General features: G+C 36.2%; 1 protein-coding gene and 1 pseudogene across 3 annotated transcripts; one reads left to right on the top strand and one right to left on the bottom strand.

Annotated features, from left to right (window-relative positions):
• Positions 1-10,909: 10,909 nt before the first annotated feature.
• LOC133681809 (uncharacterized) lies at positions 10,910-13,736 on the bottom strand. Of its 3 annotated transcripts, none has more exons than XM_062104960.1 (6): positions 13,577-13,736; positions 12,890-13,158; positions 12,743-12,800; positions 12,403-12,530; positions 11,654-11,899; positions 10,910-11,237 (listed from the first exon to the last, which is right to left on the bottom strand). In XM_062104960.1, the coding sequence occupies exons 2-5, from the start codon at positions 13,127-13,129 to the stop codon at positions 11,684-11,686; spliced, it is 642 nt and encodes a 213-aa protein (XP_061960944.1). In that variant the 5' UTR covers positions 13,130-13,158; positions 13,577-13,736; the 3' UTR covers positions 10,910-11,237; positions 11,654-11,683. The 3 variants fall into 3 exon arrangements, with proteins under 3 accessions (XP_061960944.1, XP_061960947.1, XP_061960946.1); XM_062104963.1 differs by having other exon boundaries at positions 10,910-11,234; XM_062104962.1 differs by having other exon boundaries at positions 12,890-13,165; positions 13,577-13,670.
• A 35,164-nt stretch (positions 13,737-48,900) lies between these two features.
• Positions 48,901-54,430, top strand: LOC133682899 (uncharacterized; annotated as a pseudogene).
• The last annotated feature ends 17,659 nt before the right edge of the window (positions 54,431-72,089 follow it).

The following is a 72,089-nucleotide window of genomic DNA, read 5'->3' as shown; positions in this document are numbered from 1 at the left end:
AAGTTTCATGTGTGATAATATAAGAATACATGCATTCATGAGTAAAAAAGTATTCAATTTGTTAAAAGAATATTAAGAAGTACATTATTGATCTTATCTTAGAAAAAGAGTGAATTTAATGTAAAACCTCGGGTGATGCAAAAAAGGCATCAGTTGTAGGACCCCAGGTAAGTAAGAAAGGACCAGTGAGAGAAACAGGTAGGTGTTTGTGTTGCGGTGTCGCGGTCACACAAATTAATTACCCTAGCTTCAAACACAACACACAAGATAGTATAGAGCAAGCAAGGGGTCGATCCCACGAGGAAGATTCAAGTTAGATTTTTATGCTAGATGATATGTAATTTGGGGGGGTTTGGACGTTATCTAGGCTAAAGTAAAAGAAAACAGAAAACTATCAAACTAAATTTAATAAAATCAGAAAATTATCAAGAGAACAAACCTTGGTCACAAGCACACATCCACCTACAGAAATCAGAACTGATCATGGAAACGAAACATCAATTTATATTCTGAATATTTATCTCTTCTTAACATTGGTTAGTTAACGGATCCGCCGTATAACTAGCCCTAACCATCAAACATCCACAGTGTCCGCACTAGTAATTTAATTCAATGGCAGCCTTAAGAACTAGATAAGTTGATTAATCAAGAAAACATAACTGTCCGCAGTCTATGTTTGATTTGATTGAATGTTCTCCCTAAGATTAATAACGTAGATCCGCCACAATTATTAAACTCAGTTGCTTCACAAGTTCATATACCACAACTCCGGTTTTAATATCAAACTTAACAATAGATTATCTACAATAATAACTTAGAGTCCGCTCTAGCAATTAAAATAAACAATCATAGGAAAAATAAGCATAGGAGAACAAATATATTCATCATATAAACTAAAAAGAAAAGGTAAAATAAATCTCACAGTTCTTGAAATCCGAAGGTTTCCGTGTCCTTGCAACCAAGAAAAAGTGTTTAGCCTTGCATGTTTGTTGAACAACTAATCAAAAAGAAGGAAGAATGCATAATTTAGAGTTTCTTAGAGGAAGGGGGCGTTTTTCTCTCCTTGGCTGGCTGCCCCACTTCTCTTCTCTCATTCTTTTTATATCCTAGGAAACCCTAGGTCTCTATTTTACAAAATAGTCCTCCATTAAGTAGACTGTTTACATTTAAGTACTTCAATAACTATTTTCCTAAAAAAGAAGAAATAGCCTTGCATGAAATCTTCAAGCTTTGACTTAGAGAAGCTAAATTTCTGAAATAAAAACTTGGATATCGGTTTAGATGCTTCGGAACGTAATGTGGACTCGTTTCTTCACGAAACCTGTTTGCTGGCAGAATTCAGATGTCATCTTTGAAAAATCATATCTCCCTCATATGACATCCTTTTTGGCTGAAATTTTGATCGTTTATATAACTTTGAGTCATGAATCCAACACAATTGAGTTTGCATCAATTGGACTTCTGTAGCTCTAGATATTCAAGTTGGAATGGCCGAAGGTCAACACTGGCAGATTGCGAGATTTGACTTTGAAGGCTGTGATTTCCATGCTCTTCCTTATTTTATTTTCTTGCCTTAGATGTCCAGAAAGGTATGGATGTTACCTTTTTAATTCCACTGGAATCACTTCATTTCAACCTCTAGTGCTCACGCTCTGCACAAAACATCGACTGAAGGTCAAATCTGCCAATTATCTCCAATTTACTCCTTTTTGCATTTTTCATCCAAAAGTGCCTTCAAAACATAAAACAAAGAATATCAAGGCATTTTATATATAAAACATAGGCAAAACACTAGTTAAATGTTGGTGAAACTATTGAATAATATGGTTGCATCAAATACCCCCACACTTACCTCTTGCTCGTCCTCGAGAAAGGATAGGTAAAACCAAATTGAAGTTAAATTAAATGAAATCACTATAACTAATCTTCTAATCTCCCATCAATATCCAAGAATATATGCATTATAAACAAGAACACAATTAAGAAGGATAAAGAGTATAAATTTTCATGAATTTATTTACATGCAAACTTCAAAACTTAATTAATCGTCCGGATTTAAATGAAATCTATGCCATGCCAAAGTGATAGGTCCTCTCATTGATATACACTCCAACACTCACGTGTTTAGGGCTTATGTGTTTAAATCTCTCAAATTCAATCAATGAATATGTTTTACTATAAGCTTGCTCTTCAATCTCATCTCCATTAATAACATATTACAAACAATGCATGAATCAAAAGGTCTTATTTTCTGGTTGTAATGGGGCTAAGGTTAAGGTGAGGTAAAAGAGAGTAAAAGAAAAGGTTCAAACCAAAGAAAGTAGAGCATTCTGAAAAATGATATTTCAAACAAGATATTCCATCAAAGCACATAAATTTTCCATCTTTAATCACCAATGCTTAACTTCTTTTGATTTCAAGCTTTTTCAATATAAAATCTTAAGAACATAAAGGAACACTTTTTTCTTTTTCTTTTTCTTTTTCTTTTTCTTTCCTTTTTTTTTACCTTTGGCAACTTTGCCCATCTTTTCATCAAGCATCACTTCTTCTTTCTTTTCACATAATTTCCAACCATAATTCCATGAGATATCATCAGTATATGCTCTACTAATCCTTGGCCAGGGGAAAAGGAAAACATATAGAAAGTTAAGGCTTATACATGGATAAAGCAAAGAAAAGATAAACAAGCTCAAAAGGGGCTCACTAAGGATAATATGCTTTAGGTTGGCTTTTAGGCTCAAGTGGTTAAAATTCCTAATGCCTTTATCATCTTCATGTATGTATGTAATATGAATGTAATCTCAACAAGATATGAAGCAAGTTCTAAAGATGCATATCATTGAAAGAAGGCACAATCAAAGAATATAATGTTGAAGGCTCAAAAGCTTGCATTGGTATAACACTATAAAGTCAACATGACATATTCTCAAAGTCAATCCCTAAACCAATTAAACCTTAAAACTTGCATGCACACTCCTTCATTCGATTTATATCTTCATCTATCTCAACTAATTCTCATACATAATACTCATATTCTCAAAAACCAATGGGAGTTCAAAAGATCAAACATAATTTTTTTTTATTTTGAAAAATAACAAAGAAAACCAAAATTAGAAAACCAACATTCTCCCAATACCCCCACACTTAAAACATAACATTGTCCTCAATGTTGAAATAAAAGAAAAGGAATATTGGAGAATGACAAAAATAAAGTAAAATGCGAAAAATAAAAGACAAGGGAAAAAGAAAGCAAATCTGTTATTTTTTTTTTGTGCTGGGTTGCCTCCCAGTAAGCGCTTTTGTTTTATGTCATTGGCTCGACATGTTGCATGCTTATTCTTCATAGATTGGTTCAGCTAACTCCGCAGAAGCGGTGAGTTCTGTCGTCCAACCTTCATAGAAAGGTTTCAAGCGATGCCCATTGACCTTGAGTACTTTGTTGGTTTCTAAACTTGTAATTTCAACTGCACCATAAGAAAAAAAACATTAGAAACAACAAATGGTCCAATCCAACGAGAGCGTAACTTTCCAGGAAAAAGTTTCAAACGCGAATGATAAAGAAGGACTTTGTCTCCAACATTAAACTCTTTTCTTGTAATCATTCGGTCATGGAGACTCTTAGTCTTTTCTCTTATAAATCCTTGCATTCTCGTAAGCATCATTTCGAATCTCTTCCAACTCTTGCAATTGCAACTTTCTTGCAATCCCAGCAGCATCATAATCCATGTTACATTTTTTAATGGCCCAAAAAGCTTTGTGTTCAAGCTCCACCGGTAGATGACATGCTTTTCCATAAATCATCCTATAAGGTGACATTCCTATAGGTGATTTGTAAGCAGTCCGATAAGCCCAAAGTGCATCACCAAGTCGTAGACTCCAATCTCGCCGGTTAGGTTGCACTGTCCTCTCCAAAATGGACTTGATTTCTCGATTTGAAATTTCAGCTTGGCCGTTCGTTTGAGGATGGTATGCTGTGGAAGTTCGATGAGTCACATGATATTTGCGTAACAATGCTTCCATTGAACGATTGCAAAAATGAGTGCCACGATCACTAATGATAGCTTTAGGGATTCCAAACCTGTCAAATATGTGAGTCCTGACAAAATCTAAAACAACCTTAGGATCGTTAGTTCGTGTGGCTTTCGCCTCAATCCATTTGGACACATAATCAACAGCAAGAAGGATATAAAGATTGCCAAAAGAAGAAGGAAATGGACCCATAAAATCAATACCCCAAACATCAAAAATTTCACTCACAAGAATATTCGTTAAAGGCATTTGATTCTTATGAGTGATATTACCTGTTTTTTGGCATTTTTCACATGATTTGCAAAAATGATATGCATCCTTAAAAATAGAAGGCCAATAAAAACCACTTTCAAGTACCTTGTGGGCCGTTCTTTTTGCTCCAAAATGCCCACCACAAGAATGAGAATGACAAAAGGTAAGAATGGAATGAAATTCATCTTGTGGTACACATCTCCTAACTACTTGATCCACACAAAATTTCCACAAATAAGGAGTATCCCAAAAATAATATTTAGCATCAGCTCGTAACTTGTCTTTTTGGGATGTAGACAAACCTGGAGGGAATTCTTTGGTGACTAAATAGTTCACCAAATCAGCATACCATGGTCTTGTAGAGGAATGTAACACATACAACTGCTCATCGGGGAATGTCTCTCTTATTGTTTCGGTTTGTATATCCTCAGTCCTCAGTCGGCTCAAGTGATCAGCCACATGATTTTCGGCACCTTTTTTGTCTTTGATCTCAAGATCAAATTCTTGTAAAAGCAAGATCCACCTAATCAATCTTGGTTTGGACTCCTTTTTCTTCAAAAGATACCTTAAAGCTGCATAATCAGTAAAAACAATGACTTTTGTACCAAGTAGATATGACCTAAATTTTTCAAGAGCAAACACCACTGCAAAAAGTTCCTTTTCAGTTGTATGGTAATTGCATTGTGCACCGTCCAACATGCGGGAAGCATAGGCGATAACATGCAAATTCTTAGCCCTAAGCCTAGTAACTGGACCTCTTGAAGTCCACCTTAGCCCATGTATCTTGAATAAGTCCATTGAAAGCTTCTTTGAACTTCTTAGCCCTAAGCCTAGTAACTGGACCAATTGAAACCTCCAATGGATCCTTTGATGGTTGAATCGCATCACATGACAGCATTACTTGTGGCAAAAAGAATTCATGATTCATTCGGATAATGAATTATTGAAGCATTTCAAAGGACAAGGTAAGTTAAACCAGCAACATGCCAAGTAGGTGTAATTCATTGAAACATTCATATATATGATCAAATACAAGCAAGGTAAGAAAAATATAGTGGTTGATGCACTATCACGAAGATATATTCTTCTATCTACTTTAAATGCTAAGTTGTTAGGATTTGAGTATGTGAAAAAAAATTATACGTGAATGATTAATTTTGTTGATGTATTTCATATTGTTCTAGGATTAAGGCAACTATAACCCTAAGAGGGGGGTGAATTAGGTGTATCACTAATATTGACAAATAATATAAATTAATTCAAATAAACACAATATCCAATAATATAATTAAAGTGCTTAAAGTAAAGAAATAAGGGAGAGAATTTGCAAACTTGTTTTTAACATGGTTCAGCAAGCCTACATCTACACCTTAAGTACCAAATTGTATATGAGTATTGTATTCTTTAACTTGTTTAAGCTTTAGAGTACAATGGCCATTTGATGAATCCACACTAAGATTTTTACGCCACATAAAGATTTTCCCTCTACAAGATTTTTCTCACTTGAAAATATGCTTGGTAAAAGCCAAGATTTTTTCCCTAACTCTCAAAGGTTTACAAGTGTGATTTTTGCTGTTACAATTTACTCTTTTAATAGAGTGGATATTACAATTGAAACTTTTAGTATTTTAATATCTTACAAGATAGCACTTATAGGATTAGAAAGTGTTTAAGTTTAGTGAGAATGAGAATGAGAATGTATACTCTTATGCTAGATTATGAAAGTTTGATTGCACAAACTTGAGTATAATCAAAAATTGGTGTTTCTGTAGTGTTTTTGCATTTAGAATAAATTGTATATGATATGTGTTCAGAATCCCACACTAAGTTTGCAATTAAACAAGTTATATATATGTTCTTAACAAAAACTTGTTGTTTATAATCATTACAATCCCAGTGATGACTAAAATGATTGACCAATTTAGATTGGTCAAGTCGATCGGTCAATCAGTTCCTGTAGAATCCCTAGGTGTTCATCGCTAATGAATTTGCGATTGACTAGTTCATTTGGTCATACCAAACGGTCAATCAGTTCATGCAAAATTCCAGTTTTGACAGATTTAACCTAGGTGAATTCTCAAAATCGTATATCTTAGATTATATGAGATTATTTATCATTCCTTTTAAATGTATGTATTAGTGAAGTGTGTGAGCTCATTTTACTTGTGCTATCAAGATAAGATATAATGATTTACAATATAGCACTAAAATGAATATTTAAACCAAGTTTTCACTTTACTTCTTATTGGACTCTTTGATTGATTTCTTTATGAAATCCTTTGTACTTGTTGATATGATCTTTGTATAAAATCTCTTTAAACTTATTCTCAACCAAGCATATTATTAAACCAATTTTCATATTATTTTTATCATAATATATATATACATAAACATAAATGTGTGAAAATTTGGCTTTTGGAAAGTTTTATAAGCTTGATGGATGCACGTTTAAATAAAATAGACTTTGTGTGCCTAATAAGTATATGCGTGAATTGCTTGTTTGTAAAGCTCATATGGTGGTTTAATTCGATATTTTGGTGTTGTTAAAACTTTGGACGTATTGCATGAACACTTTTATTTACCTAAAATAAAAAAGAATATGCAAAGAATCTGTGATATATGTATTACAAGTAAAAAAGGTAAGCCTAAAATCTTACCTCACGGTTGGTATATTCCTTTGCATGTACCTTAGAAATCTTGGGTTGATATTTATATGAACTTTGTTTTAGGTTTATCTATGTCAAAAAAGGATAGAGACTCTATCTTTTTTGTTGTTGATAGGTTTTCTAACATATCGCATTTCATAACATGTCATAAAATTAATGAAGCAACTAACATAACAAACTTGTTCATTAGAGAGATAATATGACTTCATGGAGTTCCTAAGAGCATAGTTTCATATCGTGATGTTAAGTTTCTTAACTGCTTTAAAAAGGTTTTGTGGGGAAAGTTAGGAACTAAGTTGTTGTTTTTTATTACTTGTCATCCACACATGGATGGGCAAATGAAAGTAGTAAATAGAACTTTAACTATACTTTTATATATTGTCATTCAAAGGAATCTTAAGAATTAAGAAGATTGTTTGTCGTTAATTGAGTTTGCTTATAATCGTAGTGTGCATTCTACTACTAATTTCATCATTTGATATTGTTTATGACTTTAATCTCTTAACTCCATTAGATTTGATTCTTTTACATGTTGATGAAAATGTTAGTCTTGATGGAAATAAAAAGGCACGTGTAGTAAAGACACTCTATGAGAGTATAACGTAGTATATCGAGAAGAAAAATGACCAATATGAATCCAAGACAAATAAGGGGTGTAAACGAGTTGTTTTCTAACCAAATGATTGGGTTTGGGACCAGATGCAAAAGGAGAGGTTTTTGACCCATAGAAATCAAAATTATAGCCTCCATGAGATGGTCCATTCCATATACTTGAAATAATCAATTATAGCGCCTACAAAATGGATCTACGAGGTGAGTATGGTATTAAAGCTATTTTTTTATGTTTCTTATCTCTCTTTATTTGGTGCACGTGATGATTTCATATTGAATTCTTTTAAGAAGAGAGGGGATGATATGAATCAACACACCTTGACCAAAGATCCACTAGAGGTGCTAATTGGTTCAATCACAAGATCAAAAAGTTAAATGAGATATTGAATAGGCTTATTCAGAGCATTTGGGCCAAGATTGACTTCAAGAAGACTTTAACACATGGGGCAGCCTATTATCAATCTAATCCATATAAAAGAAAGGCTCAACTCAACCACAACTTGGGCTTAGGGCTGGCGACATAATTAGGCAACTTTGTTTGAACAACTTTTCATGCTCTACGAGGTAAGACAAGACAGGTAGCAACAAGTAATCCTAACATTATAGGATATTAGGCAGAATATTTTGGGAATCTCCATCTTTTACAATGAAACTAAAAGGTAGCAGCTATTATAAAGATTTTGATGTTTATTTAGGAGAGTTAAAGTTGGCATCAGCAATCCTTATTATTCAAGGACATTTTAGTCATTTTGAGCTTATTCTTCCTAATACATGGTTTTATGCTAACAAGTATAATTTTCAATCCGATCGTTGGATCAGGCTGAAATTTTATTGGAAGTTTTAAAATATCTTTTCTCATATTAGGTTAAAATCACAAGCCAATCAAACATCAGGTAAGCCTTACAATTAAGTCCAAAAGTTGTTATGCGGGATTTGTATTAGTTTTCTAGTTGATTTATAATTCTTTTTTCTATTTTATTTAGAACTCTTTTATTATTTTTCCAGTATTGTTTGAGAATTTTTTACCTACTATAAATAGGGTTATTTATCTTGTGTTCATGTTTTTTTATAGACTTTTATTTCAAAACAATATTTGTATGTGTTAGGAAAACTCATATTTTTTTGTTCTTGAAATAATTGAAATTGACTTATCAAATAACAATTATCTCAGTAGCGTCTTCCTTGTACTTCTTATTTGCAATTTGTTAATCATTGAGTAGAGGTTTAAATTCCAATATTATTGATGCATCAGTTCAAGGTAATCGTTGTGTTATGCTTTCTATGTCAAATCTGATTTTTGGCATTTTGAGATTGTATTCAAACTTGCTTTTAGGTTTCTGAATCTTATATCAATGGAATTCACATCATGTGTGGTTAGTAGTTGTTTTCCTTACCTGGTAACCAGAGATATTCATGGACCTTGATCACATTTACCTCGTGAAGTATGATGTTATAGTTATCTTGTGGTGTATAGACTTGCTATTTAATGATGGAGAGCCTCGTGGTGAGTGGAGAATAATATTCATGAGAAATCAGTGCTCGTCTCATGGAAAGTGGCACAAGCATGTGGAGAGCGGAATTGCACAAGTCTTGTGATAAGATAGGTACATTAGCTCTATTGTGTCGTGCCATTAGCAATAGAAATGGTGTCTGCTCTTCATAGAAAAATTTGATGTGTGTCCACTCCGACTTCTCGAAACTAAACAAATACATTAAAACATGTGTCAATAATTGAGAATTTTTTATGGTACTAGGTTGAAATCCAAATAATTTTTCATGGTCAATATGAGAGAAAAAAGAGGGATGGTCGATGCAATCGTTTGGGCTGCTGGGCCAATCAGGCTGCTTAATTAATATGTTTTTGTTTAGGTGGACCATTAGCTGGGGAGGACCGTGCTGTGGTGGTGTACCAGGCTGCGTTCGGGGCTTGCATAAGGCGGAGCTGCCTGGACAAAAAGATGAGCTACGTTTCTCAAAACATGTGTTCTGTTCTAGTCTACTTGGTAAGTGTAATATTTCCTTTACTCGGCAATTATTTTTTATTTAGTTTCTGAAAGCTTTTGCTTCAATTTCGTAACAAAATCACAATGTTAACTTCAGTTTTTTTTATTAAATATTTATTTAGAAGTACAAAATCCATGATAAGAACATTGTGCTAAAATAATAAAAATACATTATTGATGAATGATAAAATTATATTTTTTAAAAAAAAATTGAAGGGTAGGAAAATCATTAAACTACAAAAATAAATAACAAGTAATAGTCTAGTTATTAGAATTAACCCATTAAACCTACAACCAGCTTATAAACTCAATTGGATTCAAAGATTTTTTTATCAATTGTTTTAACCTAAATATAAAATAGCAAAACAAATATAAAAAAAAAACTTAAAAGAAGCCTAAACAGGCATTTAAAAATAAACAACCCAACCACACCTATAAACATGTTTTTTTTTTTTACTTTCTTATCATGTTGTTTGTTTTTTATTAAAAAAAATGGATGAAATATCATCAATAAAAATAGATAACATGTCATCTGCTTTTGCAAAATCTAGTGACCAAAAGTCGCTGGAAAATCAGAACTTCAATTTTTTGTCTTAAAAACTCATTTTTCAATATATTTTTGACCTAAAACATCTAGAAAACACTCAAAACACCTTGATAAACATATCCATGTCCTCAAAAAAAAAAAATACAGCTTAAAAAACCAAAATCAACTCAAACCCAAAAACATTTCCACAACCAAATCTATCTTCTCAAGCAAGAAGTAAAATAAACACTAGGTAAAACTACCCTTATGAAATGAAACCCATTGACATCAATTCCATTCTTTTTGGTGGCCAAAATTATCATCAACAATCATTTTCTCTTTCTAAACTAGAATCTAGTGTCATCTCTTTTCTAACAAAAAAAAAACTGAAAAAATAAAAGAAATGTACTTTCATAACAAAATTTAATTTTGAACAACTAAAGAGACCGATCGCCAATAAACCTAAAAAGATGAGGGATGAAAATAAATTTTTTATATGAAATTCAAAAACACCACCTATTTAACCCATTATTTTCACTTTCATCCTCTAACTTTCAATCCAACCCATCCAAAAAAAAATATGTAATTGGAATTTGCACTCAAAATGACCAAATTATATCAAAAACAAGTTTAAGGATCAAATTGAAAATTTTAACTATTACAATCCATAGTGATTTGTGTGAGGATGAATAGTACTGGCAGCTAAAGTGTTCTGGATTAGTTTCCATAGATGAAGTCTCTAGCCTCCACTACTTACAGCAAATCACTGGGACTCCACGAGCTGCCCCTCCTACAAAGATGCATGCAGCAACACTCGAAACTAAAAGCAAATCATTCATTCTATTTAATATCTATAACTTCTATAGCACTGGGTTTCAATATTCAAGTTACTATCTATAAATGTCATAAAACTTCCTCTGCAATCTAGTCACTACGTACCTTAGCCAACAGTAAACGAAAACAGATCACTGATATGCATCCATTAAACATAAATTTTATTCCAATAACAAAACCCACTATTGCCACCGGGCATTTCATTTTGAGCTGCACAATAAGTTAGACAAATTCCTTCACACGAAAAATTAGGATCCACCATAGCCATTGCTCCATCTATATCCCTCTGTCTCAGAGTTCTTTCTTTTAAACCTGCTGCAGAATAGAGGAAAAAAATTAATGAATATTTAGCCATGAAGGAAACCGCATTCTTCAAAATCTCAAAGCAAACATTATATTTATCTCATAGAAAAGACATACACACCAAGTTCTGTTTCACTCAAAGTTTACATTGACAGGATTGAGGAAGTTGCATTTCAAAATATGTGCCATGTTAATGAGTCTTGGATCTCTCATTCGTTGTTTTAACAGTATTTTATTGGGAATGCCCTCATCAATTTGCATCTGGAGCACCATTATTATGCTTTTGAAACCTTTCATCTTGAGGTGAAGGTACACATGCATGTTTGTGGATCTGAACATCTGTACAAATATATATTGCATCCCTCCCCTGTTACTTCCTTCCGAATTTACTGGCCACTAAAGGAAATAAAGCAACGCAGCAAACTTACATAAACAGCAATTGAATGCAAGCATCAAAATCAACTGGTTGCTGGGAGGAACACTCTAATAAGTTCTTTATTGGTGACCCTTTTCCTACAAGTAGGACATTTAGCCTGTCTTTTGATTGCGTCTGCAATGCAAGTCTTACAGAAAATGTGTCCACATTTTGTTGACATCTCCTCAACCAATGGACACAAGCAAATTGGACAGTTGAAGGTTGGCTCCTTTGGCGGCAGGGTCTGCACATTCTCCCTCTAGCAATAAAGTAAAACACTGATCATCAGTTTCAAAAACATAAATCAAAACATGGATGCATTGAACATGCCCATGCATGAACATCAACACGGACAAAAATACAGAGATCTCTGATCATCATTCCAAATTTAGTCTTTATATATCCATTGTAACTCTAAAATCATGTATAAGAAAACAAAATTACGAATATTAAAAGGTATGCAAAGACCAGAGTACCTAGAATAATCTCCTAACGTGAATGCAAAGTTAATTAGGCACCTAAAAGCAATCCAGAAGTGCACAAGGATAACATTTACAGATCAAATTCCAATCATGCCGAGCCATTAATGTGTACTTAAGATTATTAAAAAGGGTTTTGAGTTCTGCAAAATTACATCCTAGTTGCAATAACTTTAATGCAACAACTCAATCATTTATCAACAGCATGGCAAGGAATAAATAGCAATGGGAACTATAGGAGCAGCAATGAAAACACAAGTAGCATTAGAGTTGCAGGTATTACCATAGACCTGCTGCTGCTGCTGCTGCCTCCTTCCAAATTGATGTAAAGATCACAATTGATAATCGTTTGGTTTGGTGGAACTCTTCTACGCTTGTTGAGGTTATTGTGAGACAATCTACTTGTTCGCCCTACAGTTAACACAAATAAGAAGAGAGAGATGTGATGGGCATGCACACTTGAGAAGACAAGGTAATAAGTACATATATATCCTCAGAGAACAGGAGAAACACACACTAGCATTATATAATCAATATCATTGCAAACAGGATGCTAGACAAAGCAATAAGACAGCAATTCCATTTAGCACAAGATACCATAGGCAAAGAAAATAGTTTATCACCTGACTCTACATCGACAACGACAGCCCTTCCATGAGCTCTTCGAGCATTGTTCTTAGCCTAGAATGGAATAGGAAAAGATAATAAATAAAGAAGTTTCTCAGCACAAAAGAACCCTTCAAAATTGAGAAGAGAGAAAGAGAATGTACCTCGGCAAACGCTGCGGGTGACAATTCAATGACATCATCATCGAACACATCAACATCAATAGTAGGAGGTGGCAAGGACTGTCCTTGTTGGCTTGCTTGCACTCCTTGAGGTTCAGTTCGGTTTGAAGTCCCTTCATCACCCCTCCCTTCAGTAGGAGGGGCGTTTAAGTCCAGCACTGTCTTCCTTCGCCGATACCCCCTTAAAGGAGGACTCTTCACCCCCTGAGTCTGAGTGCTCATGCTCAATCAACAAGCTTCATACAAAAGTCCTGCAACCTCGATAAACTAAAAAATTCAAAAATGAAACTGGAAAAGAAAAATAAGGGGACAACAGATTTATTTAAAATGTTAATCCAATCTTAAATTGCCCAGTATAGAAGAATTAACTTGATCAAATTGGTATACATTATCAACATTTATAGACTTCAAATTCCAATTCAACAATCAAATTTAATTTAATTTAAGCAGTATCTCTCACATTACAATAAAAGTTGACAACAGCAACTAAAAACAATGAAACGAAATCGAAAGCAAATACTGCAAAAGAATTCTATGAAAAGAAATGATCAATTAAGCAGCATTAGATACTGAAAAAGCACAAGACGGTAATAATTGCGAGAAATTAGAGGAAATCGAAAGCAAACAATCCGATTAAATCAAGCAGAAAAGAAAATCGAATCAGATTACCTATAAAGACCTTGACTCTGCAAAGAAAACAAAATCGTCAAAATAAATTGAGAGACAGATTTGAATTCAATTATTAGGGCTTCGAAAACGGGGATGACAGTTTTTATACGAGGAAGAAAAATAGCATGGTTAAATTAGCCCCTTTACTCTTGATAAACGAATCAATTAGTTCCTTTTATTTCAAAAGGATATTATTTAGTCCTTTTATGTTCTTTTTCAAATTATTATTTTTAATTTCAATGACTATATAATTAAAAATAAATAAATAAATATATACTAGATAAATATTTATAATAAAAATACTAAGAAGGATTAATTAGTTTCTTAAACTTAGAAGACTATTTAATTAATTTTAAACACTACAAGGATTAAGTTGTAATTTACTCAAAAGAAAAGGGAGGGACTAGGCAACTAGGGAGGGAGGGTCAAGTCATTGACCCGGGGATCGGTGATGGGAAAGTGAAGCTCCCGCGTGGCCTACTTGTCAATCATTAAATTCTGTAGTAAAAAAAATGTGTTTTTTAAGTCAAAATTCAATCTTAATATTTATGTATTTCTTTTTTAAAATTAAAAAACAATGATTTTATTTTATGAAAATCATGGTTTTCTCAGTAAAAAATTAAAAAAATAATAATATAAGAATTCAAATGGTTTAAATTTAGGAAAAAAATATATTTTCCAGTCAAAACTCTCTTTTTATTATTTATTTATTTATTATTTTTATGAAAAACAATATTTTAAATAAATAAAAATATTATATAGAGAGAGAGAGAGAAAGAAAAAACAATATATATATATATAGAGAGAGAGAGAGAGATTATTCTCATTAAATATTAGTATGCAATTTATTTTAAATATTGTACATATTAGTTTTATATATATAATTATTAAAATAATTGTAAATGTAACCAAAAAATTCTCTAATCTTATTTTTAAAAAATATGGCATAATTGAACAGTTTAAAAAAAAACATTATAATTATTTCTTTAAAAAATATTATACATAAGATATGAGACTGTAAGGCTTGCATGTCTAGCCCATGAAAATGCTAGCCCCACGTGCATGGTTTCTTTTTATTAAAAAAAACTCAAGCGAACAAAATATAATTCGTTAGAGTAGATGATATGTGTGAAACTCTAAAAATTTATAATTTAAATATGCAAATGATTCAGTGAAAATTCTATAAAATCTCAACAAAAAACTTCACCATGATGAATTGAATAGTAAGAAATAAAATAGATGGTAAATTGTAAATCTCCAATCAAATTTTATGATGTTAATAAAATTATTGATAATTTAAAATCGAAAATGAGATAGGTTAGTTAAAATAAAATAAAATGGAATAGTATTGAATTATTAGAAAAGAAATTTTAGAGAGAGATTTTTCACATGGTATTTTAAAAGCAGACTAAGAAAAGGCATTTGGTTGAACGAAAAAGATACCTGAACTTGACATAAGGATGTTTTAGTAAATATGAATAGATTTGCTATATAAATAGAAAAATTATAAAAACAAAATACATATGATGGTCGAATGTGTGAGAGAGAGAGAGTACCTTGAGAGCAGAAACTCAAACGACCATATCTTTGTATTTCACCATTAGATCGGGCTAGGGTTTGGATATATTATGCTCATCATCACCCTCTAACTTCTTACCATTGGGATCTGAATGCTTTGGTTTTGTGTGATATATATAGCCCTCGTAACATTTCAAGGAAAACCTACATGCAGATCAGTCACGGTCGCTGGCGGTTTCCTCCTTCGTCCACCGTTGGAGCCTGCTCAATTTTGGATACGTTGGTTATATTGATAAGCTCGTCATTATGAATGGTAGAGATCGGGATTAAAGACTTCGAGAAGAAGTTATTCATCGGTGAACAATATATTGTCAATTTTCAGGTCAGTTTGGTTTTGTTTTGATCTAGAAAGATTTATCCGTAAACATGATCTGATTTATTGGTATAGGTTGCATGACATAATGATGGTTAACTTCACCATTGTCTTTTATTAGTTCTGATTGAGTTAGGAAAAACTTTAAACTTACTAAAATGTTTATTTAAATTATGTTAGCAAAAATGAAATAAATGGGAAGTGTGGTGGCTTGATTTGTGTTTAACCATCAAAAACATGTTATTATAATTGAAGAAAATCCTTGGTGTCTTTCCTTAGGCATGTTCGGCCATATTATTAATAGTAGGAAATTGAGATATTGGTTATCCAATCCATGTATTGGGATTGAACAGTTCAATCACCCACATTTCAGCTGAGGTTAGGGCACCCAAATGATAAAATTGCATATTGGGTTCTCACAAAGGTTGTAGGTATGGATGTTATCTTTCAAACAAAACTAACCTTGTATAATTTGAAGTTATAGAACTTCAGATATGGACTAAAAATGGAAGAAGGGTCGAACTGTCTTGTACTGGACAAATTATGCTTATTACTATAATGGATAATTTCAAGGGTGTTAAGGGTAGAATTGGGCTTTTTATCTTTCAGTAGAGTTGTAGAATCGTGTCTTACCTTTCTAAAGAGTCAAGCCACATTTAAAACCGAAGTCTGTAACTTTACTTACGAATAAAATGGTAAATGGTGTTCTCAAATGACAACTAATCTAAAAAGTGTAATAAGGTAGTTAAAGGAAATAATCAGAAAATGAAATTAAAACATGACGATGAATTCATGTGAATAAGATTGCAATAGTATGTGAACACACATGGTGAAAAAATTCTAAAAGGACACTCATTGAATCTCTTAATTCTCAAACAGAAGAGATGCCTAGAGTAGGGTCATTAGTAGTTAAAGGAACTTGGTCAGTTGGGGAAACAAGTAGGTGCATCGCACCTTATCTTTTCAATTTGTGTAAAATTATTGATAAATTTCAGAATTTATTGTTTTATTGCTTTGATAAATATTAGAATGAATATGAGTACCTTGTGTATATTAATGTGTGTCAACTAGTTATGATATAATTGGAATGGATACAAATACCTTATGTATATTGATATGTATTAAACCTGTAATGATATTATTTGAATGAATAAGAGTACCTTACGTACAACGGTATAAATCAATTAAGTAGGATGATGTTTGAATGAACATGTGTCCTTGCGTATAATGATATGGATCAAGTTAGTTAAGATAATGTTTAAACGAACATGAGTACCTTGTATCCATTGTTATGTATCAAATTAATTATGTTATTATTAGAATGGATCCTTACATACATTGATAGATATTAAATTAGTCATAATAACTTTAGAATAGACGTGATTATCTTACATACATCAGTATGGATTGGGTATAGATAATGACTTGGAGATTGGAGGAGAAATGATAGATAATTGATCATCGTAGTGTCGGTGGCTAAGGATACATTACGATGATACTTAGCACCATGATGATGGTGGTTAAGTGCATAAATTGATACTTGGCACTATGATAAGGGTGAACAAGGTTATGTGAATAATGCTTAGTGACCGTAGTGTCGATAACTAAGGTTATGTGTGAATGATACTTGGCAACAGTGGTTACAATGAATATGATATTAATAAGAAAAATGAAAAGAGATCGGTATTAATGGAAGGTTGAGAAGACATTGATTAGCTATTCAGGTTTGAATAGTTAATGGTATCAATGGGATTCCATTAGTACTAGTATTTCAAATGACATTGATTAGCTATCCAAGTTTGAATAACTAATGGTATCAATGGGGTTCCATTGGTACCGGCATTTCAGATGACATTAATTAACTATACGAGTTTGGATAGCTAATGGTATTGATGGGGTTTCATTGATGCCATCATTCCTTGAATTGATTAGTTGATCTTGAGTAATTGGGTGACTAATGATATTAGTAAAGATTTCTAGTATCAGCGTGATTACTCTTGGTTAAAGGAAAAAGATAAGTTGATTAACTATTTCGGGTCAGGAATAGTTGATGATATTAATGGGTCAAATTGATATTGGCAACCATTTCTAATCTAATTAACTACTCTAGGTAAAGAGGCTAATGATGTCAATGGTTCTTGACATTAGCAACTTTAATAGTAAACCAGATATGGATAAAAATTGATTAAGTTTTCTGAGGTAGGAATAGTTAATGATATCAATCAATTGTATTGATATCGACACTTGAATGAAATTGATTAGTCTAACCCGATATTTTAAGACTAATGATACTAATAAGATTCATTAGTATTGGCAATTACCTTCCGAGAAATGGGAGAAATAAGATTCATTAGTATCGGCAATTACCTTCCGAGAAATGGAAGAGAAAGTATTGATTAGTTATTTTGATAGAATGAGATAAACTAATGATACCAAGAGAGAAATATTTTGGTATCAAGTGAAAATTGATTCATAAGGAGATGATATTCGAAACTATTGAGTTGTGTTGAGATTTCCAAGATAAAAATTATTTTTGGCAAATGGGATAGGATACTATATGGATATTGAGTAATAGATAGAAAATGTATGTTGTAAAAAAGGTTTATGCCTAATTTTATGTATCCAAATAAATTCATGGAAATTATTGCTTGTCATTGTTATTGTTTGCTACGACCCTTTTATATTTATATGTACATGTTAATTTTTATTTTCAGATCCGTCAGGGTTGCGTCAAGAGTAATCTTAATTTAGTTACCTTTTGCTTTCGACCATGTAATTATTTGTAAATTAAGAGACTTATATCCTAAAACTTGAAATATAATATTAATATTCTTCTTAGTATGGTTCGGCCAAAGACAAGATTTGTTAGGTTTGTACTGTTGACTTAAAAAATCATCAACAAAAACTGAGTCGCTGCTAACTTAAAAATCATCATTGAAATTGCTTCCACAACTGATGTATAGATTTGTCAACGCACACAACCCTTGTTGACTTAGAAATTATCAATGAAAACTCACTGTCGATTAAAAATTGGCAATGAAACTATGTTGCTACCGATTCAGAAATCAGCAACGAAATCTGTGTCATTGTCGATTCAAAAATCGACAATGAAAACTGTGTTATTGTCGATTCAGAAATCAACATCGATGGTGAAGTCATTTCTGGCTTTACCCCTTTTTTTTTAGGTGTTTACAAGTTGTGATGGAATGATCATGAGATGTTTAGAAGAATAGATTTGAGAACATTTGGGAAGAAGAGAATGGAAAAATGGAATGTATATCCTTTTAGATAAGGCCATTAAGCCAAACTGAATTTTTTGTACTAAGATGTCGCATACACAAAGAAAAAGAAGATTGACGTTAACACTGAAAACTTAAAGAACACTAGGAAAACAAAAATTTTAGAAAGATATGACATGTTTTTGGAGCCTAGCTCTGATACCAACTGATGTGAACCTCATGATCACGTGGTCATGCAACGCACCATCAAGATTGAGATATGATCTCCGGAAGAAGAAAAAGATCTTATAGGAGTGTGACACATTGGAAACTTTTCCGAAGGCACCAACACTATTGGAATAAAGTTGAATGACATCACGAAGTCAGTTAATCTTTGATAAGTTAGATTCAGTTCGTTCAAGAACCAAAGAATGCAATAATCTCTCTCGCATATTAAACTAAAAAGTTCAGAAGTATTATTGATCAAAAAAGTTTTCTAAAACTTAGGCTTACAAGAGTTCAAGTACTTTTGAAAAATTAACCCTAATAAATCTACTATTGTGAGCTGAATTGACATAATTATAAAACTGATTCAAAACCTATACTAATAAGCCCAAACTCTAATCCGAATAAGCCTTGGATCCTAACTTAAACAAAGTATTAATTAAGCTCATATAAGCCTCGAGCTATAACTGAGATAGTAAAAATAAAACTCATAAGTTAATTCCATATGTTGTTGTGGGAAAAGAAGAAGAAAAGAAAACAATACAAATATGATATAAGTCTTATTTATAGCCTACAATGCTGCCCTTTTATCCTAGAAACCAATCTGTCATTAAACACCACCAACCCTTCTTTCCTTGTATAGCTATGATGAATAAGGAATCCCTGTAAGAAAAAGAATTTTGGAACATTAATGAATCTTTGCTACACTTATAAATTATATTGCAGCCCATTAAAGATCCTTATAGAGCTAGAAAATTCTCAAAACAAGACGCCACATCCTTGTAGAAAAATGATCCTTACCAAATAAAAAGTCTACAAGTTAAAATGAAATAAATAACAAAATTCATATAGCTTGTTCTGACCTATATCGCAAGGTCTTATTGAATTTTGATTGAACTAAACTTTTACCCTAACATAGAAAAATATTCAGGGAAACTCTGAGAATATGTCATGTTGACTTTATAGTGTTATACCAATGCAAGCTTTTGAGCCTTCAACATTATATTCTTTGATTGTGCCTTCTTTCAATGATATGTATCTTTAGAACTTGCTTCATATCTTGTTGAGATTACATTCATATTACATACATACATGAAGATGATAAAGGCATTAGGAATTTTAACCACTTGAGCCTAAAAGCCAACCTAAAGCATATTATCCTTAGTGAGCCCCTTTTGAGCATGTTTATCTTTTCTTTGCTTTATCCATGTATAAGCCTTAACTTTCTATATGTTTTCCTTTTCCCCTGGCCAAGGATTAGTAGAGCTGATGATATCTTATGGAATTATGGTTGGAAATTATGTGAAAAGAAAGAAGAAGTGATGCTTGATAAAAAGATGGGCAAAGTTGCCAAAGGTAAAAAAAAAAAAAGGAAAGAAAAGGAAAAGAAAAAGAAAAAGAAAAAAGTGTTCCTTTATGTTCTTAAGATTTTATATTGAAAAAGCTTGAAATCAAAAGAAGTTAAGCATTGGTGATTAAAGATGGAAAATTTATGTGCTTTGATGGAATATCTTGTTTGAAATATCATTTTTCAGAATGCTCTACTTTCTTTGGTTTGAACCTTTTCTTTTACTCTCTTTTACCTCACCTTAACCTTAGCCCCATTACAACCAGAAAATAAGACCTTTTGATTCATGCATTGTTTGTAATATGTTATTAATGGAGATGAGATTGAAGAGCAAGCTTATAGTAGAACATATTCATTGATTGAATTTGAGAGATTTAAACACATAAGCCCTAAACACGTGAGTGTTGGAGTGTATATCAATGAGAGGACCTATCACTTTGGCATGGCATAGATTTCATTTAAATCCGGACGATTAATTAAGTTTTGAAGTTTGCATGTAAATAAATTCATGAAAATTTATACTCTTTATCCTTCTTAATTGTGTTCTTGTTTATAATGCATATATTCTTGGATATTGATGGGAGATTAGAAGATTAGTTATAGTGATTTCATTTAATTTAACTTCAATTTGGTTTTACCTATCCTTTCTCGAGGACGAGCAAGAGGTAAGTGTGGGGGTATTTGATGCAACCATATTATTCAATAGTTTCACCCACATTTAACTAGTGTTTTGCCTATGTTTTATATATAAAATGCCTTGATATTCTTTGTTTTATGTTTTGAAGGCACTTTTGGATGAAAGATGCAAAAAGGAGTAAATTGGAGATAATTGGCAGATTTGACCTTCAGTCGATGTTTTGTGCAGAGCGTGAGCTCTAGAGGTTGAAATGAAGTGATTCCAGTGGAATTAAAAAGTTAACATCCATACCTTTCTGGAAATCTAAGGCAAGAAAATAAAATAAGGAAGAGCATGGAAATCACAGCCTTCAAAGTCAAATCTCGCAATCTGCCAGTGTTGACCTTCGGCCATTCCAACTTGAATATCTGGAGCTACAGAAGTCCAATTGATGCAAACTCAATTGTGTTGGATTCATGACTCAAAGTTATATAAACACTCAAAATTTCAGCCAAAAACAATGTCATATGAGGGAGATATGATTTTTCAAAGATGACATCTGAATTCTGCCAGCAAACAGGTTTCGTGAAGAAACGAGTCCAAATTACGTTCCGAAGCATCTAAACTGATATCCAAGTTTTTATTTCAGAAATTTAGCTCCTCTAAGTCAAAGCTTGAAGATTTCATGCAAGGCTATTTCTTCTTTTTTAGGAAAATAGTTATTGAAGTACTTAAATGTAAACAGTCTACTTAATGGAGGACTATTTTGTAAAATAGAGACCTAGGGTTTCCTAGGATATAAAAAGAATGAGAGAAGAGAAGTGGGGCAGCCAGCCAAGGAGAGAAAAACGCCCCCTTCCTCTAAGAAACCTTAAATTATGCATTCTTCCTTCTTTTTGATTAGTTGTTCAACAAACATGCAAGGCTTAACACTTTTTCTTGGTTGCAAGGACACGGAAACCTTCGGATTTCAAGAACTGTGAGATTTATTTTACCTTTTCTTTTTAGTTTATATGATGAATATGTTTGTTCTCCTATGCTTATTTTTCCTATGATTGTTTATTTTAATTGCTAGAGCGGACTCTAAGTTATTATTGTAGACAATCTATTGTTAAGTTTGATATCAAAACCGGAGTTGTGGTATATGAACTTGTGAAGCAACTGAGTTTAATAATTGTGGCGGATCTACGTTATTAATCTTAGGGAGAACATTCAATCAAATCAAACATAGACTGCGGACAGTTATGTTTTCTTGATTAATCAACTTATCTAGTTCTTAAGGCTGCCATTAAATTAAATTACTAGTGCGGACACTGTGGATGTTTGATGGTTAGGGCTAGTTATATGACGGATCCGTTAACTAACCAATGTTAAGAAGAGATAAATATTCAGAATATAAATTGATGTTTCGTTTCCATGATCAGTTCTGATTTCTGTAGGTGGATGTGTGCTTGTGACCAAGGTTTGTTCTCTTGATAATTTTCTGATTTTATTAAATTTAGTTTGATAGTTTTCTGTTTTCTTTTGCTTTAGCCTAGATAACGTCCAAAGCCCCCCAAATTACATATCATCTAGCATAAAAATCTAACTTGAATCTTCCTCGTGGGATCGACCCCTTGCTTGCTCTATACTATCTTGTGTGTTGTGTTTGAAGCTAGGGTAATTAATTTGTGCAACCGCGACACCGCAACAAATTTTGGCGCCGCTGCCGGGGAAGTAATTTTAGTTGATTCTTGTGCTATTATTTTTATTTGCTGTGATTGTTATTTCTTTTTCTGAAAAAAAAAACAGAATTTTTGTTTGCTGCGGTACTGTTTATTACGGCAGCGATACTGTTCAAAATAGATTTTTTGGTGGAATTAGGTATCGGCCGTTTGTTTCCTGAAGGGAAACGACGTTCTAAACAGGACTGGTGGTGGACCACTAGCCCCACCCTATCGAGGCCAAATTCCGCTATTTTCTAGGGTTTTTAGGCAGTTTTTGTTTTCTACCGTAGGATTTTCGTACAATTTGCATTGTTTTCGATCTCTTGTGTGGTTGGTTTATTTTGAGTTTTCTTGATGATTTATGCCAGTAACCCGTTCTACTAATCAAAGTCAAGTGCATTTGGATCTCGAAATAGAAAAAACTTTACGCAGGTTACGAAAGGAAGCTCGCCTTAACACCATGGCTGTTGCACGACAACAAACACTCAAGGAGCTTGCTGCTCATAACGTGGAAAATCAGCCATTGTGCATAAACATCGACAATAATGTAAACTTTGAGCTCAAATCTGGTTTTATACATTTGCTACCAACTTTCAATGGTCTTGCAGGAGAAGATCCTCATACTCATCTCAAGGAATTCCATATGGTTTGCGTTGGCATGAAACCGAATGGAGTTGATGAAGAACAGGTTAAGTTGAAAGCTTTCCCTTTCTCTTTAAAAGGGGCAGCAAAGGTATGGCTTTTCTCCATTCTCCCAGGTTCAATTGGAACGTGGAATGGCATGAAGAAGATCTTCCTTGAGAAGTATTTCCCAGCATCTCGAGTTGCCAACATAAGGAAAGAAATATGTGGGATTCAACAATCTCATGGAGAGACACTTTCCGAGTATTGGGAAAGATTTGAGCAACTGTGCATTCAATGTCCTCATCATCAAATACTCGATTAGCTGCTCATTCAATATTTCTATGAAGGATTGATGCCTACTGACCGTAGTATCATTGATGCTGCAAGTGGAGGGGCATTGGTAGATAAGACACCCGAGGCTGCACGCCAATTGATCTTAAACATGGCAGCCAACTCGAAACAGTTTGGCACTCGTGGAGACTTCGCAAATAAACGAGTAAATGAGATAAGTATTTCTAACCTTGAGAATAAAGTTAATGATCTTACTTCTCTTGTGCGTTCTTTGGCTTGTGGCAATGTACAGCAGGTGAAAGTTTGTAGCATATGCTCCTTACAAGGACATGCTTCAGATATGTGCCCAACAATGCAAGAAGATTACATTGAACAAGCTAATGCAGTTGATGGAGCATTCAATGGACAACCTCAGCGTAAGTATGATCCTTTTTCCCACACGTACAATCCTGGATGGAGAGATCATCCCAACCTACGGTATGGGAACCAGCCTCAACAAGGCAATCAAGGCCGACAATTCCATCCCCATGGATTTCAGCCCCAACAGAATTATCAAGCAAGACAACCCCCTCCATTCACAAACTCCAATGTTATGGGGTCGTCATCAAGTGATGATCTTCGTGAGAGATGAAAACTTTGGCTTCTAACACTGTGACCTTGCAACAAAATGTCATGTCTTTTCAACAGGAAACAAGGTCAAGTATTCACAACTTGGAGAAGCAAATGGGGCAAGTAGCTTCAAGTGTGGGGAAATTGGAAGCACAAATGAATGGAAAATTGCCCTCCCAAGCATTGAATCCAAAAGAGAATGTTAGTGCGATCATGCTGCGAAGTGGGAAAGAACTTGAAGAGAAAAGTTCGAAACAAATTGAGATGGAGGAAGAAGAAGAGATAGAAACTGAATTGAGTACAAAAAAGAAACTTCCTTCTCCTTCACAAATTGAAACCACGACCAACACTCTAAAGGTAAGTCCTCAATCAATGACTTCCAGTTTTAAAACAATTCCACCCTTTCCTGTGACTTCTTCTAGGTCAAAGAAAGAGGACAAAGAAAAAGAGATTTTAGAGGTTTTCAAGAAAGTAGAACTCAACATTCCTTTGCTTGATGCTATCAAGCAAATTCCCAAGTATGCAAAATTCTTGAAGGAGTTGTGTACTACCAAGAGAGCTTTCAAACTGAAAGGTCATGAAACGGTAAGTATGGGTGAAGTTGTATCTGCCGTTGTTCAAAAGAATCTGCCTTTGAAACAAGAAGACCCAGGTGCGTTTACTATCCCATGTGTTATTGGTAATGCTAGTTTTAAAAGAGCTTTATGCGATTTAGGTGCATCCATTAGTGTTATGCCCAAACATGTTTATGATTCTCTTAGTCTTGAACCTTTGAATAAAACTAGCATTGTAATACAACTTGCGGATCGTAGTTTTGTTTACCCACTTGGTGTGATAGAAGATGTCCTAGTTAAGATTGATAGTTTGGTCATTCCATGCGACTTTTATATTCTTGATATGGAACATGATTCTTGTGATTCATCAAACAGCACTCCTATATTGTTTGGGAGACCATTCTTGAAAACTGCCAATACAAGGATAGATTGTGGTAAGGATGCTTTGTCTATGGAAGTAGGAGATGAAAAGATTGAATTTAATTTTCATGATGCAATGAAATATCCTTATAGCAATGTTTATTCTATCACATGCTATGACCAAGTTGATAAGTGTGTGCAGCAAGTTTTTGATTTTGATTATGAGGATGGATTAAGCGTAGCTTTGAGCTATGGCTATGATTTTACCGAGATAGAAGAGATGGAGAGGCACATATGTGTTCCCCAAAACGTGCATGAATCAGCACTGGCTTTGCAATCATTGCAAACTGTTCCCCATGGTAATGTCTTTGTTGATTTAGTACTCTCACATAAAAAGCTTTTGCCATCTATTTTACAGGCACCCAAGTTAGAATTGAAACCTTTGCCCGATAATTTGAAGTATGTATTCATTGGCGACAACAATACACTTCCTGTTATTATAGCATCAGGTTTGACAAATACGCAAGAGGAAAAACTTGTGAAATTGTTGTGTGATCACAAGACGGCCATTGGATGGACTTTAGCTGACATCAAGGGCATTAGTCCCTCAATGTGTATGCACATCACATACTATTAGAGGACAATGCGAAACCAACAAGGGAAATGCAAAGGAGGTTGAACCCGCCTATGATGGAGGTAGTGAAAGCTGAAATTTTAAAACTGTTAGATGCAGGAGTCATTTATCCCATCACGGACAGTAAATGGGTTGCGCCAATCCATGTGGTGCCTAAAAAGACTGGAATCACGTTGGTGAAAAACAAAAATGATGAGCTCATTCCTACTCGCATCTCGAGTGGATGGAGAATGTGTGTTGATTACAGAAAGCTAAATCTTGCTACACGCAAAGATCATTTTCCATTATCATTCATGGATCAAATGCTTGAACGCCTAGCAGGTAAGTCTTTTTATTGCTTTCTTGATGGATATAGTGGATACAATCAGATTGTTATTAATCCTGAGGATCAAGAAAAGACTACATTTACATGTCCATTTGGTACATATGCATATAGGAGAATGCCCTTTGGTCTCTGTAATGCACCTGCAACTTTTCAAAGATGCATGATGAGTATTTTTTCTGACTATGTTGAAAGAATAATTGAGGTTTTCATGGATGATTTCACGGTGTATGGTGATTCTTTTGATAAATGTCTAGAAAATTTATCTTTGATCTTGAAAAGGTGCATTGAAACTAACCTTGTCTTAAACTATGAAAAGTGTTATTTTATGGTAGAACAAGGAATAGTTCTTGGGCATGTTGTGTCTTCACGTGGATTAGAGGTTGATAAAGCTAAAATAGACGTTATTTCATCATTGCCTTACCCCTCCTGCGTGAGGGAAATTCGTTCTTTTCTTGGCCATGCAGGTTTCTATCGACGCTTTATCAAAGATTTCTCAAAGATTACAGCACCCTTGTGCAAACTATTAGCCAAAGAAGTGGATTTTGTGTTTGATCAAGCATGTAAAGATGCCCATGATGAGCTTAAGAGGCGTGTCACATATACCCCTATCATCCAACCACCAAATTGGGATGAGCCTTTTGAGATAATGTGTGATGCAAGTGACTATGCGGTAAGGGCTGTCCTTGGGCAAAGAATAGGGAAGAATTTGCATGTTATCGCCTATGCTTCCCGCATGTTGGACGGTGCACAATGCAATTACCATACAACTGAAAAGGAACTTTTTGCAGTGGTGTTTGCTCTTGAAAAATTTAGGTCATATCTACTTGGTACAAAAGTCATTGTTTTTACTGATCATGCAGCTTTAAGGTATCTTTTGAAGAAAAAGGAGTCCAAACAAAGATTGATTAGGTGGATCTTGCTTTTACAAGAATTTGATCTTGAGATCAAAGACAAAAAAGGTGCCGAAAATCATGTGGCTGATCACTTGAGCCGACTAAGGACTGAGGATATACAAACCGAAACAATAAGAGAGACATTCCCCGATGAGCAGTTGTATGTGTTACATTCCTCTACAAGACCATGGTATGCTGATTTGGTGAACTATTTAGTCATCAAAGAATTCCCTCCAGGTTTGTCTACATCCCAAAAAGACAAGTTACGAGCTGATGCTAAATATTATTTTTGGGATACTCCTTATCTATGGAAATTTTTTGTGGATCAAGTAGTTAGGAGATGTGTACCACAAGATGAATTTCATTCCATTCTTACCTTTTGTCATTCTCATTCTTGTGGTGGGGATTTTGGAGCAAAAAGAACGGCCCACAAGGTACTTGAAAGTGGTTTTTATTAGCCTTCTATTTTTAAGGATGCATATCATTTTTGCAAATCATGTGAAAAATACCAAAAAACAGGTAATATCACTTATAAGAATCAAATGCTTTTAACGAATATTCTTGTGAGTGAAATTTTTGATGTTTGGGGTATTGATTTTATGGGTCCATTTCCTTCTTCTTTTGGCAATCTTTATATCCTTCTTGCTGTTGATTATGTGTCCAAATGGATTGAGGCGAAAGCCACACGAACTAACGATGCTAAGGTTGTTTTAGATTTTGTCAGGACTCACATATTTGACAGGTTTGGAATCCCTAAAGCTATCATTAGTGATCGTGGCACTCATTTTTGCAATCGTTCAATGGAAGTATTGTTACGCAAATATCATGTGACTCATCGAACTTCCACAGCATACCATCCTCAAACGAATGGCCAAGCTGAAATTTCAAATCGAGAAATCAAGTCCATTTTGGAGAAGACAGTGCAACCTAACCGGCGAGATTGGAGTCTACGACTTGGTGATGCACTTTGGGCTTATCGGACTGCTTACAAATCACCTATAGGAATGTCACCTTATAGGATGATTTATGGAAAAGCATGTCATTTACCGGTGGAGCTTGAACACAAAGCTTTTTGGGCCATTAAAAAATGTAACATGGATTATGATGCTGCTGGGATTGCAAAAAAGTTGCAATTGCAAGAGTTGGAAGAGATTCGAAATGATGCTTACGAGAATGCAAGGATTTATAAGAGAAAAGACTAAGAGTCTCCATGACCGAATGATTACAAGAAAAGAGTTTAATGTTGGAGACAAAGTCCTTCTTTATCATTCGCGTTTGAAACTTTTTCCTGGAAAGTTACGCTCTCGTTGGATTGGACCATTTGTTGTTTCTAATGTTTTTTCTTATGGTGCAGTTGAAATTACAAGTTTAGAAACCAACAAAGTACTCAAGGTCAATGGGCATCGCTTGAAACCTTTCTATGAAGGTTGGATGACAGAACTCACCGCTTCTGCGGAGTTAGCTGAACCAATCTATGAAGAATAAGCATGCAACATGTCGAGCCAATGACATAAAACAAAAGCGCTTACTGGGAGGCAACCCAGCACAAAAAAAAACAGATTTGCTTTTTTTTTCCCTTGTCTTTTATTTTTCGCATTTTACTTTATTTTTGTCATTCTCCAATATTCCTTTTCTTTTATTTCAACATTGAGGACAATGTTATGTTTTAAGTGTGGGGGTATTGGGAGAATGTTGGTTTTCTAATTTTGGTTTTCTTTGTTATTTTTCAAAATAAAAAAAAAATTATGTTTGATCTTTTGAACTCTCATTGGTTTTTGAGAATATGAGTATTATGTATGAGAATTAGTTGAGATAGATGAAGATATAAATCGAATGAAGGAGTGTGCATGCAAGTTTTAAGGTTTAATTGGTTTAGGGATTGACTTTGAGAATATGTCATGTTGACTTTATAGTGTTATACCAATGCAAGCTTTTGAGCCTTCAACATTATATTCTTTGATTGTGCCTTCTTTCAATGATATGCATCTTTAGAACTTGCTTCATATCTTGTTGAGATTACATTCATATTACATACATACATGAAGATGATAAAGGCATTAGGAATTTTAACCACTTGAGCCTAAAAGCCAACCTAAAGCATATTATCCTTAGTGAGCCCCTTTTGAGCTTGTTTATCTTTTCTTTGCTTTATCCATGTATAAGCCTTAACTTTCTATATGTTTTCCTTTTCCCCTGGCCAAGGATTAGTAGAGCATATACTGATGATATCTCATGGAATTATGGTTGGAAATTATGTGAAAAGAAAGAAGAAGTGATGCTTGATGAAAAGATGGGCAAAGTTGCCAAAGGTAAAAAAAAAGGAAAGAAAAAGAAAAAGAAAAAGAAAAAGAAAAAAGTGTTCCTTTATGTTCTTAAGATTTTATATTGAAAAAGCTTGAAATCAAAAGAAGTTAAGCATTGGTGATTAAAGATGGAAAATTTATGTGCTTCGATGGAATATCTTGTTTGAAATATCATTTTTCAGAATGCTCTACTTTCTTTGGTTTGAACCTTTTTCTTTTACTCTCTTTTACCTCACCTTTACCTTAGTCCCATTACAACCAGAAAATAAGACCTTTTGATTCATGCATTGTTTGTAATATGTTATTAATGGAGATGAGATTGAAGAGCAAGCTTATAGTAGAACATATTCATTGATTGAATTTGAGAGATTTAAACACATAAGCCCTAAACACGTGAGTGTTGGAGTGTATATCAATGAGAGGACCTATCACTTTGGCATGGCATAGATTTCATTTAAATCCCGACGATTAATTAAGTTTTGAAGTTTGCATGTAAATAAATTCATGAAAATTTATACGCTTTATCCTTCTTAATTGTGTTCTTGTTTATAATGCATATATTCTTGGATATTGATGGGAGATTAGAAGATTAGTCATAGTGATTTCATTTAATTTAACTTCAATTTGGTTTTACCTATCCTTTCTCGAGGACGAGCATGAGGTAAGTGTGGGGGTATTTGATGCAACCATATTATTCAATAGTTTCACCCACATTTAACTAGTGTTTTGCCTATGTTTTATATATAAAATGCCTTGATATTCTTTGTTTTATGTTTTGAAGGCACTTTTGGATGAAAGATGCAAAAAGGAGTAAATTGGAGATAATTGGCAGATTTGACCTTCAGTCGATGTTTTGTGCAAAGCGTGAGCTATAGAGGTTCAAATGAAGTGATTCCAGTGGAATTAAAAAGGTAACATCCATACCTTTCTGGACATCTAAGGCAAGAAAATAAAATAAGGAAGAGCATGGAAATCGCAGCCTTCAAAGTCAAATCTCGCAATCTGCCAGTGTTGACCTTCGGCCATTCCAACTTGAATATCTAGAGCTACAGAATTCCAATTGATGCAAACTCAATTTTTTGGATTCATGACTCAAAGTTATATAAACGCTCAAAATTTCAGCCAAAAACGATGTCATATGAGGGAGATATGATTTTTCAAAGATGACATCTGAATTCTGCCAGCAAACAGGTTTCGTGAAGAAACGAGTCCAGATTACGTTCCGAAGCATCTAAACCGATATCCAAGTTTTTATTTCAGAAATTTAGCTCCTCTAAGTCAAAGCTTGAAGATTTCATGCAAGGCTATTTCTTCTTTTTTAGGAAAATAGTTATTGAAGTACTTAAATGTAAACAGTCTACTTAATGGAGGACTATTTTGTAAAATAGAGACCTAGGGTTTCCTAGGATATAAAAAGAATGAGAGAAGAGAAGTGGGGCAGCCAGCCAAGGAGAGAAAAACACCCCCTTCCTCTAAGAAACCCTAAATTATGCATTCTTCCTTCTTTTTGATTAGTTGTTCAACAAACATGCAAGGCTAAACACTTTTTCTTGGTTGCAAGGACACGGAAACCTTCGGATTTCATGAACTGTGAGATTTATTTTACCTTTTCTTTTTAGTTTATATGATGAATATGTTTGTTCTCCTATGCTTATTTTTCCTATGATTGTTTATTTTAATTGTTAGAGCGGACTCTAAGTTATTATTGTAGACAATCTATTGTTAAGTTTGATATCAAAACCGGAGTTGTGGTATATGAACTTGTGAAGCAACTGAGTTTAATAATTGTGGCGGATCTATGTTATTAATCTTAGGGAGAACATTCAATCAAATCAAACATAGACTGCGGACAGTTATGTTTTCTTGATTAATCAACTTATCTAGTTCTTAAGGCTGCCATTGAATTAAATTACTAGTGCGGACACTGTGGATGTTTGATGGTTAGGGCTAGTTATATGGCGGATCCGTTAACTAACCAATGTTAAGAAGAGATAAATATTCAGAATATAAATTGATGTTTCGTTTCCATGATCAGTTCTGATTTCTGTAGGTGGATGTGTGCTTGTGACCAAGCTTTGTTCTCTTGATAATTTTCTGATTTTATTAAATTTAGTTTGATAGTTTTCTGTTTTCTTTTGCTTTAGCCTGGATAACGTCCAAACCCCCCCCAAATTACATATCATCTAGCATAAAAATCTAACTTGAATCTTCCTCGTGGGATCGACCCCTTGCTTGCTCTATACTATCTTGTGTGTTGTGTTTGAAGCTAGGGTAATTAATTTGTGCGACCGCGACATCGCAACAAAAATAAAAAAAATCAAAATTTTAAAAAAATAAAGAAGTTGAGGGATCAATATGTTTGTGGTCATGCCACACTTCTCCTATAAATAATAGTTTACACAACACACACAAAGGGGGAAATTTTGAAAAAACCAAGGGAAAGACAAAGAAACCCTAAACCTAAATCCATCTCTACCCCACCTTCCAGCTCCCAGTCTCCCAGCCAAAAGAAGTTGCTCCCACTCACCTGATCTTCCCTTTAGCCACTGCTCTCCCTGTCAGCCATAAGACAACCACCACACACTCCCTTTTCCTCTCATAACCCCTATTTCCACAGATCTTCCTTCTTACCCCTTCTTCTCAGCAAACCGCTTCCCAAACCCATACACACCCACCCAGAACTCCCTCTTTTCCTCTGATCTGCCTCACTTCCCAACTCTCCATTGACCCATCCATTCTCGCAGACCAAACACGACCGGTAACCACCTCACCCTCTTCCCCTCACAGATCTATCCACCGCTCACCCTCATTCTTTCCCTCGTAGATCTCCACCCAAAAGACCCACAACCACTCCTTTCATCTCTAGACTGAACATAGCGGCAGCCCCCACTGTCTTCTTCATCTCCTTCCACTAGCCATGCAGCAGTATCTCTCTCCCTCAGTTGTTCCTCCTCCTTGCCGCCAGCTACCTGAAGCAAAGGAGAAGAAGAAGAGAACAAAAAAAACATTTGTGGTGAAGCAGATCAGAAAAAAAGAAAAGAGACAGAGAAGCAGATCTGAAAAGAACAAAGAAAGAAAAAGATAAAATCAACTGTTTGTTGCGTTTTTTTTGTGTTTTGCAGGTCACCGCTGGCAAGGAAGGGAAGAAGGGAGGAAGTTGTTCTAGATCCCACTGTTTCCAGTGGCGGTGGCACGTGGAGCCGACACCACGATTCCTATTGTCCCATAGGCTTCACAGTACTGTTCCCACCATCCAAGAAGTTCTTTAGCAATGTTCCTGCATATTCCAGAAGGTTTTGGATTTTTTGGGGTTTATTTTGTAATTTTTTGTAATTGTATTTGATTTATTTTGAATTTTTGTTATTTTGGGAACATGGTTGTATGTGTAAAATAAAGTAAAAGTGAATGTGTTTTTTTTTATGGATGTTTTTTATGATAAAGCCGCAAAGACGAAAGAAAAATTTATTGTTTTGATTTGCTCACGGTTAAGGATTATAAACTTACATGTAAGTCATATTCTCAATATCCGATGAAAGGATAAAATTTTTAAAACTTCTTTAACACATCAAAACCACGAAGTAGCTTTTCTTAGGTAGGGTGCACTAGGGGTGCTAATATCTTCCGTAGCCACAATCAGTCCCTTACCCGTGAATATTTAACAAGACTAGTACACCTGGGTTTCCTAGTGATCTTGAACTAAATACTAGGTTGCGACTCAAAAAACAAGCAAACGAATGAAAATCGCCAACAGACATCGCGTAGGGACGTACGACAGAATGGTGACTCCACTAGGGAAGGTACTGTTTCTGACAATATTGGACTAAGCTTGGTGTATTTGATGTGTTTAAGTTTTTGCTTTTTTTCTTTTTTTTTGTTAATATTTTTCTCCATGCATTATATAGAATTGTCTCATGCATCACATGTCTTTATTTTTAAAAGCACACACAAGCTTACAAGTTAGGTGAGGAATTAACGATCTGCCCTATGACTATTGGTCAGGGTTTAGATGCGTGAAATACCCAACTCATATCTGAGTGCCTGCTTGGTAATGGTGGGTATACGTGCCCTAACCATTTCTCACAATGCCCTTATACTATCTTTACAAAGATCGTCATTAAGCAGATATGAGACCCTTTTGAGACCAGGTAAAAAACCTATCCATGTTCACATAATGAATAGAATCCATCCTTAGGTGGTATGTGCTATTTTTATTTGCATCAGGGAAAATCCTTCTTGAAGCATCTTGAACTTAAGACTTGTGGGTGGCACAATGACCATCACTCAGAAAATTTTCATTGTAGAGTTTGGGCAAGAATCAAGATTCTTGTTTCATCATGCAAGAGTTACGATCATGTGTCACCCCTCAAAGGGCGAGTTCATCATATAGATTGCATGTTCATACATTTATCATGCATGCATTGAGTTGAAAAGTAGGTTCCCCCATATAATCAGCTATACCTGATTCGAAAAAAAAAAAAGATGGAAAATGAAGAAAGAGGTTAGAGAGAGGCTCATTGTCAAACGAAATTGAGAACAGTAAAGCTGAAGTAGCTAGACTCCTTGATTTGGTTGAACAAATGATGGGCTTTAAGAATGAAAAGGGAACGTTTACACAACCTCCTGTGGAAATACTACTAGTCCATGACCCCCACAAAGAAGACATAATTGACTTTTCTCCTTAGCACTCCACCAGTAGATGCTGTAAACACTAAAGTGGCACCGCCTCTCCATCTTTGCAGTCATGAATAGTGGCAGCAATGCCTCCAGTCATCAATGAATGACAATCTCCTTTCTTGTTTAATTGCGTTGTTAGTTGTTCACATCCTTTGCATCTTTCCAGTAGCATCCAATAACTGCTAGCCTTTCGCGCCATGAGTCGGGGCCTTCTTTCCATTCACCTCCACTTTTAACTCCATTCTGGTCTAGTGACACAGGATGTAGGAATGAAAAAACAAGAGCAAATATAGAACTTCAACATAGCAGAATTGCCTCTATAGAGATCTGTTGGTGGTTCTACCAGCGGAGAATACAAGAGTGGATGTATTAGTTTTAGATTATCTATAATTTTCCCCTACCAGTGTCAGTATGAAAACCCATAAGTAGAGAGAAGAGACAGACCTGAGTTAAAAACAGGAAGAAGACTGAAACTTTAATAGAGCAAAACTCCCTCTATAGGTGTCTGTTTGCTGCACCGTTATTGAGGAATCAAAGAGGAAATAGAGGAGATTCATAGTCATCATTTTCTCCCCTAGTAGAGACAATGTGTGATTCCACATGTCGGCAGTGGTGGTGTGGCACGCTACCAAAATTACCTAACAGCCTTGAAAGGTTTCCAACTATCTTCAAACACCCACAACAACCGTAGAAGATTGACATGAGAGTGTGAGGATTGTTGAAAGAGTTGAACAAGCTATAATGATGGGAAAGATTGAAGGTTTTGGCAAGGATTCTAAAACAGTGATGAGAGATGAATCAGGAGATGAAACTCAAGGTGAAAACCCTTAGTTATGTGGTTCAGTCAGATCTCGTTGTAGCATCAACTACTCAAATGTCTTTGCCAAGATTGACATACCTTTTCCACTCAAGTTTGCCTAACAGCATCTGATATATTTCAGACTTGTTGCCCTAAATCCGTCAAATCCCATGCAACCACTACTTCATAGGCGGTATAATCCATACAAGAGATGTGAATATCATGGTGGTGTCCTCGACCATTTCAATTGAACAGTTGCAAGAATTTCAAGAATTGAGTTGGAGGTTGATATTTAAGAGGCAAGTTAAGTTGGTGAAAGATGGTGTCATCAATCATATTGTCACCACAACATTCTCAGAATGACAAGTGATTATGAATGCTTGGTAAAACACTGATATCGCCAGAAAAGCTAATCCAAGAAGGGTGTTGAACTGTCAATCATTTTGTTATGGATTTTTGTCATTTTGCATTTTGTTTTGGGGTCACATCTCATTCTTTAACAAAACATGTCTTTTCATTGTTTCTTTGTTGTTCTGAAAGCATGAGATGTTTATTTCAATGTGTATTTTGACAAAAAAAAATGATTGAACTCCAACATGCAAAATTAACGCTAGTCAATCTTAAAAGATTAAAAGTGTTTTGATTGCAGAAATAACTCGATGCTTGAAAATAACATGAGGTGATCAAACAATTTTAAACTCATATATGAAACTGAACCACACATCATATAGCTAAATTTTAGTAGTATGCATAATGACACATAGTAGATTTGGTAGTTATGGACTCGTGAATCATGATTCTTACAAGTCCAAATCATTACACTGGATGAGGTCAAAATTTATCGGTTCTAACCAACCTTGCTTGGAATGAGAAAAGGTCATTTTTGTTATCCCTTTACTTTCTAAAGATTATATCCTTTGCAAACCCATTTTGAGCATGATAGAATATTTCTTTTCAAAAGAAACCTTGACTAGGATCACACCCCATACTGGAGGCAAATAAAAGATTTATGTTATCAAAGATGAAGGCAATGTTAGAGTCCATGGATAAGGGGAAGGCTTAAAACAAAAGTCCAATGATTGATAGAGGCATAAAAGAAAGAAACCATAGACTAGGGGCATGTAAGAAAACTTTGAGGAAGGCTATGAAAAAAAAAGAGTGGAAATGGCCTGCACTTAAAGGCAAGTCAAATATTAAGGAAGGAGAACGCCTATCAAGTCTAGGAAGGGCAAAAGAAGTTTCAATCAAGGAAAGAGACAACAAACGCTAAAAGTCAATACTAGAAAAAATACTGAGTTACAAACATTGTCTTTTGGTATCAATGATAAAGTCTCTAATGTCTTCAAATGATTAGATTGATCATTCATTAAAAAAAAGTTGGATTTGTATCATGACCCAGATTAAGAGAATTCTGATCTTTGAGATTAATAAAGTTATAGGTCACTTTCTCTATAAAGACAACAAAAGAAAAAGAGATTGATGAATAATTGATGTTGATCCTAGGTTCTTGAAACCCTCAAACACCTTTTGAGCTTGTGAAATTCCTTTCTTTCATAACCATGAACCATAGCCTACATTACGTGCTTTAAAAAACCCTTTTAAATCAAGTAAGTAATCTGAATCGATAAATGATGATCTCAAAACTTGAAAAGTTGTTCCATAAAGGTCGTGACTTCATGAATCAAGCTACTAGTTATTATGCATGCTGATAAAATTGGTACTAAGAAAAAGAAACAATCTTTCTTGATAAAGCCTCAAGTTTTGACTTGAACATCTCTTTCTTGAAATCCACAGAAGGTCACCTCATCATAGACCATCAAAAGATATACCCAAAATCAAAGTTTAAAATGGATACAAAGAACCATGAAAATTCCATTTTAATCTTACAACGGGTCAATTTCTGTTTTCAAAATACAAGACAATTAAAGGACTATGTATTTTGAATGGCGTGTATTGGGTTTTTTTAATCAAAGAAGCTTGATTTTCAAAATCTTTTCCAAAACCTACATCTCTCTGATTTGATTTCAACAATTAGACTTGAATAGACATGATCTTTGAAATATGAGGTTGATTCCAGAACAAGATTGTCAAACAGGAAGAACATTGACCGAATTTGCAAAATCCTTAACAAGAATGACATCAACACTTCTTGACATCCTTTGAAAAGCTGAGCGGTTGGGGCAATACAGTGGACCCTGAGAAGGAAAACAAACAGTATTCAGATTAGCTAGGGGAAAAGAAAAATGTTTAAATGATGAATCAGTGAACGAACATATTCAGATCAACTGAGGGCAAAGACAATCCATGATCTAGTGAATTTCAGCAGTAATTGATGAGCGACACTGCATTTAAAGGACGTCTTCATCTTGGGTTATTTTTTGAAACATGGCTATGACTCCTGATAAATGTTATTGTGCAGTTGCATTCGAATGGATGGAGAAGAGACCCCCACCAAAACTGACTGTGGGACCATTTGTTTTGTAGCTCAAAGGCGCACTTCACCACATGAATATGGGTGATAAATTGAACATCATTGATAATTCCAATGCATTTCTTTTCACAATCTGATTAGATGAACCGAGAGGAATCTCTTGAGAAGAACACTGAGCATTCAACAAAAGAGCCTTTTACTACAAGCTATGAGATGCATGTCTGGACAATTAGATAGTTTCTAATAAGGCTGATGATAATATATACTTGAAAAGTATTGTTTGAACCGGAGGCAAGTCGATGGCTGATTAGCAATCTAAGATGAGGACGACACCAGAAACCCTCTTGATGAGTTCTAGAAAATCTAGGAGATGAATGATTTGTTGAGCTCTTTCATGACGAATCAAGCAACACCACACTTGGAGGCACGGTTATGCTTAATAAACAGCGAAAACAATAATCATCAAAGACAACCTAGGATAGACACTGCATTTACAGTTGAGTGGATGGCTAGCACATGAATGAGCCAGTACATTGAAAGAGCAAATAAGGCTTTATATATCAAACAAAGGCACCCTATGACGATGGAACATCAAAGAGAGGGGGACATATATTTCAGATCAGGTAAAGATGCATGCATGTCATCTAACCTCAAAGCATTGCACATACACTTTTGATTTGTTACAGGAAAATCCTCAATGAAATCCAGCAAGATCATGGACAAAGAAAGAATCATTAAGCTAATAACCACACAGATTTTGGTTCTGGTTATAGGGGATCGCCAGATGGGATCTTAGTTTAGCCCAACCACACATATTTTGGTTCTGGTTAAAGGGGATCGCCTGATGGGATCTCAGTTTAGCCCAACCACATATATTTTGGTTCTGGTTAAAGGGGATCGCCAGATGGGATCTCAGTTTAGCTCAACCACACAGGTTTTGGTTCTAGTTAAAGGGGAAAGGGTGTTGTGTGAATTACTAAGTAATGAAACTATCACTGACAAAGGAAATATGAGAAGTGTGACTTGAGGCGTAAACTAGTATACATTTAGTGTATGTTAGGATCCCGGGTAAGGGGATCACTATGTTTTGACTAGCATACATTTAGTATATGTTAGGATCCCGGGTAAGGGGATCACCGCGTATTGGCTGGCATACATTTAGTGTATGTTAGGATCTTGGGTAAGGGGATCACCATGTATTGGCTAGCATATATTTAATGTATGTTAAGATCCCGAGTAAGGGGATCACCTTGCATCGACTCCTACAGGGTGATGCTGATGATACTAGTGAAATTGGTATCGGTAATGTGTTAAATAAAAATAATCATGTTTGATCTTATAAACTCTGGAATGGAGGTTAATAGTGGTAGATGGCACAGTTACTAATAGTTGAATAAGGAAGAGATTCTAATGAAAACCAGAAGGGAGAAGTGAACAAAATATGAATGCATGTTACCCTGTTGATATTGTTAGATTTTCGTGTTGTTATATTTATGTGATATTCACCTTTCAATAATATGTATTTTGTTTCAGGATCATCACATGCACAATAGGAGTAGATCCTAGCTTATGTTCCCTTTTTATATAATTTAGGTTCTAGGGGGTATACCCTTGTATTTTGTAAACATGAAAATATTTGTGTAACTTAATTTGTATAATTAATGTTTAAATTTGTTTGAATGAACTTAACTTTATAGTTCATATAACCATATTTCATGTCCATGTATTTATATGTTTTTTATCCATCCATAATGATATTTTGTTATATAATGTATATCATAAATATTGTGGTTGATAGGTGTGAGAATATTTGTGGAAATTTAAACCCAGGCTGATTGGGTCAGGATTTAGTTATGAGATGCAAGTTATTAGAAATGTGAACAGGTTACATGTCGATAACTTGGGACCTTCTGGTTTAGGGGGGATTCCGTCGAAATTTCGGTAGATTTTAATACTCTGTTTTACGGTGGACATGAGATTGTTGTTTTTATCCTAGAATGGGGGATGTTATAGTGATGTAAGGCCCGACCCACTCTCCCTTGTAGAATATTGTCCACTATGGCTCAGCCTAACGCGACTTCCACGCCTCACAGTTTTGTTCCTGACAGCCCATAGACCCCAAAACACGTCCTGCAAAGTTAGGTACCAACTGCCTTAATATGCCCTGGCTCTAGACACTCTTCTTTCGATACGGGATGTTACAATCCCCCCATCTTAAGAACGAGTTGTCCTCGGCTCTGATACCATATGTAGGGCTTGACCCACTCTCCCTTGTAGAATATTGTCCGCTATGGCCCAGCCCAACTCGGCTTCCACGCCCCACGGTTTTGTTCCTGGCAGCCCACAGACCCTAAAACACGTCCTACAAGGTTAGGTACCAACTGCCTTAATATGCCCTGGCTCTGGACACTCTTCTTTCAATGTGGGATGTTACAGGTCGCCCGTGAAAATAGACCAGGGTAAGTGTGCATAGGCTGGTCGCCCCTGAAAATAGACTCGGGTGAGTATGTGTGGGCAGGTCGCCCATGAAAATAGGATAGGGTAAGTGTGCGTGGGCCGGTCTTCCTTGAAAATAGATCAAAGTGAGTGTGTATGGGTAGGTCACCCATGAAAATAGACCAGTGTAAGTGTGTGGGTCGGTTGCCCATGAAAATAGACCAGTGTGAGTGTGGGCAGGTCGCCTATGAAAATAGACCAATTTTCTTCAAAAGGGGCAGGTCGCCCAAGATAATGAGATCATTTTTTTTCTTTTCATTACAAGCTTACTATGCAAGACATTGATGATGTTTTGCTTCGTAAGCATTGCAAAGAGGGGGCATATGTTGCTACCCAATTTTTGACCCATGTTTTGATAAAAAATTTTAAAAAAACCAAAAATAGCAAAAAACAACAAAAACCCAAAAAAAAATAATACATTTTTGATATATTTGTATCATATTTAGCATTTTCAATGTCGTTTCAAAAGAATTTAAATTTTCAAAGGTCTTTCAAACGTGTTTGACTTTTCACGCGTCATTTTTAAAATCAGTGATTTTCCTCGTTGAGTCGAAGTTGATATTGCTCGTTTTTCAAAAAAAAAATATAAAAAATAAGAAAAATCAAAATTAAAAAAAAGAAGAAGTTGAGGGACAAATATGTTTGTGGCCATGCCACACTTCTCCTATAAATACTAGTTTATACAACACATACAGGGGGGAATTTTGAAAAAACCATGGGAAAGACAAGGAAACTCTAAACCTAAATCCATCTCTACCCCCACCTTCCAGCTCCCACTCTCCCAGCCAAGAGAAGCCACTCCCCCTCAATTGATCTTTCCTTTAGCCGCTGCTCTCCCTCTCAGCCACAAGACAACCACCACATACTCCCTTCTCCTCTCACATCCCGTATTTCCACAGATCTTTTTTCTCACCCCTTCTCCTCAGCCAACCATTTCCTAAACCCATACACACTGACACGACCAAAAGATTGATGTCTTCTCCCAAGTGTAGGAGTGTCGAAGTAATAAATAACCTGGCAAGACCAGGGTTGAACCATAGGGAGGTTAATTGTATAAATTATAGACAACAATAATACAATAATAACAATAACAACAACAACAGTAACAGTAGTAGTAGTAGTAGTAGTAGTAGTAGTAGTAGTAGTAGTAGTAGTAGTAGTAGTAGTAGTAGTAGTAATGAAGAAGAAGAAGAAGTTGATGAGAACTTTCAGATGGAAGATTAATGTAAGGATTAAACAATGATAAAAACAAATGTCAAGGTTAGAGGATCCACTAATGGTATTTCAAACAAGTATAGTATAAACTCTTTTTATTACTCAACTGGAAACCACACACAAAGAAGGTTCCAATCAGATGATTTGTTATTAATAGCTCATTATAAATTGTTAACATGATCATATTAATTATCTTATTTAAGTAACACCAAACTTTTAAATATTGTCAGGAATTCATGATGTTAACTTATGTTAACAACAAATCAAGTTCCTTTCATAGCACAGGTGTAGGTTATACCATACGGTTGGGCTATGAGAGTGTCAAGCATTTGTTGTACCAAGTGTTATATAACACAGATCTAGATTAACCATTTAACAAGCAAGGTATTAAGAATTAATAAGATAAAAATGATAAGACATGTTAATAGCAAGTTGTTTAGGATATAAGCATTGAAGTCCATATTGAGTTTGTTGTTACTCAATTTTGGACCCCACGTGTTGGAGACGGTGTATACATTTTTTGAACCGAGTGTAGGAGTGTAGCTCATGTTTGCTAGAAAATTGACAAAAAGCAGAGGAGAAAGAAATATTTTCTGCTCTAAGAACCTGTTTGGAGCCTATTTTCTGCTATTTTTTTTATCCTTCCCCGTTACTACCAAAATCATCAGGTTTTCTTAGGTTGATCAGGAGTCTTCATAATGCTAAATTCGTTTTTTTATCTGGTCTTTAAGGTTGAATAAATCCCTCAGAATTTGCATAATAAAATGGTTCTGCTGCTGTCGCAATTGTTTTGTTCCAACTTAGGCTCTGATTCTAACTTGTTTTCGTACGATATCTAACCATCCTAGGTATATTCTGTCACTCATGACATGTTGAAAAATTGACCTACACCTTTATTAGGTCCTAGGGATCATTGTTCTTAGGGCAGATTCTCAATCAGATTTGGATGCTTAGCATTGTCAGATCAAGAACCTTTTTGACCAACTAGATTACTACCAGATTCTATTCTCTAAAACGATTTTATCTCACTTCGACTCCTTCATCAAAGTTGTATTCCTAGACGCGTAGATGATTTTGGCTTTTGAATCGCTTGATTTCAATATCAGAAGCTCAAGATATTCCTGTTTGAATATCTAACGTGAAGGCAGAGAATTCTGCCGCGAGAAGGATATTGACCCGAGTCTGCACTAAAAAAATTCTATTTTTGGCTTAGTTTTTGTGATTTTTGTTCTTATTTCATACTCTCAGTCATATCAGGATTCTCGGCATTCGTCAGTTTTTGAGTCAGACCTGGAAATCCCTTTTGACCAACTAGATTACTGCCAGTTTCTGTTCTATAAAAAGATTTTATCTCACCTCGACTCCTTCATCAAAGTTGTAGTCCTAGACACGTAGATAAATTTAGGCTTTTGAATCGCTTGATTTCGATATCAGAAGCTCAAGATATTCCCGTTTGAATATCTAGTGTGAAAGCAGGGATTCCTGACCGCGAGAAGGATTTTTGCCCAAGTTCGCGGGACTGATTCGAAGGATTTTTTTTGGACCAAGGACTGAATCGAAATGTGCTAAATTGAGGGATTGAATTGAAGAAGGACATTGAAAGCTGGAGAGAGGGGTTGGATCATCATAAATGACAGGATTTTTACCACACCGAATAAGGAAAATAGGACCTTGCAGCTGCACCCTCCAGCTGATTTCTTTCTTTTTTTTTCGCTGCAAATTCCTGTTGTTTTTCCTTTATCATCATGCCTGAATTTTGGAGCTGCAACCACGTTTTTTCTTGCCTCATTTGAAAGGGAGAAGCTGGCCCTATGGAAGGAAAGAAAATAGCCACACCCTCCTCTAAAACTGGAAAGAAATCAGACGTAAAGCAACAGCACAAAATCAGAATATTGCAGCTTCCTTTTGTGTTTTTTTTTACTGCAAATCAGTAGGGATTTACGTCCTAGAATTAATGCATTAAATCTTTCCTAAATAGAGATATTCTAGACTATATATAAACCCCTCTAATGACCTAGCAAGGGGCGGCAAAAGGGGAGCAGAAAAATAACCAAGAGAGAGTAGAAACAGAGGAGAAAAACAGAGAGTAAGGGACAGAAAAACACAGCAAAGAGAGACAAAATAAAATAAGAGAGGCAGAGTAAAAAACACAGTAAATAGAGGGAGTTTTCTGTCTTGCATTCTGGGGTTATTGGCAGAGAAGAGAGGAGAATAGAGAAAACAAACGTTCGCTTAGTTCATTTCATCTTCTGCAGAAAATAAAACAGTGAGATCAGCAGGTAAGTTTTAACTATCTTCTCCTTTGCTGCCTTTAAATCTGTTGCACCCGTTTCTTCCTTGCTGTGTACATTCGGTTTACTTTTACTATACAATGAACGCTCGCTTTGTTTTGTTCCTGCGTTGGCTTTTGAGTTTTAGATAAGTGACTATGTTAAGAGGGCTAGCCTTTGGTGTTCCGTTTTTTTTTATTTCTTTCGCTGTTTTAGAACTGAGGAACCGGGGAAGGGGGCTGTTGTCTCTTCATCATCAGCTCCCTTTTCTGTTCGTATCCTTCCATGCTTTTAAATTGAAATAGCCGGCCAGGTTTTCTTTAGTTTTTAGTCCGTGATATAATGGTGTTATAAGAGCATGCCGTCCCAAGCTTTTCCTTTTTGTATGAAACTAATATGCCAGATTCATGGACCTATGCAGTAGGATTTGGATTTCAAAATTTCAGTTTCAAAACTTTGGCTCCCTCATGCATATGGGCTTAGTCCTTTCCAGTGTACAGAATTTTAAGCTGATTTGGCTTTGAACGATTTTTGTTACGAATTGTTTCAAGTTTCTTGTAATATGAATGATGGCTTGCTACTTTCCATTTTGGTGTTTATGTCTAATTGTGATGTTTGTGTTTTGGCAAAAAAAAAAAATATAAAAAATATTTTCTTGTGTGTTGCATACGGCCAATACCCTTACATGTTTTAGAACATTTTTTTATGTACAGAAATATTGGAAGTTTTAAAAATGTGTTTTCGCATGGATTTCTTAAACACCAAAAAATTGTTTTCTTGCATTTCTGGATTTTACAACATGTTTGTAAAACTCCAAAGGGTATTGGCCAATATTCAAAAAAAAATATAAAAATCTTATTTTGGAAGGAATTCATCTATTATTCACCGCTAATGTTTAGATAAAGAAATCCTTAAAGGACGAATATCCAAAATATTATTGGGAGTAATAAATCCGCACAAATCCTTGATTATAATCGAGGACATTTCAATTTTTTACTCCACGGTTTACAACACTAAGATAAAAAAATAGGTTTTTAAAGCACCCTAGATTTCTAAATTTTTGTCTCTCCTCCTTGCGATTTACGAGTCGCAAACTCTTGAAAAACTAAGGGGAAAATGAGCTTTTAAAGCACATGGAACTTCCTTGGATTTCTATCCTAATAATTTTAGTTTGAATCAAAACCTAGAAAACTGATGGGATTAGAAAACACCAACACCATAGCAATTATAAGACAAACCAAACACCAAGCAGCTTACCTTAGGTAGGGCGTACTAGGGGTGCTAATACCTTCCCTTTACGCAACCAGTCCCTTGCCTTAGAATCTCTGAAAGACCAGTTAGGTTTCCTAGTGACCATAATACTAGGTGGTGACTCCCTTATTCATAATAAAACAAAAGACCCCGAAATCAATCGAGGATCGCCGCGCTCCGCTCGCGAGGGTGCGACAGGATGGCGACTCCACTAGGGACCCTAGGACTAGGCTTGGTAATTTGTTTGTTTATGCTATGTTGGTTTTTGTTTTTTTTATATGAATGATACTTTGTTCAAAAGCTTTAGCATGCATCTTTACATTCTGTCATACATGATATAGTCATTCATCACTTTATGATTATTATCTTTTTGAGGGCACACACATTAAACTTTAAGTTAAGTGGGGAACTAGCAGCTTGCCTTATGACTTGAGTCAAGGTTTAAGTTTGTGTAAACCCCAACTCTTTGCTGAGTGTTTAGACTGATAGTGATTGGTACATGTGCCATCCCACTATCTGCTGAACCCCCATATTGCCTTTACGAGGGCGATCACTGGGACAGCAAGAGACCCTTTTTAGAGACCAAGTAGTAAACCTACCTTATGTCTCACGTAAAGGAACTAGAACCTATCCTTAGGGTGTATGATCTATAATATCTTTTGCATCAAAACAAGTCTAACCCCCAAGGCATTTTGAATTGCAGGACTTGTGAATGAAATGGCCACCATTGCTAAACTTTCCATCATAGAATATGGGAAAAATTCTGAACTGTCACAATTGACTGAAGGAGAGTGCCTTAGAAGCGATGCTAAGAAACTGTCACCAATCAAGAACCTGAATTGCATTATGAATGAGGTGAACAGGTTAACGACTCACTTTCAGAATGTGGATAAGGATGCATTTTTTAATAAATACGGACGTTTGATGGAAATTGCAAGGGTAGAAGTTTTAAGCCCAGCTGTGCGAGCCATAGTTCATTCTTGGGATCCAGACTACCGGTGTTTTTCTTTTGGAAGCATAGACCTATGTCCCACTATGGAGGAATATGGGATGTTGACTGAGTTTCCAAACAATCTGTATCGGATTTATTTGCCTTTGAGATCTGACAAGATCATCCCCGAACTGTCAAAACTGCTTAGAATCTCCAACTTGGAAAAGTTTTTGGAAAAGAATGCTACCGGTCTGAAATGGAGGATGCTAGAAATTGAACTGGAAAAGAAGTCAGGATTAGAAAAAGAGAGATTGATTGCCTTGGGCATATTTGGCCTTGTGTTGTTCCCAAGTCAGACGGGTTTAGTGAGTTTGGAGGCCGCTGCTGCTTATGTAGAGTATGAGAATACACAAATCAATCCAGTGGCTGCTATTTTAGCTGAAACTATCTTGACGCTTAATCATTGTAGGAGGACCGGAAAAGGGGCAATGAGATGCTGCACGCAATTGTTGTATATCTGGATGGTTAGCCATATCGAAACAAAAAAACCTGTCTTCAATAATTTTTGGTGGTTCACCCAAAGACCCCTGAAGTTAGTAGAAGAAGAAGAATGGGGAGATCTAGATAACCAAGGTTGGGTTGACAAATTAGAAGGTTTGCCTAATAGTGATTTTAAGTGGAGAGCACCATGGGTAACGACAGTGGAAGTCCTAATGAGTTATGGACAAAGACGTTGGGTGCCATTGGTAGGGATTACAGGTTATGTGAGTTATGCTCCTGCCCTAGTGGTAAGGCAACTTGGGGGCATACAGTTTGTTCCAAGGACTATGGGAATTGCTCAATTCTTTGGTTTGTTCAAAGATTCCGTTGCACAAGAAGTTTTAGAGATCATCAAACAAGATTGGAAGCATTTGGTTTTGGTTGAGATAGAAGGTTTAAAGGATCCAAGTGCAAGTGAAGGATATGCAAGATGGAGAGACTTAGCTGCTTCAGCCATGCCTTGTGTAGAAGCCAAATCTCCCCAAACTATAGAAGAGCCTGTTAAGAGGAAAAGGTTCAATAATGAAGAGGAGTTGAGAAGACAAGTGGAAAAACTTCGGACAGAGTTGAGCAAAAGCAGAAAAGACAAGGCAATGTTGGAAGAAATGATGCTAAAAGAAGATAAAAGGAGAGCATTTCTAGATGAGCAAATACAATCTAGAGATGCGCGAATAACAAAGCTTGAGTTAAAGCTGGGTGAGGAGAAGATTGCTAGGGAAAGGAGTGAGAAGGAGCTAAGAGGGATGAGTTTGGATTGGATGCAAAGTTACTCTGAACTTGAAGCAATGGAGATTGACTTTAATGATTGCCAAGGAAGTGCAGAATATTTCCAAGAAAAATTTGCACAAGTCCAGTTTGAATTGATGGATAGGATTGGGAAGTATGAGGATTTGAATAAGAAATATATGGAGTTGGAAAGCCGTTTTATGGGGATTGCAAAAGAAGGAAATAAAAGGAAAGGTTTTGAGGCTGTTGAAACAGAATTAGCGGTTAAGAAGAATGAGATAAAAGTTATGAGGATAAAACTTGACAAGGAACGTGAAAAAGTGAAGTATTTGGACGAGAAGCTAGCAGCAATGGAAAAACACAAGGATCAAATCGACACCAACAACACTGCTTTGAACAGAACCAATATGTTGCTCATAGAAAAGATGGCCAAGACAGATGCGCAAATGGATGAAGCTGCTGCACATGCTCGAATTATTAGAATTAATGCACGAAATGTGGGAGGGGACATCATTCGCTATCGCCGAAGCCTAGCTGAAACCGATGCCTTTCTAGGGAAGATTGAGAACCGTGGTTTTGCCTTCTTACCTTTGGCTAGAGAGTTTGTGGAGGAAAGGGATTAATAAATTTTGTATTTCCTTTTTATTTATTAATGTAATAAACTTATCAAGCATTAATGAAAAGGGCATTGACCTATCTTCTTATGCAAAATCTGTCTCTTGGTGAATATGGTTCAAGCAAACGACTTAAAAGGCAGTACTCCTAGCAATGCGACAAAAGAACCTATGTTTATAAGGTGGTGGCTATTATTCGTTCATAAGAAGGTTGCATCCATACCCAATATACAAAGCATTCTCAATCATGCATTTTCTCATACATCTATACACGCATCTGCAGACTAAGAAACATAGGTCCCCCTTCTAGAATCCACAACACTCGACAAAGAAAAAGGATGGAAAACGAAGAAAGGTCACAACCAGAAGCTCAGTATCAAAGGGAACTTGAAGGAGTTCGGAATGATGTGGCGCACCTGACCAGTTTGCTTGAGCAAATGTTGAGAGCCAAAGATGGAGAGGGAACGTCTACTCAACCTTATGAAGCACCACCAGCAGCTCAAATCCCTGTCGCACCTATAAATGTGGGGGCAAATACACCACATAAGCAACATCCTAATCCCACTCGGCCCATCCAAATCCCTATTACAATGGATTTAACAAACGAGGATCCACAGGACGTTAGATTCTCTGATCATGTTGGGTATGATAAATGGACTGCGCTAGAAGAGAGGCTAAGGGCAGTTGAAGGAAATGATTTATTTGACCCAATTAGGGCCGCTGAAGTATGTTTGGTACCTAACATCGTAATTCCAAAGAAGTTCAGAGTGCCGGAGTTTGTTAAGTATATCGGAATGGAATGCCCAAAGACCCATCTTCGTTCCTACTATAACAAGATGGCAGAAGTTATCCACGATGATAAATTGCTAATTTACTTCTTCCAAGATAGCTTGACAGGATCGGCCCTCAGCTGGTATATGAGGCTGGACAACGTTAGGATCAAGAAATGGACAGATCTGGCAGATGCTTTCTTAAAACAATACAAGTTCAATCTTGAGATTGCTCCTGATAGGACCAGTCTGATTACCATGGAGAAAGGAACTCAAGAGTCCGTGAGGGCTTATGCTCAAAGGTGGCGAGACCAAGCTATCAATGTACAACCTCCATTAATAGAGACGGAGATGGTAACACTCTTTGCCAATACTTTTAGGGCCCCATACTATGAACATCTTATGGGTAGCTCAGCCCAGCATTTCTATGATGCTGTGCGAATTGCTGAAAGGATTGAGCAAGGAATCCGAAGTGGGAGAATTGCGGAACCTATAGAGAAGAGGGGTTTTGTTGGGAAGAAGAAGGAAATTGAGGTAAATAACCTAGAAGACAGTTATAAAGGGAAAGGCAAAAACTACCAAAACTACCAAACACCTACCTCCCAAATCACTAGCATCAACTTTTCCAAACCCTCCGTCCCAAACCAACCCCATCAAACAAAATTCCCCACCAATAACCAAAACAATTACCAAAGGAAAGATAACCGACAATTAGAAGAACCATTACCACCTTTGCCAATAACCCTAAAGGAGTTATATGCCAAGTTGCTAAGTATTGGGCAGATAGCTCCCCTACCATTACCTCCTATGCAACCACCTTTCCCTACCTGGTACAACCCCGAGTTGACTTGTGAATACCATGCTGGTAATACGGGTCACAGCATCGAAAACTGCGTAGCTTTTAAGAAGAGGGTATCGCAACTGATCAAAATTGGATGGGTCACTTTTGAAGATTCGCCTAATGTGAATTCGAACCCTCTACCCAAACATGCTGTAGGTGGTAATGGACTATGGAGGTCGGTAGCAAAGAGAAGGTGCTAAGGGTGACCATGGCAAGGCTGTATGAAATGTTGGTACAATCTGGACATTTGGAGAAACCATCTGAACATTGCATAAGGGAAGATGATTTTTGCCCATTCCATAAAAAGAAAGGGCATCACATTGATGAATGCATTGAATTTCATCAAAAGGTTGTGAGAATGCTGACTTTAGGAGAGTTAAGGATTGAGGCTGCAAAAGATAATGAAGATATAGAGATGATAGAGAATCGAGGGAAATATAGAGTCCAATCAACAGCTAATGGGCTCTCAAAATTGGTATTAACTAAGCCCTCATATGCAAACAAAGTAGACTATGGAGCGATGCCCGGAGATTATGGTTATACCTCGAATATCGAAACTCCTTTGTCATTGTTCCGAAATGAGATAAGTGGGCTAACTCGGAGTGGTCGTTGTTTCACACCTAAAGAACTAGAGAAGCAAAGAAAGGCTAAAGGCAAGGAGGTATTGGACTTCGATAAAGAGCTTGAGGTAAATAAACCTGTGACTGAGGAAGAAACAAATGAGTTCTTGAAATTGATGAAGCATAGTGAGTATTCTATAGTGGATCAGTTGAAGAAGACCCCTGCCAAGATCTCCATCATGTCATTAATACTTAGCTCCGAGCCGCATCGTAATGCTTTGCAAAAAGTACTGAATGAGGCCTATGTACCCCAAGATATTGAACAAAAAACTATGGAGCATCTAGTAGGGAGGGTCCATGCTGCCAATTACTTATATTTCACGGAAGATGAACTTGATGCTGAAGGGACGGGACATAACAAGCCCTTATATGTCACGGTCCGATGCAAAGATTGTCTTATTGGTAAAGTTCTCATCGATAACGGCTCAGCCCTTAATGTGTTACCAAGGCATATGCTGGATGAAATGCCAGTAGATCCCTCACATATGCAACCTAGTGTGATGACGGCTAGAGCGTACGATGGCTCGCCAAGGCAAGTGATAGGGACAATTGAGGTCGAACTAGCTGTGGGTCCGCAAGTCTTTCTAGTAACCCTTCAAGTGATGGATATCCACCCTTCCTATAGTATGTTGTTAGGAAGGCCATGGATACATTCTACGGGAGCTGTCACCTCCTCGCTGCATCAATGTTTGAAGTACATTGCCAATGGTGTTCTGGTTACTGTTAAGGCTGAGGAGACTATATCAATGGTAAGAAATGCGGCGGTTCCATTCATTGAAGCCGAAGATTGTAAGGATGGAAACCTTCATGCATTTGAAGTTGTGAATACCGAGTGGGTGCCCGAGAACACTGTGGTGAGGAAACCAGAAATCTCGGAGGCCACCAAAATGGCCGCTAAAAGCTTTTTGAAGCACAAGATTCCTTGCCCAAATGACATCGAGAAAGGAAGACTTGAATGGATTGATATAACCAAGCTGAAAGCTGCAGAACAAAGGTTTGGGTTTGGATATAAGCCCAAGAAAGAGGATTACAAGCGAGCTGCTGGTGCAAGAAGGGAGAAAAGAATGGCTAGGATTGAAGGAAGGAAGCCTGAAGAAGAAAGCCTAGCCATCCCTCCAATCAGGATTTCTTTTCCAAAGGCCGCATATGTGATGCAACCTGATAAGGAACATGGAAATCTTCTTCAGAAGCTTTTTTCAATGAACATAAACACTTTGGAGGAAGATCAAGTCGAGGACATTACTAAGAAGATTGAATCCGGAAGAAGGGATGAAGAGCTACCGCAATTAACCATCTACACTCTGGAAGAATTTACAGCCAAGACTTTCGTTCGAAAGCTAGCCGAAGGAGAGAAGTTCCAGAATTGGGAAACCCAAGAAGCTCCATTGGTTCTCAAAATGTAATCAACAACGATTGTTGGATTATAATTTTATCTATATTGTTTGCCTTTTTTCTATTTGTTTTATTCATTGACAATCGAAGCTCAAGATGTCAATTGGATTTTATTTTTGTTTTTGAGCCAATCTTTTCCTTTTAATAAGATCATGCATTTTCAAAATTCATCTTGATGTCTTAGTGTGCACTTACACAACACTTCCCGCTTTCAGGAACCCTGAAAGCGGATCCTCCACAACAACACCTACACTTTACATTGAGAATGAATGGCCAAACTTTAAAGAATACATAGTAGCTGTAGAAGATGAGGAATGGGAGGAGAAAAACATAGGGGAATTCACAAAATTAATAGAACAGCATGAACAGGCTTGGAGGCCCGCTAAAGAGGAACTTGAAACCATAAATGTGGGTAATGAAGAAATTAAGAGAGAGCTGAAAATAGGGACTTTGATCACCCCTGAAGAGAAGGAAGAATTAATTGCACTGCTCCGAGATTACGCAGATGTCTTTGCTTGGTCCTATGAGGATATGCCTGGTTTGGATACTGATATCATAGTACATAGGATACCACTGGTTGAAAGATGCAAACCGATTAAGCAGAAGTTGAGGAGAACTCATCCGGAGGTCTTAATCAAAGTAAAAGCAGAAATTGAAAAACAATGGAACGCTAGTTTTTTGGAAGTAGTCAAGTATCCACAATGGGTGTCAAACATAGTGGTGGTACCCAAAAAGGAAGGTAAAATCAGAGTTTGCGTGGACTTTAGGGACTTAAACCGGGCTAGCCCTAAGGATAATTTCCCTCTACCACACATAGATATGTTAGTTGATAATGCAGCACGCAGCTCCACATATTCCTTTATGGATGGATTTTCGGGCTACAATCAGATAAAAATGGCGCAAGAGGATAAAGAGAAGACAACCTTTGTAACACCATGGGGGACATTTTGCTACAAAGTCATGCCATTTGGTTTAAAGAATGTTGGGGCCACCTACCAAAGGGCTATGGTGACTTTGTTTCATGACATGATGCACAAAGAGATTTAAGTATATGTGGATGACATGATTGCTAAATCTAGAGAGGGAGAGAATCATGTCCAAATATTGAAGAAATTGTTTGAAAGACTAAGGAAATATAAGTTGAGACTTAACCCGGCGAAGTGTTCGTTCGGAGTGAAATCTGGGAAGTTGTTGGGATTTGTGGTGAGTGACAAAGGGATAGAAGTGGATCCCGACAAAGTAAAGGCTATTCAATCTATGCCACCTCCCAAGACTGAGAAGGATGTGAGAGGTTTCTTAGGAAGGTTGAATTACATTGCTCGGTTTATATCCCAATTAACCACGACTTGTGACCCGATCTTTCGTTTGTTAAGGAAGAAGAACCCTGGAATTTGGAATGAAGAGTGCGAAGAGGCTTTTGAGAAAATCAAGCAGTACTTGTTGAGTCCACCCCTGCTTGTTCCTCCTGTACCAGAAAGGCCATTGATATTGTACCTAACAGTAACAGAAACAGCAATGGGATGTGTGCTTGGGCAACACGATGAAACCGGAAGGAAGGAAAGGGCCATTTATTACCTGAGCAAGAAGTTCACGGAATGTGAGTCTAGGTATACTGTGATTGAGAAGCTGTGTTGCGCACTGACATGGGCTGCAAAGAGATTACGTCAGTATATGTTGTATCACACTACGTGGTTAATTTCCAAATTAGACCCGTTGAAGTACATTTGTGAAAAGCCCTATTTATCGTGCCGAATTGCAAGATGGCAAGTTCTATTGGCTGAGTATGACATAGTATATATGACAAGGAAAGCCGTAAAAGGGAGTATTATTGCCGATCACCTGGCTGACCATGCTATGGAAGATTATGAATCATTAGACTTTGAATTTCTCGATGAAGATGTGCTTGCAATCGAGGAAGAGAAATCAGATTGGTGGATTATGTACTTTGATGGTGCTGTAAATGTATGTGGTAACGGAGCGGGTGCAGTGATAATCTCTCCTGATAAGAAGCAGTATCCGGTTTCAGTTAAGCTACAGTTCGGGTGCACCAACAACATGGCTGAGTATGAAGCTTGCATTCTCGGTTTAGAGTCTGTATTGGAGCTAAACATCAGAAAGATAGATGTGTATGGAGACTCAATGCTGATCATTTGCCAAGTAAAAGGAGAATGGCAAACCAAGGAAGAGAAGTTAAGGCCTTACCAAGAATACCTATCTAAATTGGCTGGAGAATTTGAGGAAATAGAGTTCACCCATCTAGGAAGGGAAGGAAACCAGTTTGCAGATGCTTTGGCTACACTAGCATCTATGGCCAAAATAGACTTTGGGCACAAGGTACAACCAGTACACATCAATATCAGAAATAACCCAGCTCATTGTTGCTGAGTCGCAAGAGAAGTGGATGGAAACCCTTGGTACTATGATGTCAAGAATTTCATCCAAAACCAGGCATATCCCATGGGGGCATCCAAAATCGACAAGAAAACCTTGAGGAGGTTGGCAATGGATTTTTATCTTGATGGGGAGATCTTGTATAAGAAATCATCCGACGGGACTTTGTTGAGATGTTTGGATGAATTTGAGGCAAAAAGCGCGTTACGAGAAGTCCATGAAGGGATTTGCTCAACCCATGCTAATGGACACGTGATGGCTAGGAAGATACAAAGAGCCGGTTACTTCTGGATGACATTAGAAAAGGATTGCATCGACTATGTCCGAAAATGTCATAAGTGCCAAGTATACGGTGACAAAATCAACGCCCCTCCAGCTCCTCTATTTAACTTGACATCTCCATGGCCCTTCGCGATGTGGGGAATTGATGTGATTAGACCTGTAAACCCAAAAGCCAGTAATGGTCATAGGTTTATTCTCGTGGCTATCGACTACTTTACAAAATGGGTAGAAGCCGGGTCATTTGATCATGTGACACAAAAAGTAGTGAAGAAATTTATTGAGAGAGATCTGATTTGTCGATATGGTCCACCAGAAAAGATTATAACTGATAATGCCCAGAATTTCAATGGCAAGATGATAATAGAACTCTGCGCTAAATGGAAAATCAAGCATTCCAACTCTTCGCCGTATAGACCAAAGATGAATGGTGCGGTAGAAGCTGCTAACAAGAATGTCAAAAGGATTATTCAGAAGATGGTAGTCACCTATAAGGATTGGCATGAGATGTTGCCATTTGCCCTTCATGCGTATCGCACCGCAGTCCGAACCTCAACAGGAGCCACCCCGTACACATTGGTATATGGAATGGAGGCGGTTATGCCTTTAGAAGTGGAAATCCCCTCATTGAGATTACTGGTAGACTCTGAGCTGGAAGAGGTAGAATGGGCAAAAGTTAGATATGAACAGCTGAATCTGATCAGTGAAAAGAGGATAGCCGCAATCTGTCATCATCAACTTTACCAAAGAAGGATGGCCAAATCATACGACAAAAAGGTTCGACCTCGAGGATTCCACGAAGGAGATCTTGTACTGAAAAAAATATTGCCTTTACTAGGAGAAGATCAGAGTAAATGGGCGCCGAACTATGAGGGCCCTTACGTGGTGAAGAAAGCATTCTCGGGAGGAGCTTTGCTGTTATCTAGAATGGATGGAGAAGATCTAGTTAGGCCAGTGAATTCTGACTCTGTAAGGAAATATTACGCTTGATGTATTCTGTAATCTCCCAATCAATAAAATAAAGTTTGGCTATGAATTTTCTCTATAGAAAAAAAAACATTTCTTCATAAAAAGCATGATCTCATAGCATTTGAAATCTTTTACTTAAACAAACTCTTTTCTTACACATGACTAAGGAAACGACTCCATCAATTGGAGGGAACCAAATCAAATCTAAACTTGGCATATTTATGCACACCACACTGAGGACAAGAAGTGTACGAAATGCACAAGGGGTCCATAGTGAACCAAAGCCCAAAGGGGTATATCATAAAAACTTCTAAAAAAGGCATCTTTTATGAGAATTGCCAATTGCATTGAAAGTTTCAGTTTTCATGAACAAAACCAAATCTTTTGAGTTTTTCTTTTAAAATAATAATAAAAGACAATACTCAATGGAGCAAGAAAGGGCCCATAAGGAACCAAAGATCTCTCACCAAGAGGATAGGAAGTATAGCGTGTGGAGCATATTCTGTTTCAAGAGGACGAGTCGGACAAACAGATGGAAACAAGAGCTCAATAAGTCTACAACAGAAAGGGGGACCTATGTTTCCAAAATAGGTAAAAAAAAAAAAAACATGCATGATATTGTCATAACACTAACCTGGCAGGAGAAGGTGTGATGAAGGCCAAAATAGTTCCAAGTTTTTGGGAAAACCGCTGAGGTCCAAAATCTCAGGTCAACGGAACTACGGAAAAGGATAGGAATTGTGAACCAGCACTGCTTTATTTCCTCGAGGTAAGATGTTTTCCTTTGAAGTTTAAGATGGGCAGGTCACCCGATATTAAGACCATTCCTTAGAAAAGCGTGGAGTTTTCTAAAGAATATTAAGAGGGGCTGGTTACCTGATATTGAAACCATTTCTTATAAAAACGTGGAGTTTTCTAAGAATCTTAAGATGGGCAGGTCACCCGATATTGAGACCATTCCTTATAAAAGCGTGGAGTTTTCTAAAGAATTTTAAGAGGGGCCGGTTACCTGATATTGAGACCGTTTCTTAGAAAAGCGTGGAGTTTTCTAAGAATTTTAAGATAGGCCGGTCACCTGATATTGAGACCGTTTCTTAGAAAAGCGTGGAGTTTTCTAAGAATCTTAAGATGGGCAGGTCACCCGATATTGAGACCATTCCTTAGAAAAGCGTTGAGTTTTCTAAAGAATTTTAAGAGGGGCCGGTTACCTGATATTGAAACCGTTTCTTAGAAAAGCGTGGAGTTTTCTAAGAATTCTAAGATGGGCCGGTCACCTGATATTGAGACCGTTTCTTAGAAAAGCGTGGAGTTTTCTAAGAATCTTAAGATGGGCAGGTCACCCGATATTGAGACCATTCCTTAGAAAAGCGTGGAGTTTTCTAAAGAATTTTAAGAGGGGCCGGTGACCTGATATTGAAACCGTTTCTTAGAAAAGCGTGGAGTTTTCTAAGAATTTTAAGATGGGCCGGTCACCTGATATTGAGACCGTTTCTTAGAAAAGCGTGGAGTTTTCTAAGAATCTTAAGATGGGCAGGTCACCCGATATTGAGACCATTCCTTAGAAAAGCGTGGAGTTTTCTAAAGAATTTTAAGAGGGGCCAGTTACCTGATATTGAGACCGTTTCTTAGAAAAGCGTGGAGTTTTCTAAGAATTTTAAGATGGGCCGGTCACCTGATATTGAGACCGTTTCTTAGAAAAGCGTGGAGTTTTCTGAGAATCTTAAGATGGGCAGGTCACCCGATATTGAGACCATTCCTTAGAAAAGCGTGGAGTTTTCTAAAGAATTTTAAGAGGGGCCGGTGAACTGATATTGAAACCGTTTCTTAGAAAAGCGTGGAGTTTTCTAAGAATTTTAAGATGGGCCAGTCACCTGATATTGAGATCGTTTCTTAGAAAAGCGTGGAGTTTTCTAAGAATCTTAAGATGGACAGGTCACCCGATATTGAGACCATTCCTTAGAAAAGCGTGGAGTTTTCCAAGAATCTTAGGATGAGTAGGTCACCCGATAATCGGACTATTTCAAAAAAAAAACAAAAAACAAAAAAAAATTTGAAGTTTTTCTAGAAATCTTAAATAGGCAGGTCATCTGATAGGGAGACCATTGTTTAGGAAAAGCAGTGAGATTTAGCAGGATCAGACGGTTTATCTTTACAACACTTACTACGCGAAGAGCTTGACAAGTTTTGCTTCGTAAGCATTGTAAAGAGGGGGCAACTGTTGTTACTCAATTTTGGACCCCATGTGTTGGAGATGGTGTATACATTTTTTGAACCGAGTGTAGGAGTGTAGCTCATGTTTGCTAGAAAATTGACAAAAAGCAGAGGAGAAAAAAATATTTTCTGCTCTAAGAACCTGTTTGGAGCCTATTTTCTGCTATTTTTTTTATCCTTCCCCGTTACTACCAAAATCATCAGGTTTTCTTAGGTTGATCAGGAGTCTTCATAATGCTAAATTCATTTTTTTATCTGGTCTTTAAGGTTGAATAAATCCCTCAGAATTTGCATAATAAAATGGTTCTGCTGCTGTCGCAATTGTTTTGTTCCAACTTAGGCTCTGATTCTAACTTGTTTTCGTACGATATCTAACCATCCTAGGTATATTCTGTCACTCATGACATGTTGAAAAATTGACCTACACCTTTATTAGGTCCTAGGGATCATTGTTCTTAGGGCAGATTCTCAATCAGATTTGGATGCTTAGCATTGTCAGATCAAGAACCTTTTTGACCAACTAGATTACTGCCAGATTCTATTCTCTAAAACGATTTTATCTCACTTCGACTCCTTCATCAAAGTTGTATTCCTAGACGCGTAGATGATTTTGGCTTTTGAATCGCTTGATTTCGATATCAGAAGCTCAAGATATTCCTGTTTGAATATCTAACGTGAAGGCAGAGAATTCTGCCGCGAGAAGGATATTGACCCGAGTCTGCACTAAAAAAAATCTATTTTTGGCTTAGTTTTTGTGATTTTTGTTCTTAGTTCATACTCTCAGTCATATCAGGATTCTCGGCATTCGTCAGTTTTTGAGTCAGACCTGGAAATCCCTTTTGACCAACTAGATTACTGCCAGTTTCTGTTCTATAAAACGATTTTATCTCACCTCGACTCCTTCATCAAAGTTGTAGTCCTAGATACGTAGATAAATTTAGGCTTTTGAATCGCTTGATTTCGATATCAGAAGCTCAAGATATTCCCGTTTAAATATCTAGTGTGAAAGCAGGGATTCCTGACCGCGAGAAGGATTTTTGCCCAAGTTCGCGGGACTGATTCGAAGGATTTTTTTTGGACCAAGGACTGAATCGAAATGTGCTAAATTGAGGGATTGAATTGAAGAAGGACATTGAAAGCTGGAGAGAGGGGTTGGATCATCATAAATGACAGGATTTTTACCACACCGAATAAGGAAAATAGGACCTTGCAGCTGCACCCTCCAGCTGATTTCTTTCTTTTTTTTTCGCTGCAAATTCCTGTTGTTTTTCCTTTATCATCATGCCTGAATTTTGGAGCTGCATACACGTTTTTTCTTGCCTCATTTGAAAGGGAGCAGCTGGCCCTATGGAAGGAAAGAAAATAGCCACACCCTCCTCTAAAACTGGAAAGAAATCAGACGTAAAGCACCAGCACAAAATCAGAATATTGCAGCTTCCTTTTGCGTTTTTTTTTACTGCAAATCAGTAGGGATTTACGTCCTAGAATTAATGCATTAAATCTTTCCTAAATAGAGATATTCTAGACTATATATAAACCCCTCTAATGACCTAGCAAGGGGCGGCAAAAGGGGAGCAGAAAAATAGCAAAGAGAGAGTAGAAACAGAGGAGAAAAACATAGAGTAAGGGACAGAAAAACACAGCAAAGAGAGACAAAAAAAAAACAAGAGAGGCAGAGTAAAAAACACAGTAAATAGAGGGAGTTTTCTGTCTTGCATTCTGGGGTTATTGGCAGAGAAGAGAGGAGAATAGAGAAAACAAACGTTCGCTTAGTTCATTTCATCTTCTGCAGAAAATAAAACAGTGAGATCAGCAGGTAAGTTTTAACTATCTTCTCCTTTGCTGCCTTTAAATCTGTTGCACCCGTTTCTTCCTTGCTGTGTACATTCGGTTTACTTTTACTATACAATGAACGCTCGCTTTGTTTTGTTCCTGCGTTGGCTTTTGAGTTTTAGATAAGTGACTATGTTAAGAGGGCTAGCCTTTGGTGTTCCGTTTTTTTTATTTCTTTCGCTGTTTCAGAACTGAGGAACCAGGGAAGGGGGCTGTTGTCTCTTCATCATCAGCTCCCTTTTCTGTTCGTATCCTTCCATGCTTTTAAATTGAAATAGCCGGCCAGGTTTTCTTTAGTTTTTAGTCCGTGATATAATGGTGTTATAAGAGCATGCCGTCCCAAGCTTTTCCTTTTTGTATGAAACTAATATGCCAGATTCATGGACCCATGCAGTAGGATTTGGATTTCAAAATTTCAGTTTCAAAACTTTGGCTCCCTCATGCATATGGGCTTAGTCCTTTCCAGTGTATAGAATTTTAAGCTGATTTGGCTTTGAACGATTTTTGTTACGAATTGTTTCAAGTTTCTTGTAATATGAATGATGGCTTGCTACTTTCCATTTTGGTGTTTATGTCTAATTGTGATGTTTGTGTTTTGACAAAAAAAAAATATAAAAAATATTTTCTTGTGTGTTGCATACGGCCAATACCCTTACATGTTTTAGAACATTTTTTTATGTACAGAAATATTGGAAGTTTTAAAAATGTGTTTTCGCATGGATTTCTTAAACACCAAAAAATTGTTTTCTTGCATTTCTGGATTTTACAACCTGTTTGTAAAACTCCAAAGGGTATTGGCCAATATTCAAAAAAAAAATATAAAAATCTTATTTTGGAAGGAATTCATCTATTATTCACCGCTAATGTTTGGATAAAGAAATCCTTAAAGGACGAATATCCAAAATATTATTGGGAGTAATAAATCTGCACAAATCCTTGAAAGAAGCCTTGATTATAATCGAGGACATTTCAATTTTTTACTCCACGGTTTACAACACTAAGACAAAAAAATAGGTTTTTAAAGCACCCCAGATTTCTAAATTTTTGTCTCTCCTCCTTGCGATTTACGAGTCGCAAACTCTTGAAAAACTAAGGGGAAAATGAGCTTTTAAAGCACATGGAACTTCCTTGGATTTCTATCCTAATAATTTTAGTTTGAATCAAAACCTAGAAAACTGATGGGATTAGAAAACACCAACACCATAGCAATTATAAGACAAACCAAACACCAAGCAGCTTACCTTAGGTAGGGCGTACTAGGGGTGCTAATACCTTCCCTTTACGCAACCAGTCCCTTGCCTTAGAATCTCTGAAAGACCAGTTAGGTTTCCTAGTGACCATAATACTAGGTGGCGACTCCCTTATTCACAATAAAACAAAAGACCCCGAAATCAATCGAGGATCCCTTTATATTATACTTCTTCTTACACCATTAGTGTAACCTTTTCACCTTGACATAATAAACTTAGCTAAACATAATGAAGAAGAGAAACATAAATAAACAATATAAGAACATAAATAAGATACAAGTTAACTAAGTAAAGGAAAGAAAATGAAAAGCATAAACATGATATTAATGAAAGTAAAACTTAAGCATTACAAAAATATAGAGGGAGAGAGAGAGAGAAAGCAAGAGCAAGATCTTCATCTGAACAACCAAGCCCCTAAATGCATGGCAAATGCCTTATTTTATAGGCTAAAATTTAGAACTATTGATTTGATGACTAATTGTTGAGTGACTGGCCAACTCTTGACTTGGTGACAATCCTTATCTTCTTGTCTGAAGCAAACGTCATTGCTAACGTCAGAATTCGAACATCCTTGAATCATAAAAGTTCTAGGAAATTATCTCAGCTTTCCAGGAAATTGTCTCAGCTTTCCGGGAAAAGAAAATGGAGGTCATTTGGACTTCTAGAACTCAAGATATGGGCTGAACACTGAACAGTGTCTGGGCTGCAGGACAGATTCGGACTTCTCCGTTGTTGCTACAATTTGGACTTGAAAACAGCCTTTTTAAATTTGGACTCCACATGAAAGTTTTAGGCCTGTGTCTTAGCTTTCCATCCATATAAAGCAGACCTAAATCCGAGATCTAAAGCTCTAGATATGACCCAATTACCGAATAGTGTTCCAGTTTGAACTGAACCACCATCTCTTTTCTAAGTTTGGCCCTCTCTTTGTCCTTTCAATATCAGTACTTAAACCCATCAATCAATCCTTTCATTTATGTGATAGGCCTGCATTTAAGATGGAAATTTACCATAAATTAGGGTATCTTATAGTATCAGATTTGTTATTATAAAACATGTTTTAGTTAAGGAGTTATTGATACTTCAAGTGCAAAATGCTGATATAAAACCTTGATAAAAATACACTTTTAAGTACTAATCACACCCCCCCAACCAGCTTATTACTAGTCCCTAGTAATCAAAGCGTTGAAATAGAAAAACAATTTGCAAATTCCACAAAGTAAGACATTCATCATTCAACTTCTATTAATCTATCCAGATAAACAAACTCTCATTAAATTTATATATATGTGCAATACCTCTTAAACAAGATATTAATAAACCTTTCTTTTGTGCTCAATATATCAACACATAGTTATGGGGCTTTACTTGGAAGAAAACAAAATTTTTGTTCTAATGTTTAAGGTTAACTTCCTTGGGTTAGGATAATTATCTTTTTCTTCTTTTTTTTCTTTTTTTGTTTTAATATATATACATATAACTTAAAACACAATGCATCTTTAACTCATATAACGAGCTTTCGACTAATGACTCCTAGACCAGTTGGTCTTAGGGCATTAGGTGTTAAGACACCCCTAAGAGCTTAGTGACTCGGGTTGCAGATGCTGATACATAGATAGTGCAATGTTTGATTCCCTTAAGCTTTTCTCCTTAACCCATGTAACAAGCGTTGGGCCAATAGCTCCCTAGTCAGTTGACTTTAGGGTATTAGGTGTTAAAACACCCCTTCAGGTTTAATTGCTTAGGTTAGGGAGGCTACGAAACCAAACTTCTCTACGTTTTTATTATCATAATTTTTTTTGTTTATTTTTTATATATATTATCTCTTTCTCTTAGTTGTTACCTTTAATAAAAGAACATAAATAATATAATAATCCAATGTGCAACCCACAATCATATGTTAAAGTGTGTGTATGAATAAAGGTTTAAAAATACTTGTTAAATGAGTATACGAGCAGAATTAAGTGATAACAATGCGAGAGTTTGTAAACCTAAGTATTTCAAGAAGTATTCTGATAGACCTTGTTAAGAATGTTTACTAAGATGCGTCTCATGAGTAAAAGAACTCCTTTACTCTGCCATCCTAGTAACAACAGTTTTGCAAATGGTTTATGAAATAGAAAACACAGTTAATTATTATTTTTTAAAATATCAACTACTACCTTTTCCCCCCAACCAAAACGAGACATTGTCCTCAATGTTCTAAGATAGAAAGGTAAAGGTAGAGTATAGAAGACATCACCTGAAACAACGAACACTGACAAACCTGAAACACACTTAAACACATATAAGAAACAACAAAACACAATAATAAAACCAAAAGACACAAAGTTTTTACAAACGAAGGCTCAAATCCAATCTAAGCTTTTTACAGCTTTCCTTAGTTGACTAATTTATGCGACTCGTTGAGGGATCAATTACAGGGATGAAAGATTATAATTGGTCAATCAATTATTCAGCAGTAGCAACAGAGATTATGATTTGTCGTGCCGAAGATGTTAGAAATTCATGTTCCACAGCATGATCAAGAAAAGACAACAACTTATCATAAAAACCATTAACATTTAATAGACCTATGGGTTTATGGTGAACGTGCAAGTGGGCCCAAAAGGAAATATGAAAGATCTCTTCCAATGTGCCCAGACCACCTGGTAAGGCAATGAAGGCATCAGCATGGTTAAACATTGCATTCAGTTGATCAGATATTATGGAGACCTGTAGTTCCTCTCCAATTGTTTTGCCAATGATGTCCCCTTTTGCTAAAGCGTTGGGGACGACCCCCAAAACCTGACTACCTCCTAAAAATGCAGCTATTGACACACACCCCCCCCCCTATTAACCCAAGGCTATTTTCTCCATACACTAAATGAATCTTTCTCTCAGCTAGTACCTGACCAAGATGATTTGCTGATTCTAAAAACTCTTTTTCTTTCTCAGGACTGGATCCACCAAAAACACAAATATTTCTTATATGATGACTTGAGGAACCTTCCATTTCTACACACTTCTATATTTGTTAAATGTATGGGTTGAGTAGAAATGAAGGGAAGGAAGAGAAGATTTTATAGATGAGAAATTGAAAATGCAATCATACCACCTATATGTAGGCTAGTTGGAGTCTCTCTCTCTCTCTCTATTTATTTATTTTGAAAAAGCATGTATATATACAGGTAGTTGTGATAGTGGCTCACATCTTCCCTTGGTTTTACGTCCAAAAACGGCTTAAACGCCCTCTATAGGTCGGGGATAGGCTTCCCATCCAATTTTCTTAAAAACTTGCAAACATGGTCTTTTTTAGTCAGATTCCCAAGACTATGTCAAGCATGTTCTTTATGGAATTGTGGCCATAAATCATGAATTGCACGATGCACATCTCCACTAGGATGCGTCTCAAGAGTCAATAGAAGATTATCTAAGGACTCCTTACTCAGGCTATCCTTAATGAATTGTATTTTAACTTCACGGTTTACATATAGCATTCCTAAAGAATGACATATTGCATTACAAGTCCATCTGGCACATTTATGACAGACTTTCAGTCGTTTTGCACGACATTTCTTTGCAACAGTGCTTTTACCTGTTCCAGGCATGTATGAAATGAAAGAATTGGAGGACTTACTTAATAATCGGACCTTTGCTTCAATTAGCTAGCAAATATCTTCAGGAATTCCATGATTCATTAACAACTTCAATCTTGCACATCTAGTATGGTAAATTTTTGTAATTGCATTCTAAGGTAGAGCTGAAAAATACTTTTTCAATTTTTCAAAAATGGTGTCCATTTTCAAATGATAATCGGAGAAGAGATTCAAAAAAGGGAGAAAGAGCAAAGAATTGCACAAATATATACACAGATATCAATTATTGTGGGAAACTGAAAGAATTGACTTAAGTCATGGAATACCGTTATCCGCCATTTGACCGAGGTGAGAGAGACTAGCAACACAAGATTCACACCAAAACGAAACACAAAACAATGTGAGAAAAAGAATCAATCTTTATATACATGATCACTCAATTCAATAGAGTCATTTTCAACTGAAAAATTGTTAAATAAACTTTCAAACGATGTCCATTTACCTTGAAAACATTGCTATTCTTTGGATTCTCGATATCACATGCTCCATATGGATACATATGTTTCACAATAAAAGGAAAACTCCATCTTGATCTTAGTTTTCCATGAAATAAATGGAGTCGAGAATTATAAAGCAAGACTTTTTGACCAACATTGAATGTTTTTCTTAGTATTTTCTTGTCATGAAATTCTTTGATTCTTTCCTTATGAATTCTTCAATTTTCATATGCATCATTTCTTATTTCCTCAAGCTCATTTATTTGTAATTACGCAGCTGACTAGCATCATCAAAGTTAGAATTGAAAGCTTTGATAGCCCAATAAGCTTTATGTTCAAGTTCTATAGGCAAGTGACAAGGTTTTCCATAGACTAATCTATAAGGTGACATACCAAATGATGTTTTATAAGCAGTTCGATAAGCCCAAAGTGCATCATTAAGTCTTAAAGACCAGTCTTTCCGATTAGGGTTCACTATTTTTTCCAAGATCTACTTGATCTCCCTATTAGCAAGTTCTACTTGTCCACTCGTTTGAAGGTGATAAGGGATGGCAACTTTGTATGTGATTCCATATTTCTTCATTAAAGACTCAAATGGCTTGTTGCAGAAATGTGTTCCACCATCACTTATCATGGCTCAAGAGATTCCAAATCGACTAAAAATATTTTCTTTTAAAAACTTTATCACTGTTTTGTGATCATTGTTTCGACTTGAGATTGCCTCTATCCATTTTGAAACATAATCTACTGTGACTAATATGTACAAGAAACCAAATGGTGGAACCATGAAATCTATACCCAACAGTCAAAGATTTTAATGACAAGAATAGGATTTAAAGGCATCATGTGACGTTTTGAAATAGATCCCAACTTTTGACAATTTTCATAAGTCTTGCAGAATGCATCTTCGAAATATTTGATCAGGATAATATTTGAATAAATAAGGGTCATCCCAATAAAAAAATTTCACTTCGTTTAAGAACTTTCTTTTATCTTGGGTACTCCAATGAGCTGGCAATTGTTCTGAAACAAGAAAATTAACAATATTAGCAAACCAATGCATTGTAGAGATAGAAAATAAAGATTCATCAAGAAAGTAGTCATCGATTGGTGTGATGTCAGATCTTGAATCTGTTGTCAATCTTGACAAATGATCTACGACAACATTTTCAGTGCCTTTCTTGTCTTTGATTGTGATATCAAATTCTTGAAGTAACAAAATCCACCGCACCAATCTAGCCTTAGAATCTTTCTTAGAAAGAAGATATTTCAATGCTGCATGATCACTAAAAATAACAACAGGTGAGCCAACAAGATAAGATATGAACTTGTCACATACAAATACTACTACAAGTAATTCTTTTTCAATGGTAGTGTAATTCATTTGAGCACTATTTAAAGTTTTACTTGCATAGTAAATCATATAAGGTTTCTTATCTTTTCTTTGTCCCAAGACAGCATCCACGGCATAATCACTAGCGTCACACATTATTTCAAAAGGTAATGACCAATTAGGAGGTTGAATGACAAGAGCATAAATAAGCAAGCTTTTAAGTTTAACAAAGGCTTTTTCACATTGTTCAGTCCATTCAAAAACATTTTTCTTTGTTAGAAGGTTACACAATGGTTTAGATATTACACTAAAATCTTTGATGAACCTTATGTAAAAACCAGCATGTCCTAAGAATGATCTAACATCTTTAATAGATTTTGGTGTTGACAAGTTAGCAATTAACTCGATTTTAGATTTTTCAACCTCAATTCCTTTTGATGAAACAATGTGACCAAGTACAATGCCGTTTGTTACCATAAAATAACATTTTTCTCAATTCAGTACAAGATTCTTCTCTTCACACCTGTTCAAAACCTTTTCCAAGTTAGTTACACAATCATCAAATGAATCACCAAAAATAGAAAAATCATCCATAAAAATCTCAAGAAAACGTTCAACCATATCACTGAATATGCTAAGCATGCATCTTTGAAATGTGGCTGGTGCATTACATAATCCAAAAGGCATTCTTTCTAGGATTTGATCTATGAATGGTAAACGAAAATGATCTTTTCTAGTCATTGAATTAAGTTTTCTATAGTCAATGCACATGCGCCAACCAGTAATAGTCCTAGTTGGAATTAACTCATTTTTCTCATTTGTTATCACAGTAACTCCAGACTTCTTGGGTACAACTTATGTTGTGGAAGTTAATATGTCTAGGTTTTTTAATGGCTTGAATAGAGATATAGCTAATGTTGTGGAGTTGCAATCTTATGTTGAATTGGAAGAGTTAGTGCATTTTGCCATTAAGGTTGAAGGACAGTTGAAAAGGAAGGGTAATACACGATCTAGAGCTTAGTCGGGGTCTTTTTTAGGTTGGAAGTTGAATTATAAGAGAGAGGGTAATGCGCCATCAAAGCCCTTGGTGACTTCTAAAGTTACTGAACCTACCTCCATGAAGAAGCAGGTTTCGGCCAATGATCAAAAACTTAAGGGAGAAGTCTAACCGAAGCGTAATCGTGATATAAAGTGTTTCAAGTGTCAGGGATTGGGACACCATGCATCAGAGTGTGCAAATCGTGGAGTTATGATTCTAAGGGATGATGGAGAGATTCTGTCCACTAGTGAGGAGTCTGATTGTGATGACATGCCACCACTTGAGGATGCTAGTGATTTAGAGTATGTTGTTGGTGATAAAGTTTTGGTGATTAGAAGGTCGCTCAGTGTTCAGACTAAGGAGGATGATGTGAAGCAACAAAGGGAGAACATCTTCCATACTAGATGCCTAATCAACGATAAGGTATGTAGTATGATTATTGATAGCGGTAGTTATACTAATGTTGCTAGTTTTACTTTGGTTAGAAAGTTGAGATCGAATACCATAAAGCATGAGAGGCCTTTTCAGCTTCAATGGTTGAATGAATGTGGTGTTGTTAGGGTGAATAGACAGGTGATGATTTCTTTTTCAGTAGGCAAGTATAAGGATGAAGTGTTATGTGATGTTGTGCTCATATGTTATTAGGGAGGCCTTGACAATTTGATAGAAAAGCCAAGCATGATGGGTTTAAGAACAAGTATTCATTGGAAAAGGATGATAGAATTTATACACTTGCCCCACTAACACCAAAGCAAGTGTATCAAGATCAAATTCAATTGAAGAAAAGCTATGAGGAGAAGCATTTAGATTCGACCAAAGTGGAAGAACAAGCCAAACAACATGGTGAGAATGTGAGGAAGAGTGAAAATAAAGTGAGCCATGAGTTGAAAACAAAATGAGGCAGAGTTTTGGCCCTTAGAAAATTAGGGAAGGGTCATGGCCAAAAAGAAAAAAATAGAAGGGAGGCCAAGAGTGGAGAGAAAATGAGTGTAGAGAAGAAAGAAAGGGTGAGAAAAGAAGAGTGTGTAGAAAAAGTGGGGAAAAACTTTAATTTGTTTGGAAAATCTAGTGATCTTAAACATGCTTATCTCTCTGAATTGCCTATGATTTTACTTGAGTGTAAGGAGGCATACTTTAACTTTGATAATTTGGATTCCTATGTTCTTAGTATTGTTAAAGTTCTTTTACAAGAGTTTGAAGATGTCTTTCCAGAAGAGATTCTTAGTGGCATGCCACCAATTAGGGGAATTGAACATCAAATCGACTTTGTTCCAGGAGCATCTATACCAAATGACTCCACCATCGTTGTCAATTCAGAAATCGACAGCGACACTATTCGACTACCGATTTCTGAATCAGCATCGGCAAAGTTTTTGGCTGCTGATTTTTGAATCGGCAGCAACGCAGTTATTGGCTGCCAATTTATGAATCGACAATGACACAGTGTGGCTACCAATTTCTGAATCGGCAGTGACAAAGTTTTTGGCTGCTGATTTCTAAATCGGTAGCGACGCAGTTATTGGCTGTCGATTTCTAAATCGGCATCAGCAAAGTTTTTGCTGCCAATTTCTAAATCGGCAGCGGCACAGGTTTGCTATCGATTTTTAAATCGGCATCGGCAAAGTTTTTTGTTGCTGATTTCTGAATCGACAGCGATGCAGTTATTGGCTGCCGATTTCAGAATCAACATCAGCAAAGTTTTTAGTTGTCGCTTTATGAATCAGCAGCAACACAATTATTGGCTGCCGATTTCTAAATCGGTGGCGACACAATTTGGGTGCTGATCTTTGATTTGGCAGCGACAAAGTTTTTAGTTGCCGATTTCTAAATCGACATCAGTAGAGTTTTTGGCTGCCGATTTATAAATCGATAGTGATGTAGTTATTGGCTGCCGATTTCTGAATCGACAGGGCATAGTTTGGCTATCGATTTTGAAATCGACAGGGACACTATAAAATCAAACAAAAATTTATGTTGGACCAACCTATCCTAGGAGAGAATTTGAATAAAAACCAGCCCAAGATAACCTAAAAAGAGGGGTAAGGACAACCCTTGTCCAGTGCCCAAACACCCTAGCATACTTATAGTGGCTATAAATACAAGGATAGAGAAAAGGTGACTCTTCCTCTCCCCTAGAAACTGCTGCAGCCATTGCTGCAATTGAACCTCTCTTCCCCCCAAGAAAAATCGACCAGACCACCTGCATGCAAGCCCTCTTGAGTGAAGAGTGTATAGAGAGTTGAGAAGAAGAGAAAAGGTGACCCTCCTCTTTCCAAAACCGACCCAATAACTGCAGCAAACCCTTCCTTTTGTCCAGAGAAAAACACACAACCCAGCTGCATGTTCACTCTACTGCATGTGCGAGTAAATAGAGAGCTAGTTGGTAGGATTAATAACTAAAAGCCATGGAGGGAGAGGGGTTGCGACATACGGCTGAACAGAAGAAGAAAAGGGAGGAAAACTAAACAAAAGAAGAGGAAGAGAACTGACAGCAGAGGGGAAGAAAGACCATTAAATGCTTTCCTAAAACCACTTAAAATCATAAGGTATGAACCAAAACCTTTCTCCTCCTGTTCTTGTGACCTTTGGACCAAAAGGGAGAAGGAAACCCCAAGTAAATGGCCTAGGATTCTTGCACCAGCTGATAAGGAAAAATTGGACTAGGAAGAGGGATGAAAATGGGATTGAATGGGGGATAAATTTCAGAATACTTAACAAAAGGAAATGAAAAATTTTTAAATGCATGAACTTGGAAAGATGATCGGCCATAGTGGGGGGCTGAATAGAACATGTTGTGTGATGAAATGCAAGTGTTCATGCTTGAAATTGTGTGATTCTCCTGGGTTCTATGAACAAATATAATGCTAGAACTGAAATGCATGTGTTCATGCTTGAAATTGTGTGATTCTGTTGTGTTCTATGAACAAATGTAATTTTGGAACTAAAATACATGTGGTCATGCTTGAAATTGTGTGATTCTACTGGGTTCTATGAAAAACTGTAATGTTGGAACTGAAATGCATGTGTTCATACCCAAAATTGTGTTGTTTGCAGTGAACTAGTGTTTGTTGCTGAAATTGAGTTGTCTGCAGTGAATCAGCTTTCACTGCTGAAAGGGTGTTGTCTACAGCGAATTTGTGTTCGCTGCCAAACATGTGTGTTCTGCAGCGAATTTGTGATTCACTACCGAAATTGTGTTGTCTGCAACGAATCTGTGATTCGCTGCCAAAATTATGTTGTCTATAACGAATCAATGTTCGCTGCTAAAAGTGTGTTCTGCAACGAATTTATGATTCGCTGCTGAAATTGAGTTGTCTGTAGCGAGTTAACATTCGCTACCGAAAGTGTATCAGCGAATCAGCGTTCGCTGCCGAAAGGGTGTTGTCTGCAATAAATCAGCGTTCGCTGCCGAAAGTGTGTGTTCTGTAGTGAATTTGTGATTCGCTGCCGAAATTGAGTTGTCTACAGCGAATTAACGTTCGCTACCAAAAGTGTATCAGCGAATCAGTGTTCGCTGCCGAAAGGGTGTTGTCTGCAATAAATCAGCGTTCGCTGCCGAAAGTGTGTGTTCTGTAGTGAATTTGTGATTCGCTGCCGAAATTGAGTTGTCTACAGCGAATTAACTTTTTCTGTCGAAAGTGTGTTGGCTGCAATTAATTAGCATTCCTTGCTGAAAGTATGTTGCCTGCAACGAATCTGTGTTTGATGCTGAAATTAGGTTGTCTGCAACGAAGCAGTATTCGCTGTTGAAATTGTGTTGTCTTCAGCGAAGCAGTGTTCGTTGTCAAAATTGTGCTGTCTTCAACGAAGCAATGTTCGCTGCCAAAATTAGGTTGTGTGCAGCAAAGCAGTGTTCATTGCCGAAATTATGTTATCTGCAGTGAGCCAGTGTTCACTGCCAAAATGTGTTGTTTGCAGCGAATCAGTGTTCGCTGCCGAAACTGTGATGTCTGTGGCGAATCAGCGTTCACTGTCGAAATGGTGTCGTCTGCAACGAGCTAGTGTTTGCTGCTGAAATTGTGTTGTGTGCAGCGTGCCAGGTTTCGCTAGTGAGATTGTATTGTCTGCAGCAAAGCAGTGTTCGCTATCGAAACTGTGTTGTCTGCAGGGAATCAGTGTTCGCTGCTAAATTCTGGTGTCTGCAGCAAATTAGCTTTCGCTGCTGAAGTGTGTTGTCTACAGCGAATCAGTGTTTGTTGTCGAATTTTTATTGTCTACTGCGAACCAGTTTTCGCTAACAAAATTCTGCAGCAGATTTACATATCTAAAATGGCCTAGTGATTAAAATGATTGCTTTATGTGATGGTAATATGTGAAACAATGAAACATGAACTTGTGTATGCTTGAGACATGTGTAATGACGAGTTATGTGTGATTACTGAATATGAATGTACTGATTTATGGCCATTGATGTTTTAGGTGGTACATTCGGGATCGAACCTTCGTCAGGACAAGGACATCCCGTGGATGGAACAGGTAGGTGGTTTCCACCTTTTTCTCGTATGATGTTTATGTTTTGAAATGATTTACTTATGATGATATATTATTAAATCCTTGTTGAATGATGAAACGACAATGAAGTGTTTGATTGAATTCTTGATGATCGTTGAAACGACTATAAAATGTCGATCGAGTTCTTGATGAATGTTGAAACAATGATGAAAATGTTAATGTTATCAAATAACCTGTTTGAGGTGGATATATTACTGTGTTGCGATGAATATTAAACTGACTATGAGATGTTGATTGAGCTACTATGAATTTGGGATGCTGATAAATGGTTGTATGAGTATTAGAAAAGATCTATTGTTGTACTTCATTGAATGTAATTGTGACGAACGGTTGTATGAGTATTATGAAAGATATACTATTGTATTTTATTGAATGTAATTGTGACGAATGGTTGTATGAGTATTACGAATGTAATGACCTGGTTTTTTCAAGGCCAAAATCGCTGGAATTTCTTTTTAATCGTTCGGTTTCTGGATGTTTTTCACCATATCATTCTTCAGATTTATCATTGCATTTTGTTCATTAACAAGACACAATCTATGTAGGATAATGTAAATCAACATTCCCATAGAACGGATTCTCAATACATGTGCCTATAATATTATATTTCCATACTCATAGGTTTACATTACATCATATCGACATACTCATAAATTCACATTCTTGTTCTAATCTTGTTATCATCACAAGTTCATACAAGAGTGTCGAACAACAAGTTACACAACTAGTACTTTTGTTATCCTGACCTCATGTAATTTCACAACAAGACATCCTCATTAGATGAATACCTTATATGTATATTCATACACATCATATCAACTTGTTCGTACATTCACATATGTGTTCCATTTCAATTTTTCATTACTAGTCTTTACATAAGGGATCGGACGACTAATTGAGTGATTAACACGTCCATTCATGTAGAACTCATATCACCCACAATATGCAAATATATAGTAATGAAAAATGAATATATAGTCGCGAAATGAATTTCCTTATGCACCATGTTGGTATGATGTCCCTGTTACAACACAAGGTAATTTCAAGCATTATAGGCAATTTAAGAAAACATAATAAAGCAATATTAACGTTACATTTCATTCTTGGACCAAAAAAGCATAATTCTTTCATTTCTCCTTACTTATATAAATACCACCATTAACAATTCGTTAATTACCCTAATTACAATACTCAAACTCGATCATTAATCTCGAATACCGTTAGCTGAACTAATGTTATTCTCTATTTAAAGCATAACAATGGTAGTTCTTTCATATACTTGGTATATACAAAACATAGTATACATGAACGCATCAGTTCTTAAAAGTAACTCATAACACTTAAATCCGACTATCCTCTTAGGATGCCATTAGCCGAAGTCAATCGTTTATTCATCCTGGTCATCTACTTAGAATGCTATTGGTCGAAGCTAGTCATTTACTCATCTTAGTCAT

The sequence above is a fragment of the Populus nigra genome, chromosome 2, assembly GCF_951802175.1.
Source record: "Populus nigra chromosome 2, ddPopNigr1.1, whole genome shotgun sequence".
Classification (NCBI taxonomy): domain Eukaryota; kingdom Viridiplantae; phylum Streptophyta; class Magnoliopsida; order Malpighiales; family Salicaceae; genus Populus; species Populus nigra.
The sequence above is the reverse complement of the archived record's forward strand: the minus strand, read 5'-3'. Positions and strand labels throughout refer to the sequence as shown.

What these genes read in the sequence shown, in the direction of transcription:
- LOC133681809 (XM_062104960.1), bottom strand. Translation starts at nt 13,129, where the DNA reads ATGAGCACTCAGACTCAGGGGGTGAAGAGTCCTCCTTTAAGGGGGTAT. An exon ending in CACCCGCAGCGTTTGCCGAG is followed by an intron (nt 12,801 to 12,889) that starts GTACATTCTCTT and finishes ATTCCATTCTAG; the next exon opens with GCTAAGAACAATGCTCGAAG. An exon ending in CGTTGTCGATGTAGAGTCAG is followed by an intron (nt 12,531 to 12,742) that starts GTGATAAACTAT and finishes TGTTAACTGTAG; the next exon opens with GGCGAACAAGTAGATTGTCT.